This window comes from Bacillus rossius, chromosome 1 (genome assembly GCF_032445375.1).
Source record: "Bacillus rossius redtenbacheri isolate Brsri chromosome 1, Brsri_v3, whole genome shotgun sequence".
NCBI lineage: Eukaryota > Metazoa > Arthropoda > Insecta > Phasmatodea > Bacillidae > Bacillus > Bacillus rossius.
In genome coordinates, this window is record NC_086330.1 from 228,308,668 (window position 1) to 228,380,756 (window position 72,089).

The 72,089-nt window shown below is 38.2% G+C and overlaps 2 protein-coding genes across 2 annotated transcripts; both read left to right on the top strand.

Annotated features, from left to right (window-relative positions):
• Positions 1-4,048: 4,048 nt before the first annotated feature.
• On the top strand, positions 4,049-32,333 carry LOC134545879 (uncharacterized). The gene is made up of 3 exons (XM_063388645.1): positions 4,049-4,209; positions 6,391-7,438; positions 32,239-32,333. The coding sequence occupies exons 1-3, from the start codon at positions 4,057-4,059 to the stop codon at positions 32,331-32,333; spliced, it is 1,296 nt and encodes a 431-aa protein (XP_063244715.1). The 5' UTR covers positions 4,049-4,056.
• Positions 32,334-53,790: 21,457 nt separating this feature from the next.
• Positions 53,791-60,254, top strand: LOC134529847 (uncharacterized). The gene is made up of 2 exons (XM_063364359.1): positions 53,791-53,951; positions 56,133-60,254. The coding sequence occupies exons 1-2, from the start codon at positions 53,799-53,801 to the stop codon at positions 58,779-58,781; spliced, it is 2,802 nt and encodes a 933-aa protein (XP_063220429.1). The 5' UTR covers positions 53,791-53,798; the 3' UTR covers positions 58,782-60,254.
• Positions 60,255-72,089: the final 11,835 nt, after the last annotated feature.

The window sequence follows — 72,089 nt, forward strand, 5'->3', positions numbered from 1 at the left end:
ACAGCAGTCAGTACCCGTAAGACATAATAAAATATCCATGTTTCGTTTTATGAAATAATCGGCCACGCATTTATACAGCTTGGTAATTGTTTTTACAGCGTGATCGTTTGCATGTTGAGTCGAGACACTAGCATTGCGTACGCCAGGGCGGTGGTCAGACACCGTCACTATTAAGGCCCTTGCTTGCCTTGAAATTGAGGCCTTTCCCAATGATTGATTTCTCTACAATATTGCTTTCTCTAAAAATGGTATTTGTTATATTTACAGACCTGGTGCCATATGGAAGGCAACGCTACATTGAAGCTTGGAATTTCAGTTGCAAACAACTGTTATAATAATGTTTTATTGAATTTGGAATGTGCAATAAATTGTGTGATATTGTACTTATGCATTCACACTTGCTCTGTAGTTTAGTTTTCTTGTCCTCCTCTGCTAAGGGAATGGTAACAGGGAGGCATACCTACTAAGTGTTATAGCTCCCGAGCTGTGTGTGTCTTGAAACTCGACTCCGACAGTCATATTGTCAAATAAGCCATCAATTTGATTAATTTATAGATGGTAATGTTTGCAAAAATTTGATAACTTGTATTATTTTAATTAATTTACCAGTGAAATAGTGACGTGACTTCTATTAGCACGGCGGGTATCTTCTCGAGCCAGGCCATTAGTTGCCCACCGCTGCCTTAGTCGGCTAATGTATGGTTGTTTTTTTATAAATCTGCTAAGGAGTGAAGAAGTGCTGCGGATAAACGTGTTTCCCGAACACGCCGTGACGCACACGAAACATCTGTGTGTCGGATGCCTTGAAAACATTCCAATCAGTGCGAATGCCTTCGTGCTGAAAGAGAAATGTTTGCAATCATCATTACCTTTCTTTTTAACCGTTTCTTAGCGCGGCTTGTGTGTGTCTCTCTCTCCCTCTCGCACGCGGACTTGAGGGGGGGGGGGGGGAGAGAGAGAGAGAGAGAGAGAGAGAGAGAGAGAGAGAGGAGGCGGACCACGGGCGACAGTTCATTCATCCTTCATCCCGCGCGGTGCGGGGCGCAGGCGCTTCAAGGGCAGCAGGAAGCAGTCCCTGCGGTCGCGGCGCGGCACACGGAACCTTACCACAGTAACTATGCTCGCTGTTTTAGTGCACTGTACTATACATACTACCGACATATTTCAGCTGCAGGTTCATCGTACAAACATTAGCTAGAAACATATTTATGACTTATGGTCTAAAGTGTTTTCCAATGCTGGTATTATGCCTTTCAAGTTGTAAGTCAACAAGTTTTTTGTTGCGAATATTAGGGCAAGTATTTAACATGAAACACTGAGCGTCTGGGTTAGGTTTGATTGAACGCATTCCTGCAACCACCGAGAACATGTTGATGGTTCAAAATTATTTCATTGAAATTATTGGTAGTATTACCTTTAAATTTTACTAGCTGCAATACCTGGCGTTGCCCGGGCTGAACACAGGGTGTAGTTAGTAATTGTCTTCTTAATTTGAATGTCAAGTGTGAAAATTAATTTATATCACTTTCAGATCCCGACAGACGTTGTTCTGCCAGTTTATAGTTATTTACCTGGTCTGTATGTAATTTAGACTTTATAAAGCAATATAGAAAAACGCTGAAAAATAAGAGATTACTAATATTTCAAAGATTCCATTATCTAGCTAATGCTCGGCCTGCATTGCAATGCCTCATTCAGTTTTGTTTTGTAATATGTTTAAAGTAGTTCCACATATACAAATCATCTATCCATCTCTCTATATATATCTCTATCTACATCTATATACATCTATGTATCTCTCTATCTCTATTTATCTCTTTATATCTACATATATACTTCCCACTATCTCTATATCTTCTATATATATAAGTCTCTAAATAATAGCTCTATACATCTATAGGTATATCTCTTTATCTAACCCATTTCATTCGCTATACCTCGCTCTATCTCAACTTATCTCTCGTCTATATCTCACTCTATATTTATATCACTCTATCTCTGTCTCTCTTTTATATTTAAATAAATTGTGTCATGCATGCGCACTTATACAACAAAAACAGACGAAGTGCCGCTATATCAAATTAAATAAACACATTTTTTTGACACGATTCATGCTCCAACTATTGAAAAATAGTTATACCATCTCATTAACCTTCATGGGCATGCGCATAACAAATCACCAAAATTTCATCGCAATCGGATGAATGGTATAGGAACGCATACGGCACAAACAAACAAAAATTAAAGACATGACAAACGCATCAAACGATGGTGCGTTTAAAATTCAAGGCAACTCTATCTATTGACGAAGTTAAGAACAAAACTGTTATTAGCGCCTTTATTTTGCTAGCCGCTGCGAGCTCCACTAAGCGGGCTGGTCTCACCAAGGAGAAAAATATTAATTTGCCAGACCTTACTATGTGTATGATCGTGTGTCAGACATAGAGAAATGACACTCACTCACTATTTGTTTGTCTATGACCTATGATTTTTTCTGTTATAAAATGAAATTATCACTTTTTTCACTCCCTTAGGGATGGAATTTCATATTAATATTGGGTCTATTTGTTAATCCAGGTTATAAGCTAGCTGTAGGCCAAATTTCTTTCAAATCCATTCAGTAGTTTTACGTGAAAGAGTAACAAACATCCATCCATACTTACAAACTTTCGCGTTTATAATATTAGTAGGATAAATTTCTCTGAAGTTATTATTAGTTTTAGGTTTTTTTTTTGCGACCCTCTATATGTTTTAATTTATATTTGGACATCGGCTATGTGTTGCACCTGATATGTAATACGTGAAAAGTCAGGTAATTATTATTCGTGTACATAAACTGTTTGCCCGATAGGCTGTGTTGTCACTTAAATTGTTTTTTATGTGTGTTTTCGAAAATGGTTGATTATTACAACTTAGACTCTATAGTCCCATTTACAAATTTTTTCTACCTACAAAAATGGAATGAGAAAAGAATAAAAAAATAAAACGAGAGCCACTATTGTTCAGAGACTTGGCGCTGCGCGTGGCCAGTGCAGCGCAGAGGACTCGGTGTTCTCGGGAGCACCATGCTAACAAGATGGCCGGCGTGAGGTCAGCGCTACCACTGCGCCGCCTTGCCACGTGCTCTAGGTGTGGACTAGTGGCCTGCTGCTATTCCCGCACAAGTTGCCTTATGTCATTCTAGGCGATTGCATCACATACCCCTGCTGTATAGGACACCATGGCAACATTGTAACTTTTCAGGAAAGCAGGTTTTCTATTTATTTCTACTTTGTTTATTTTCATGTTTATTCGCTAGTAAATTGTAGGAATTGCTTTATGAAACTTTAGAACATTATTCTTCACCTTCTTTAATAGAAAAAATTATATTTTTAAGATATTGGGTTAATGTTTTCATGTAAGAATAAATCATTAGGAAACAGCGTGTTAGTCCTTTGGAAATAAAAAATTGCTCTTTGGACATGTGGGTACCCTAATGCTAATACACAAATCGAAAAATGTATATCCCGGACATGGTGCAGCTTTATATCATGAAAAAATGGACATGGTGTTCTTAACCTACGAGGTACAGATATATAAATTATTTAATTATGTTAGTACGTGAGAATGCTGCAGGAGGAATTATTTTATAATTTCATACCAATAATACGATAAATTATTCAGAAAGATATTACATAAAAACAATAAAACATATATAAAAGAGATAAAAGGGAAAACCAATACGATTTGTAAGGTAAGTTCTGGCTGTCTGTATAGCTGTTGTTTTTGAAGTCGCATCCACTACGCTGAGCCCAGCGTCCAGGCGTGCTGCTGTTTGACTGCAGTTCGTGGGACACAGGCCCAAGCCAACACCACCGAGACTCAAGGCCTTCCCACCCTGTCGCCCGGAGCCTGTGACGTCACGGGGAAGAGGCCAAGGGAGGTTTTGTGGGGCAGGCTCAGGAATGTGTAACGGTCAGTGCAGGTACTTGCCTTGACCGTAGCAGGAGTATTTCCGCGGCGCGTTGTAGGTTACTTTTAAATACATCCGTCGCGAGTGAAAATAATAAATGTGCGATGGTATACAAGTGTTGTGTTCCACAATGTCGTGGAAATTATGAAGGTGGCCCGAAAGTTCACGTCTTCAAATTTCCCGACAGTGAAGATATTAAAAATGCGTGGTTGAACGCAATTCCTCGGGAACACTTCATACCCACAAAATATTCCAGGGTAAGTTGTGCATTAACTCTTTACAGTATTTATTTGCCAATAGTGCTAATATTCAGTTAGGGATTTTGCTGTTTGTTAATCCGTAAGTGTTTTAAACAATCTGGTTTTAAATTTATAAAACATACAACATGCGTAGACAAATGGAATTACATTAAAATAGTATTCAGCAATAAGCATGATTTTGTACCGTTAACTTCCGCATGGTAAAATTATTCATTAAGACGCACTTAATAAGTAATAATAAATAATGTTACGCCATGTCCGAAATTGAATATTATATATAAAACGTAATGTGACCTAAATTTCAATTAAATTATTTGAAGACACATTTTAGGGTTTATTAGTACATATTTTGTATCAAGATATGAATATAAATTTAAGTAATCTCAAAACTCACGCTGTGTAATTTTTAACCTCCGGAAACACGCGAAGATATTATAATATGTTTAAAAGCAAAAAATTACTCGTAATGTTCGCAATAAATATTTTTAATATTTGTTAAATATTGCAGTTAGCTTGACTACTCATCCTTAGAAATAAATTTGAACATTTGTCGTAATAAGTCCATTTTGAAGCATTTATAAACTTTGTTCATTTGTATACTTGTAGATGTATGGAAATGTTTACTAACGATGGCCGAGTTTAATTACACTAAATAAAATTTATATATAACAATATAACCATTTCGATCACGGCCTTAAAGTACCAAGCATTTAACTCTGAATTCGTATGTGTTCTTATAGTGGTTATGTTTTTATTCTAATGAAAAAGCTCTCTATTGATAACAATACTATTGCCCACATGCATAAAATTTTTCTGAGTCGGATATTAGCATAGACATTTTATATAAAAAGACAGCAGAATCCTTACACAGGCTGCACAAATACATTTTGTCATGCCAAATTCATCATTGTATCTTAATATACGCTATATATGTGTGTTATAATTCATGTCAAGTTAAACTACTCTCAATGAAATCGTTCTAATTGCAGGAGCTGTCAAAAGTATACTATACACCCAGCATATAAATTAAACATGTGCTATGAGAAGCATTTAAGTTACTTTTAATTTGTTTGTTCTCACTTCCCTTGATACATGTGTATTATTTGTATCGGTATATTGTTTACAGATGTGGCTTCTGTCAAAAAATACAGCACGAAAACTTTTGCTCCGGTGTGTGTGTCAAGAAAACTTTTTTTTGTTATTCATATAAAAGAATTTTAAAATGTTTATAAATACAACTTTGTACGGTACGGAGTATACCAAGACAACTACTGCAATGTGAATAATAATTTATAAAATCCTCTGCTGATATAAGCGAATGTAGTTAAATTTCGTTAGCAATTATTATAATAGTCGTGCTTAGTAAAAGTTAGTTTGCAAAATGTTATTTTTTTTTATGAATATAAAACGGAATTGCGTAAATATTCTGACTAAAAAGTCATAGATCTTAGCTTTTCTTCTTTCAAATTCAGCATAAATTGTATACATCCGACAATTTTATTAGTGTGTTTAGCTGTTTTTTTAAAGAGTTCTGCATGTAATACAGTCGCGTGTAGTACAATGATGCACTTCACTAGAGTTTTCCCTCATTAATATCACATTAAAGCAATTGTATTTCACTCGACAACGCTGCTTCGTGCTCTGTTACATTTGTTGCACAGGTATAATTGGGGAAATTGTTTCGCTTCTCGGCTACACTACATTTATCTTATTACAATTATTACACTTTGACAAATAAATCAATCACAGATAATGTAGCTACTTCTAATTTTTAATTGGCAGGTTATGAAAAAGTAACCTCTGCATATGATGTAATTACTTCTATATGCACAGCCAACATAATGATACACCAGGTTGCATATCTATGTCATACGTTCTTCGTATAGAGTAATAAATTAAAGAATATAAGAAATTAATAATAAATTAAAGAATATAAGAAATGAATGTCTGCTTACGGGAACGTAGCTTACAAGATTGTTTCGATATAATTTGAATAGGAAAAGTTACCAACAATTAAAAAATGTGAAAATTAATGGAAGAGCAATATTAGGTGGGAAGCATGCTAGAAGGCCTGATAAAACTTAATGTGTTGCTCGTCTGTGTAAATAATAATTCAAAATATGTAACCGGTACTTTACCACAAACAGCGCATATAAATAGATACAATTTTTTTTGTAGGTTTGCGAAGTCCATTTTAAGAGTGCTGAAGTACTGTGGGAGTCAGTATACTTTGATGAGAAATCTGGGAGAACTCTGACAGCACCTTTGGAAAGACCAAAACTGAAAGATGGTGCAGTGCCGTCAGTGTTTCCCGGTTGCCCCTCCTACTTATCATCGGGCTCGCAGTCAGTTCGTGATTCGCCAAGGAAGAAGCGACAGCGCAAAGAAGCAGCAGCAGTCGAACGTGCTACTGCTGAAAGTTTACAAACCTATGCTGATTATGAAAGTAAACATGTGTGTAGTACTTATGACGAATTAGTTTTACTATGTAAAAGTGCTAAGACATCTGTTTTTTGGGATCTTATCAATCGTCCAGATAAACTCGCATATGTCCACATCAGCTTTGAAGATGCTCCAGTTTTGACATATACGGTTACTATCAAAAGTGATATGACTTTAACGTGTTATTATCAAGGAGTGCAGTTAAAAAATCTCTCTCAGTTAAATTTTCCATTGATAGTGAACAATATAAACCAAATCACAGACGTCCTAACAACAATTGAAAATCTTCACCATGGTGACTGTAAAGTAAGTGACAAATACGCAGTGGTGAAATCATTACTTGACACTATGAACAGTGATGATGAAGAACACCAGAATTTTGTTAACTTTTTGTCTACCCAGTTAGAGTTGATCCAGCAGCCGAAAAATGGACTGAAGTATAATACTGAATTGTTTGTATTTGCATCACTTGTTTCTATCATTTCACCTCATGCATATAAGTTTATTAGAAGTTCAGGCAACATCATTCTTCCACATCCGAATACAATACGCAGATTATGTTATTCATTTAAATTTGGTCCAGAAACAGAGCAGTTGGAAGAAAATTTTTTGTTCTATGTGAAAAATAAGGTATCTCAGCTTACACCCCAAGAACGTCATGTTGTTCTTATGGTAGATGAAATCCATATTAAGCAGTTTCTAGATTACAAGGGTGGAAACATAGTAGGTTCTAGTTTTAATTCTGAAAATGCTGCTTCAAGTGCCCACGTGTTCATGGTTCAAAGTCTTTTTTCATCATATAAGGATGTTGTACACATACTTCCTGTGAACAGTCTTACAGGAGAAATCCTTCATAATGTACTAGGGACGGTGATCGTAGGTCTTGAAACAGTTGGTTTGAATGTTGTGTGTGTAATTACAGACAACAACAGCATTAACAGGAAAGCAATGTCAATGTTTTCATGCCCGCCAAAACTTAGCATAGTTTATCCACACCCCAGTGACCCAACACGACCATTGTTTTATATCATTGATCTTGTACACATCTTTAAGTGTATAAGGAATAACTGGCTGAATCAAAAAAATAATGGTTTATGCATCACTTTCCCGAGCTTTGATGAGTCATCAGAAATGTTTACAGCTTCTTTTGAAACTCTGAGAGAACTCTACAAATTGGAATGTGACAAGTTGTTGAAGTTTGGCTATGGACTGTCACTCAAGGCCTTGTGGCCTTCAAATTTGGAGAGACAAAATGTCAAACCTGTTACACAAGTGTTCAGTGAGTATGTTATTGAAGCTCTTGGTGAACTGGGAAACAAACATAATCTGCAACACTGTGAAGGTACCGCAAAGTTTATTGGTATAATCCTAACATGGTGGAAAATTGTAAATACTAAAACACCATTCAAAGGTGTTCGGCTAAAAGACACAATGCAAGAGCCCCTCCGAAGTGCATATGATGAACGAGCAGCATACCTGAGAAAATTTCTATGTTGGCTTGACAGGTGGGAAGCCATTTCATTGAAATCTGGAACACTGAGTAAAGAAACACATGCAGCTGTTAAGCATTCAACATATGCTCTTCTGGAGGTAACTGACTACTGCATTTCTGATTTAAATATGACATATGTTCTCACGGGAAAGTTTCAAACTGATGTTTTAGAAGCTCGGTTTGGCTTATACAGACAGTTAGCAGGGTGTCAGTATAATGTATCTGTGAGGCAGGTTTTTGAGGTAGAAAAGAAGTTGCGAATGTCAACTGTTTTGCAACAGAAACTGAAGTGTCTAGTCAATGTAAGTGAGCCTGTAACAAATGATAACTGTTCGGAAAGTGTAGAGAATGATGATGTTAAACCCTTTCTTGGTATAACCGTGATCAGTAGTGATATTTATGAAGTCAATGAAAACTTGCCTGTTATCACATATCTAGCTGGTTATTGTGCTTATGTAGTTCTAAAGAAACTGCAATGTCAGTCATGTAAAGAATTTCTTGTAACAGATAAGTCAATGGACAGTGATCTTACATATAAGTTGATACATAATCTTGATAGAGGTGGCCTTCTTTATCCACAGAATATTGTCATTGAAGCAGTCACATACACTTACATTGTTGTTCGCAAATTGACTAGCACAAAGTACGAAAACCAATTTCTGAAAACAAAAAATCAAAGACATGTAGTTTCGTCACTCTCACAACTGAACCTTAATGCTAAAGAGTGTTTTGGATGGGAAGTATGTGAAAATGGACATAAATCAAACAAAATTTGGACACTTGTTTTAAGGTCATCTGCAAATGCATTGTTGAACAATTATTGCAAAAATAAAAACAATGGAAATAAAACGAAAGGTAATACAAGGAAACTAGCAAATCTACAGAAAAATTAAAATAAAAAAAGGTTGTAGGTAACACTGACAAACATTTTAATGCATCATTCATTGATATACTGAAACACTAACATTTATTGGTGTTCCAAAGTAAAGTAAAAAAAAAGCTTTACATTTATTTGAAATTGAGTTGTGTAGACGTTAAGTGAGTACGAAACAGCAAAAAGATAAGCTTTGTGTGAATGTTGTAAATATATAACAAAAATGTTACTTGCTATTGCCACATTTATAAACTTTTAAGTGTTAGCTGTGCACATGTTGCTTTAGCTACAAACTACATATACGCTGTTATTTTGATTAATTTAATAGTGTTCTTTCACACTATCTACATCATGTCAGTTTTCCTTTTTGCATACAAACTAAATAGTGACATGTAAGCTCAGTCAATGAGGGGTTTTAGACGAAAATGGTGGGACGGTAAGAAAGTACTTGAGGGCATCATTTGGACTAATTATGAAGTCAACATTCTAAACGTTATGGTAGGTATATAGGATAATTAGTAAAGGAAATGAGAGGGGGAGATGGTCACGTTTACTGCTTTTTCACTTATATCTCATAATATGTATATTTCATGTATTATAAGCGACATTGAAAAGCGTTACATTTTACAAGATTATTCCTGTTATTTGTTATTAGTTTTTTTAGTATGTAAAATAGTTTAATAATTATTCACTTGTCTGTGTTGTTAACTGAAAAAAGTTATGTATTTTTATTTACATTATCTTCTATTTAATTTGAAATAAAAAAAATTAACTGTATTGCATAAGAAGTTGCTGATAATTAAATTTCCTTTACATTGAGTGAATTCAGAAGTTAGAATAATTTCATACAATGTTGTTAAAATTCCCACGCATATAAAACAAAACAGAGCATTTCAATTTCCCATTACATTATGTTGCAAACACCTCAATACCTGCGGGAAAAGGTTTAGAAGGTATAAACGAAAACCGAAAAAAAAAACACCATATTTTTCTTTTCCCTTAACAATGATCGCAGATCCCAAAACATTCAGTATTTATCTTTAAACTAGTCCAAACAAAGCTTTAAAGTCCATTATTACCATCTCAACTTTTTCGTCTACAATACTTTTCAGCGCATATTGACTGGCAAATGTACATAATTGTATAAATAGTACATTTATATAGATAATATAATATAATGTAAACTGTCTCTTTGAAGCAGAATTAGACTTGCTGTAAGTTGTAACGTTGTATTTGTTTGTTCTCTGGTAAAGTGTTAGTGTACTAAGTGTCTTACGGTTTCTATATCCGGAATTACATTGCAGTTTACCTTGTCTTCTGCTCCTGTGCACATTGTATATCATGCATGGTTTTGTTAACAAGTTCATTGTGTCAATCGAACAAAGTATTTGTGTATTACTTACTTGTATAAAAATATGTTTAAATTAAATTGGTTTCGTGCAAATGAAACGGGACACCAGAAAAGAAACTGTACCAGCCTGACGTTTATAACACAAACAGCACGAAATAAAAAGGTTGTTATGTTTTTATTTGTTTTAAAGATAAATGAATCTTTATTTTGAAACTCATAAGCATTGTTAATTGTATCTAGCCCCTAAATATAGTAATGTTTATTCACAGACAATTCTTGATTACATCTTGAGAGTAATTATTATAAAAGCAATTAAATTTAAAAAAAAAAACTTTAGACTCACTGTAAATTTCAATAAGACTTGCTTATTAATCGTTTTATTTTCCGGTTCTCACTTGACATAATGTTCTTTCCTGAAGTTAAACAATTTTCAAATGCATGTAGAGCGTAATAATCATACAAATAAATTATGTGAAGTGGAACGAAGAGAGGAGATTTAGGCGAATTTTAACAACAGTTGCCTTGAGAGCCGGTAGACGATGAATGATGTGAACATGAGTGAAGCGGCGGAACGCAAGGGCGGGAGAAACGCGTACACGTGAAGAAAGCAACGTCCGCGCGCCACGAGCCTACCGCCTCCTGCTGGTGACGTCACTGACAGGTTGTAAGGCCTTGAGTCTCGGTGGTATTGCCCAAGCAGAGCATGATGCATAACGTAGGTATGGGCCAAGTTCCCTCTCCTACAGTCAGCAGCTGAAATCACTGACGAGGCTGCTCGAGTATGCCACTTCGGCCACTTTTCCTGCCGAGACTACTGTAGTTTCGGAAGTCAGGCAGTATCAGCAGTACAGTGGCAGGCGTAGTAGGTGCGCATAAGTCTGCTAATGTTTGTGAGAGAAAATAAACCTATAGACATTTTTAAGTTTCGTACTTACATATATCGGTAGTTCGGAAACAGCTGAGCATGATTGTATTATGTGGTAGGGAATTTTAATAAAAAAAAAACTGACCGGTAACTGAAGAACCTTCCAACCCTGCAAAAGTTATTGGCGTGAACGGTTGTTTTATAATATTTTGTAAGAAATTAGGTTCTTTCTTAAATTAAAACTGTATCTGTGTTAACAAATATACCAAAATTCAATTCACAGAAATAATCTGTACATGAAACCCTTTTATGCTCCACTTTATAAAGTAACGTTTGCGTAAAACTGAGGAAGTATACAACATCCAGAGATGGCTCGCCCACTATCCCCCCCCCCCCCCCCCAGGCTGGGACAACTGGCCCAAGGCCAGTCCCCCACGAGTCCCGCCGGCAAGCGAGCTGCTGGGAGTCGCGGCTGCTGGGCTGCTGAGGACGGCTGGACAGCGTACCAACAGTTACATTACTTTTTATTGTATAAGAATGTTCAGCTGTTAAACTGTGATTTCTCATTGCAGCAGCTGTACAATATGCTCCAACCTATCTTGGAATCTTGAACAGAGAGTGAGTGCATTTGCCCTAGTTTTGACGTAGCAGTAACTTATCCAAACTTTAAAATTCTAATATCTTCTTTCTTCAAGATGTAATAAATGTATGTATGTATATCATTCGTAGATTAAAATACGAACATTGAAACACTTCATTAAAATCGGCATCCGGGGGCATATCAGTTTTCGTCATCATTTGTAGTGGATTGTAAATATTCTTCTTATTTCCTAATGCTTTATGGGGTCATTGAACTGTATGGTAATCAGTCTCTTCCATGTCAAGGTTCAATTATTTATGTGTGGTTTCATGTCTGGCTTCTCCCTCACTGTTCACGTATATAGACTAGCTCCTAGGTATCGCTATACTGGCGAGCAGTCGGCTCGCTCACGTCAACGTGAGAACATGTAGCACTAGTCTGCAGGCGGAGCGGGCTTGCTTCCCCCCTTCCCTCGTGACTGCACAGTGTTGCGCCACACCGCGCCTTGCCCGCTTCCTTCAAGGCCGTGTCGAGTGACTCACGTCAGCTTGTCACTGGCAGGGCAACTGATGTTGTTTGTTTGCCCACGCTGACAGTTGCATCAGGTTGTTTACGAACACCGACGCTATAACAACAGTACTTGAGAACTGTCACATTTATGTCTATACTACGTCATAGGCGTGCGCAGGACTTCAGTATTGGTGGTGCCAGATTACACAACAGCCCTGTTATTCACGGACCCCGAACCTAAAGCGGGGAGTCCGGGGGTCCTCCCCCGGAAAAATTTGGATTTGAAAGTGCAAAATGGTGCTATTTAAGGTGTTTCCGAACAAAAACATTAAATACACAGATGTAAAAATTTTAACATTTTTTATGTCAAATTATGGCTTTGAACATTATAATCACCAGGAAAACTACTAAACTATTTACAGTTTTAAGCTTTTGTTGAGCCATAAAGTAAATTGCACAAATTGTTTGCACGGAATTCATGCTGGTGGCTTTGAAAAACCGTACTTATATGTTTTCTGAAGACGCCAAATAAATGCTAGAAAAAACATTCTCAAATGTTAAGTTTTAAAATCAACAAATGAAGGGAGTTATTGTAACATACCCAAAATATGAAAAATATTAAAATAATAAAAATACACAAATAAGAGTGGGCAATAGTTTTAACTTTTGGAATACAACAAAAATGTTTTGTCGGCGACTGCATATAAGTCATCGAGTAAGCCTATCTTTTTAACTAACTAAACTCTCTCTTTTTTTAAATAAATCCCGGACGGACGGCGGCTATTATCTATTATTCCGTGCGCCTGCCGAGTGGAGTGAACAGTGGACACCGAGCGCGCATTCTATGTAATTCGAGGAGAACTATGAGAAGTATTTAGGCTACATTTCAGAAGTTTCTAGCCGCGGCCTGCGTGTACAACACAAGTAATTGCACCTGGCTTGTTTCCGTGTGTATAGTTGGTTCGATTGATAATTGATATACTGATAGTGTTATGAGTACATATCTGTAACTCGACACGATTGGAAAACATATTTTTTTTTGGAAATAATACGGTTTTTTGTAAGTATGTATTATTTTTGTTTGTAAAAAACAAATAACTTTAACCCTAATGGTGGTGCCAAGGCACCTGTGGCACCTACCGTGCGCACGCCTATGTAACTACGTACTATAGTACGTACGTACTACCCTGTTAACAAGGAATAGTGGTCTTCGTAAAGTTACTAATATTTTATTGTATCTACGTGTATTGAAGAATTACCTTGCAGTATTCTCTTTTTTTTAAGTCCACTGCGAACACGTCGCTGTTCCTTCCACGTGCCTGTTCAACCTGTTCAGCCTGTTCAGCCTGGTCAAAATGTAACACAGAGCAAGCAAGATCCAGTCTCCTGGAACTACGAAGACCTTTTACTTTTTTAGGTGTATTCGCCCATATTATATTACAGGAAAATATTTTTTTTTAAAATTATTCCAGTAAATTTACCGAAATCTGTAACGACAAAATTTTCCAACGAGTTATATTTTCACAGAAACGCACACGTAAATTCTATCAAATTTTTCACACGGACAGAACCAACTAAAACGTACTGTTCTGTGTCAGCTGAACAAGCCAGGCCTGGGAGCCGGGTTCTCTAGCGACACTCCGGCGAGTGACCTTGACCCTGGCCGAGGGCCGTGACTCGCCCGAGGTCGCCGCGCATTTCCTCCTACAGCGGCGCCTAGCACCTGACGCTGTCACCTAACATTACATGGCATTGTTCAGTATGCGGCATGTGGTGGACAATAACATGTCTCAAAAATAGTATATTGTATTTTAAAAAATAAATTTTCATATCAGAAGAATTTGAGTGAATCAATATGTGATTTACCAAATATAAGTAATATTTCCCAATATTTCTCTGAGAGTGGTATGGCTTCTGAACAGTATCTGCCGACAACTTATTCCACACGTGTGCGGAAAAAGACGGCTCATACTCGATGGTGCAGCCAATAACAGTTCGTTGTTATAAGGTTTGTTAGGTGGCCATCACGTCAAGGCAATGCCAAGGCAAGGTCTGGACTACCGCACCTTGCTTACAAGGTCGGCGTGGGCTCTGGGTTCGGATCCCGAGCCTCATGTCCAATGCCAAACCGGCACAAAGAGCTTAAAAGCCCGAACAATAAACAAATAATTCAATAAATGAATACAACACCTGGACGTGGGACGTACGAAACGTTTTTTTATAATTTAGGGAACTAATACATCTACTAAAAAATATTTTAGAACACAGTTTCCACAGAACTTATTTTTAAAACTATTATATTACAGCTTATTAGCTCGTACCGTTGCAACTCTGCTACACTTTATAAAAAATGTAATTTTACATTTACAAGAACATTGGATACAAATAATCCAGGGATATTCGTACTTACTACCTTCTTCTATCTGCGTGCGTGTGTACTCTATTTACAACAAACACAGAACTAAGGAGTATGAATATACAGTTATCTGGGTGTATGAAGACCCTGTCATTTGTTAGAGGTGCAGTCTTCGTGAAGTCCGTAAATATACTGTAAGTACTTGCAGTGTACTGCGGCGTGGCGTTCGAGTTGCACAACCTCGCGAAGTGCAGTTTCATTCGCAAGCGTTTGAAAGGGGGGAGGGGACGAGTTACGTCACATCTATTTAGAGACCGGGAAAACGCGCAGTTCTATTTCGCGATGGACACGCCGTTGGGCTGTTTTCCTCTTCTTTTTCTTTTTTTTTTTTTTTTTTTTGCGAATGTCCCAATGAAAACCAAAGGAGTAGCGAATCTCGGCTTTTGAGTCCATCCTAGCGAGGTCATTGAACCCGCAAAACTTTCCAGTCCCGACATATACATTACAGACTAACTACCAAACACAAATTATTTCGTGGATTAATCTTCATTGACTTGCCTATACATAAGTAATCAACGCTTATTTGAATGCCCGTTGGTCGATAACGAGGTCACATTTTTGGATGAGTTACTTGTGGTTGGGTACACCCTTCTTCTCCTGGTTACAACTATTAAAGAAATCAAAAATTGAAAAGAAATTTAAAAAAAAACTCTGACTTGTTCTAGAGCTCTATACTTTCTGAAAAAAAAGAGGGAAGTTCACAAGCCGGCTAAGCTGTTTTTGTATTATTTTTTTGTAATTTATTTGCGATTCAATGTTCTTGATTTAAGAAAACGTGATTTAGTTTTCTCGGTGTACTCCTGATTCTTCCTGGCAAGACTTCTGCTGATGTTCTCCGAATGCATCTGGTTTTTTCTGGGTAATTAATCCCTGGGTGAAAATTTTTTTACTAAATGAGACATGTAATTTTAATCACTTACATTTAATTAGTGATTCTTTTACTAAATCAGCACTCACAATAATTTTATCAAGTAAAAAACAAACCAAAAATGTATTACACAGTCAAATTATATGCCTTAAGACGGCTGAGAATCACTATCCTGCAAGACCAACTTTCTTCTCCTTGGTGTCTAGCGTGATTGAGTGAGCATCCCGCATCCCACATAAAAGTGCGACTGACTGTACTGCATGTCAAATGAAGAGATTCATTACTTAGACGAATACGATGACTTGAGACAGCTGAGAAACATTGACATGTTAGACGAATTTCATTCTACTTGAGCTCTAACGAAGTCCTCCTTCTCTTGTGATCGTGATTGAGCATCCCGCATCCCACATAAAACAGCGACTGTCTGTACAACACAGCATGTGGCACCAACTGTTGCAAGAATCAGGACTACTCAAGGCCGGTGCAAGGTAAAATGGTGCCCTAGGCGAAAAATCTTAATTCCCCCCCCCCCCTCGCCGGACACCCCAAAAATTTTTTTACTTGCCTCAAAATACATCACGTAAGCCTAAGATTTTGTCAACAATCAAATGTAAGCAGGCTTGTGTTTTTTTTTTTACTTTTTTTACTTATTACAAATCATAAGCAGGTCACCGTGGACTTTAAATAATTACTTATATCAATATAAATATTCCAAACTGTTACAAAAATCCATTTTCATCTAGTTTCAATAATCGTTAAACATATTATATCAGCTGTTATGTGTCGTGCTGCGCCGCCCCCAGCTACTTGGTGCCCTAGGCGATTGCCTAGTTCGCCTATATGGACGCGCCGGCCCTGGGACTACTTGCAACAAGTTATTTGCGTGATATAAATTAACTCTCGCTCCTGAATGGAGCTATTGTAGCCAGTTGCAACCTTGTAGGCTCGTATCCTCGTAGTCATTGTTTTCATGTAGCCTCGTAGCCTTGCAGTCTTATAATCTCATAGACTTGTAGCTTCGTAGCCAAGAAGCCTGTAGCCCTGTAGTCTTGTAGCCTGTTGCCATGTATCCGTATAGTCTCGTAGCTTCGTAGCCTCCTAATCTCGTAGCTAGTTGGAGCCTCGTAGACTCGTAGTTTTATAGTCATGTTGCCTCGTAGATCTGTAGCCTCGTAGTCTTGTAGTCTTGTAGCTTCGTATCCAGTTGGAACATTGTAATCTCGTAGCCTTTTAGTATTGTAGTCAAATGTTGCTGGAGCTGTTGCAGTAGTAGACTATCGTATCCTGTGACAGATCATATCCCTGTGGCGAGATCGTATAACACCAAGCTGAATTTTCGTCAAAATGTCCTTTCTTTTTGTCAAACGCTTGTCCATTGTGTGTAATGTGTGTGTATTATGTGTCTTGTGTGTATTGCATTTTTGTTGCGTGTTCATTAAGTGTCTATTGTGTTCTGTGTGTCAATTGTGATTCCTTTGTGTGTGCTGTGTGTCCATTTTGTGTATTGTGTGTGTATTACGAGTTCGTTTCGTGTTCATTGGATGTCCAGTGTGTACATTGTGCGTTCGTTGCGTGTTCATTGCATATCATCTGTGTGTACTGTGTAGCCATAGTGCGTCCTGTGTGTGTATTGCATGTTCGTTGGGTGTTAATTGTGAGTTTAGTGTGTGTATTGCGCATTCGTTGCGTGTTCATTGCGTATCCTGTGTTTGTAATGTGTGTCCATAGCGTTTACTGTGTGTGTATTGTGTGTCCTTACTTTTGTGGATTTTGCATCCATTTGTGCTTCATTTTCGTTAATTTTGCTTCCGATAGTGTTCCTTTTCATTGTTTGCATTTCCGATTTAAATGTGTTTTTTTTTTTAATGTGCATCGATAAGTCTGTAGTCGGGCCATGATTGACCTCGTGGTTCGGAGATGCCTGGTTTAAAGGCCTGACATTGAACATGACCTGTTTAAAACGTTGATCGATTATCGACGAAAATTATCTCTTGGTTCGGAGATGCTTGGCCTATGCGCATGATTTTGTATACATGAACTGTTTAAAATGTTCGCCGAGTATCATCGAAAAATACCTCTTGGCTACTGACTGGATATGTTTAACCACCTACTGGATGCTTCTGGCTACCAACTGGATGTGGTTGGCCACTTACTGGACATGCGTTCTTGGTCACTGAATAGATTGCCTGGCTACCTACTGGACTTACCTTGCCATCAGCTTGATGTGATAGCCTCTCCAACCGGCTGATCATGCGTGTCTGGCAAACCGACTGATGTGCATGGTCACTGGCTGTACGTACATTGCCACCAACTTAACGTGTTAGCCTGGACAACCGATAGGACTTGTGTGCATGGCCACCGACTGGATGTACCTGGCCACCGACTGGATGTGGCTGGTTAATAGACTGTCGTGTGGAAATGTCCTGAATACACATGTCAAGGCGTGCAAAGAACTCGCTTCGCCCTCTAAGAAGGAGCTTATAATTTTCTTTTTTTATTTGATTATTTCTGTAATAATTTTTTTTGTGATTTTGTTGTTTTTTCTAGAATTTGTCTTTTTTTATAATTTTAATTAAATTATATGTTATTGCATCCACCAATGATCGAAACAAGAATGGATATCGATCGAATCAATCATCATTTTAACAAGTGATTTTAGGGATTTTTCCCGAATTTTAACATAATATTTACAGAAATTCAATATGACGGCCAAGACGGCTGAGAAGATGTCGGTCGCCGCGGTAATAAATACTACTGCACTCTATCGGGCAAAAAAAAAACTAATCTGGCGACAGCACCCTCCAGCAGAAGAAAATGAAATGGCTTTCTTCACAAGAAGAACACAAGATGTCGACCCAAGATGACAGGCATGATATAATACTGGTTGGTGTAATATCTGCCTTGGCATTTTAGTGGTGGATGTTCAGTCTGCCAATGGCTTCCGTGGAGGAAGGATCCGTCGCTATTTTTATTCTAATGACCTCGTCGGATTCATACCGAGGACTCCATTATGTAAGTATGTTTTTGATAAAATTTAATCAAATTATTTTTTTATTAATTTTAAAATGTTCCATTCTTAAATGGGAAAATAATTACAGATTTTCAAGATGGCGGCTGATTTTAAAAATGGCAGAATATTTACAATAAAATGTATTTTTTATAATAAAATGTTATTAATTAATTTTTAAATTAACTTTTATCCCATTAAATTTGATAATAATTATGGATTTATCAAGATGGCACCGTAACTAAATTTGTAACGTTCTAGAATATAATATGGTGGTCATAACTAAAAGTGCAACTGTGATGTCATACACGTACAAGATGGTGACCGTAACGAAAAATGCAGCGTTCTTGAATCCGAGGTGGCGGGTATAACGAGAAGTGCAACCGTGATGGCCAAGCTTAAGATCAATGTCAAAGCTTTCCTCTAGAGGCTTATTGGTGGCTTGCCCATGGAGACTAAAAGCCTCAATAGGGAAACAGGGATTTTTTTAAAAAAATTCTGGAATAAAAACGGAAAATTTTCTTTCAAAACGGGAATTTTTCCCTCGAAATTGGGAAATTGATAGGAATTTGGAGTCCAATATGGCCGTTGTTACGTTAGAGGTAAGTTTGTCATTAAACCCATCCTCAATCCTCTTTCCGACTCCAGGACTCAGACATACCAAGCTATACTGACCTGACTTATAACCGTGCTACACTAGGTGCAATTAATTTTTATTAAAAAATATTTTAACAACTATTTTCCAAAATATGTATTTTGCAAAACATGCAAACTTTACAGTTCTGTTAAAAGCGAGACTCGTGTCATTCACCATTTTTTTATATATTTTTTCCACAAATCCGCTATACACTAGCAAATGACACATGTTTTTGTGGTTCAGTTTATATTATTATTATTTTTTGTTTAGCTTCCTGACGGACACCAAGTCTCGGAACAAATTTTATTAAGTTACCTTATTTCTAAGTTTCGAAGTGCTTCTTGCAAAACCAAATAAAAAATTAAAATTAAATTATAGCAGTAGGAATATGTAAGAAAAAATAATGACTTTTTATTCCATAATCTATTAAATGCATACATTTACACATTCAAAAAAAATGTATTTGATATAAGTATACCTATACACATTCCAAGAGTGTGTTATTTCCTCTTTTAGCAATTTTAAGTAAAAAGTATTGTTACGAACGCAGACAGGACCACGACGTGCGCCAGGTTCGCAGCTGGCTGAGGCCCCGCACGGTCTCTGACGTCACGCGCCTTCCACTAACCTAAGGCATGCCACGCGTGCCTGGCCGGATTACAAGGGTCCTAACTACCCCTCTCATCACCCATCCCATCGCACCGTCACGCCTCAGGCCATTGACAATGACCCTCTTAGCGGCGTGGGAATTCTGCTGGTTTCCCGAGGCCGCCACGCGGACTGGCATGAATAAACATCGCCTTTATGGACTTTTCGGGCGTCGGGTCGGCTCGGGGTGACGCGACACTTCCACCCTTCCGCCCCCCAGTCGGTTCCAGAAAGTCTTCTAAGAGTTTAAAAGCAGCGACGCCGGCCTCCGCGAAAGTTCCGAGCGAAGAGCGGAGCAGCAAAGAGAGTCTTCCCCTCGAGAATTTACACTGGCGATATCCGTGCGATCAGCGAGAGATGAAGAGGGCAAGTGGTCCTTTTGGGCGAACTGGACCTATCGGGAGGCGATACCTGCGAGTGAAGGCTTGGCGAGCCAGTCGGGTGCGACGAGCGATAGTCGGGGACTGTACTGCGGCGCGGTGTGTGTGCGAAGGAAGCGGACAGAAGAGCGAGCCACTGTCGAGCTAAGCTCCAGTGGAAAGTATTTATGTTTCAATGACCAATGTATGTCTAATTATTATGGATAGAAATATTGAGTGCATTTATTAAGTTTATGGTGTAGACATTAGTAACAAATAGTAATAAACCAATTAATTGGGCTATATCTTACGAACCTAATTTTCTCCCCACACTATACTCGTAACAGTATTTAAATAAATATTTCTAAAGCGATCACGACTAGGTGATCAAACTTAATAGAAACTTTGTTGTGGACACATACGTAGGGCACTCGCGCCATATTTACGGTACGTGCAGGTAACTACAGGTAACTTTCCGCGGCCCTGTACAGGTCACTCACACAGCGTGCTATATTTACTGTACGTGCAGATTACTACGGCACTTTAGCGGCCCTGTACGGGTCATTCACACAGCGCGTGGTTGGCAAATAAATAATGTAGTCTCGTATAATGGTCGAGCAGGAGGGGGAGGGGGATTGTGTGGGGGTGGGGGAGCTCTAACATTGGTAGGCGACGCGTGTGTGTCGATGAAAGGTGTCAGCGGCCACTCCACATTCTCTCCGCTCTCACGACCTTATCCTCGTTCTGTCTGAACAGAGTTGATACGTGACCGTCGCAGCAGGTCAACAGGTCTGGTACACTGGCGTTACGCAAGCGGAACACATGACAACCAGATGAAATCAAAGGCAAACCCATTAACTTAGAATATATATTCTTATGGGACACAAAATCTCAAAATGAGCATTTATTTATTTATTTATTTATTTATTTTAATTTTTACACAGTGAAGGAGTAAAACTGTGTAAAATGGTTTTCTTCCCCTCAAAAATCTTTAATGTAACTTAGTATTGACATTTCATGTTCTAAGACGAATTTTCAGTATAATTTAACCTAATGGCAATATTAAAATTTTTAAAAATGAATATTATATGTCTAAATATTGCTTTAACACCTTATTGTAATATTTTCAGAAATTCTATACATGAAAAACGTACTAAGGTAAAAATAGATAACATGTTTTTTCTTGATACGCAGAAGATTTGACTGAAATTATGCATTTAGGCAATATATCGGCTGACTTGGTTGCATGAAAATTGCCCCCGAGAAAACTACGCCCTCAAAGAGCGAGAAAGTTGCACACTTCCCAGATTGGGTGGGAAAATTGCGCCCTATGATATCGTTTGTTATCCCCGTGTGACACACCGCGTGAACTATAACCATATTCTCATTACCAAGGGTGGATGGAAGTATATTATGTGATGGATCAATGATCTCTAACCTGGACGGAGAAAGGAAGCAGCGTTGTTTGCGCAATGTATATTATAATAGAAAGAAGAATACATGCGAGAAAATGACTTGGCTTGGTAATTAAAAGACGAGAGTACAACAAAAATTTCAGTAAGTGACAAGGAGGTACGAATATAAGTGCAACCGATTGTTACACCTCGTCAGTCTCTCCTGATGACTGGGGGTAACTCGTGGATCTTTTGGTTTCAGCAGGCAAAATAATGATTTCGTCCAGACATTAGTTCCTCTGTTTTTATTTTACTTTTGGTTATTTTCCATTATATAATATATGTATATAATATAAGTTGATTAACAGAAAACATAAGCAACATTGATTTAATATCACATTATTGAAAGAATGGGCCGGTCCTTATTAGAAAATTAACACAATTTAAAGAACGTTCGTGACAATAAAAATGTTAAAAAGCCGTAGGAAGCTTCTGGATTTCTGATCTGAGAAACGTCGTAGTTGGATGCTAGTCCGAAAAGGTTTTAAAAACTGAAGGGCTGGCGGTTTGAATATTGCTAGGTGAAGTGGAACAGCTGATGGGGCGTCAGGGTGCCTTAGTCATCCGGCCCGTGGAGACTGATCTGGTCCTCCTTGGAAAAGTACCCGGTACTTGTACCCTGGTACTTGGTGCCTGACACTTGGTCCCTGTCAAACAGGGTGATGACTTCCAGGATCTTCCCGGTTGTTGAGCACACGAGACCGCCACGGACGATTCATGATTTTGAAAAATTAATTATTTACGATGACTTATACATGACTACTTTTACGAGCTAGATCTATACGGACTGACTAACGCCTAAGCACTACCGTTGTGGGAAACATCCCTTGTCTAGTTTGATCACATCTTAAAAGAAAAACAGAAAGGCGTCCCGATGATGTAGGTACGATGCAGTCAGTCCCGAATCGCAGCGCGCAGTTAGTTTGGGACCGCCGAGACACATAATTAAAAGGTGACGTTAAAGGAAGAAAGGGGGGAAGGTTTCGGCTTTCGAACCGAAAGGTTCCGAAGATTACCGAGGTGCTTGTCGAGAAAAGCAAACTTCAGTATCTCGAAGTTGGTGGTACTGCCCAATGTCAGCGCGACCTACTGAAGTGTGGCTGAACTGAGTAGAGGTCGACTCGCACGAGTCGGCTGGTAGCAGCATGTAGTTTATGGGGTCGACTAGGCCAGAGCCCTGGTGACCTGGGAAGGAACTACGAGGGATTGGTTACTGCGGGAGACGCCAGAGGGCAGGCGTTCCACAGGCGTTCAAACTCCCAGGGGAAGTAATTCTCAAAACTACCGCTAGGTGGCATTAGCATGTATATTTGGGACTAGTGTGGTGGCCTTGGGGAGAGGCCGACCCTGGCTGGGGTTAGTGGCCGGTCATCGCACTGGGCCAGTTTTCCCAGGAAAACTTGGAGTGATTTGGGGGGGGGGGGCTGCTGATGACAGTGGAAAAGATGCTCTACAGGAGCCGGAGGCGTGACTATACTTTGGCGAAGATGATTCGCGATCATGTCAAGAAGTGCTCGCGTCAGGCGAGGTCTTGGAAGTGGCCTGCACTAAGGGCTTGCAAGTCATAGCAGTTCTTGTCACGGATCGGAGGCGAATTACAGGTGACATCTGGGCGCCAAGGCGGGGATAAGACGATGCTGAGTCTTACTGGCAAGGACTCGACAAAAATCGGATCTAGGTCTGGGAAAAATTGGGGAGACAGGTCTGACAAAGGTTGAATGGGAGTGTACAGGAGGAGGAAAAAGTTTAAGTTCTTGCAGCAGAAGAATGACTAGTGACATGATTTAATTTTAAAAAAAATTCAAATTTAAAATTGTGCCAATGATACAAGTTGGCGGCACACGATCACAGGCGCAAACCAGACTTCGCCGAAACAGAAGTCCGGATTCAACGAACGGCAGCTAGAAGAGAGCAAGAGAAGTCAGAGAGCCCATCTCTGAGATCTACCATTAAGTAATGGGTCCTCTGTTTGATAAAAAAATCTAATTTTGTGACAGAAGATCTTGTGCACTCCAGCCTCAAACACGGCATTAACTAGAGCTGTACCGATTCACAAAATTGGGCCGATATGCTGATTAGCCTATAGTTCCAACAGCCATTGGATCCAATAGAAATTGGCTAATGACTATTAGAGCCAAAAGACTGCTGGAACCAAAATAATGTTGGAGCCATGGGCTTTGCAGCCAAAAAACTGTTGGAGCAATAGGCTGTTGGATGCATTATATGATATCCTGTCGTAAATTGTTGATCTCGACCTACTGATTTGAATGTTCGTGCAAATGTACGTCATTTTATTTAAACGTGCTTTCTTTTTGACGTTTTTTCGTTAAATGTGTACATTATGAGTCCTGCATGTACATTACGGGAAACTGTGCAGTCTATCAATTGAGACCGCACCCAATCCTTCCATCCAGCATCGAGGAAGTAGTCGCTTTGTCTGCACATGCAACAGCATACTTGAATATGTTGGAACCTGAAGTGATCTTCGATGCATCTACGCAGACGTCCAAACAACTTGTATTTCGTCGTAGTTCAGTCAGTGATCCTGTCTCAACATGCACAGAGGTAAAACCGATTCGCAGCTTTGGTCGTACACATCGTCATCCATGTCTCACCGAAACAGTCGTCTCTGAAGAAGATGACATGTGCGATACCTGTGTTTCTGAGCCCAAGACCAGTGAACCAGTTGCAACCGGAATCGACGAGACAGCCCATGCAGCTTTAAAAACTTTGTTTACGAAAATGCTTAATGCCTTCACGTAAAATGTATTTTTTAAAAAAATTTGTAAAACTTTAATTTTGTGTGTTTTCATTTATAGAGTTTTAAGGTGTCTGGATGTTAATCAAATAAAAATTAATTTTTAATAAAGTCAAAATTTTGACTCGTGTGCTATACCAGAAGAACGCAGATATATAATTGAGGTTCAGACTACGGGACCCTCAGTCCGCCTCTGGTCGCGGTGCAGTGCGTATCGTTTTGTTTGACTAGTACTCTGTTCTGGATAACTCGGTGGCTTCTTTAACAACGACCTGGATGGATGATCTACCATTGACATCAGGGGCCGTGGTGGCACCAGCGTCGACAGCAGCGACGCCACCGACAGTGGAGAGATCAATGGCTGCGGAGATCCCAACATCATCGGTACCATCAACCGCAGACATTTCAATGCAATATGTGATACTGTCATGGACTTGCGCTGTTCCATCGAATGAAGTTTCGTCAGAAACATTGCTGACTTCAAACAACTATGAAAGTTCATCGCGTCAGTGCAAATACTGTGGTGCGTCATTCACTACCACTTCAAGTACGCGCAGACATGAAAGAAGCGGGTCTCCAAATAATGTGCTGCAAAGAATACTGTTTCAGTGCAACAAGTGAAATAAACTTATTTACCATCTCGATAGCTTACATCGACATTATAAAAAATGCTCAGGGAAAGTTAAGTGCAAGCATAATGAAAATTGTTGCTGTTTTGACTCATGTATTGTGCTAGCCAATGGGAGTATATAAGTGAGACCCAGACGATGAGAACTTCAGTCCATCTCTGGCTGTGGTGCTGTGCGGATCGTATAGTTAGACTCGTCTACCGCAATAGACCAGTATCTGGGTATTCTTGAGAACCCGATGAAATCTTTAACGATGACCTTGATGGATGATCTACCATTGAAATCAGGGAATCAGATCATACTTGCGGCGACAGCAGCGACGTCGACGACATCGGAGAGATGTATGAGAGCGGTGCCAGTGTCAAAGATAAAGGAAGCATCATCTGACGGTGTTCCATTCCTAACTGTGCGACTGTGACATCAAAAACTTGAAACTACGTTATTATGTAATACACAATTGTAATAATAACTCTGAACGTATTAAATGTCAGTGCAACAGGTGTAGCCAGTTTATACACTACGGAAGATTAAAAAAACACAGGAATTGTGACAGACTGATTGCACATTCATCAGAATCAAACTGTATATACTGCGGCTGGACATTTGTATGCATAAAACATGCTAGGCATTATGAAATATACCACTGTCCTTTCAATGAAATCGAAAATTCTTCTTTTCTGTGTAAAAATGTGGTAATTAACTGCCATGTGGAACTGCTCTGAAAAAACATGTCATGACATGTAAAGGACTTACTTCGTACTCTAAGAAGACTATATATCAAGAAATGATAATGATTTTGTCACGGGTATCACTAAAGGAACAGGAAACCCTAACAAGGCAGGAAAGAACGGATGCGAGTGTGTCAGAAAATTAGGTGCCCAGTAGAATTCGTAAATACAACAATTTATTAACAGAAATATTTTCACAAACGAATATCTCATCTCATTCTCGAACTGAAATTTATCGTTATGAAGCAGTACCCCTGCGTGGTGGGGTTGAATACTCGTTACAGTTCAGCTATTACAAAAACACAAAAAATTGACAATATGATACAAATATCAAAGCAGCACCCTTAATCAAGTTTGTGCCAGCCTAGGCTCTACCTACTGCGTATACACTGTCAATCACAACGGTGGTTGGCCATAGATTTACTGGGTGGCATTTACAAAAAAATTTATAAACAATTGAACAATTTCTCAATGAAATATTTGCAGCCCAGGACATATAGAATTTACCTAAAAGGGATATAAAAATATATTTATACAATCAATAACAAGTACTGCCTGTGGTTAAAATTATTTACTACTATAATAAATACAAAATAAAATTGACTGATATGGTATCTGTAGAAGTTGGCTAAAATTTCTATTATGTCCACAAAATGTCTCGCTGTCACCCAAATCACATGTATTCCACGTAGTTATTCTTATGCACCTCGTGCCGTGTGTTAATACTGAAAACAGCTGCAGCAACTTGTCTTGTGAGCGCATTGTTACGTTTGCCTGTGTTCGTTATGTACGGAGTTGGCAGTCGACGTCAGTATTTGCATTTACGTATATTGTTCTGTTCATGTTTTCTGAAGCTCGCTCGCCCTCACGGAAGTTGCCTTACACTCGTCAATTATGACTTCTTATTAGAGACTTTAATTCAGTTTCTAACTGCTCTCAGAGTTTTATGCTTGCAAAGCGACACTATCTTCTTTAAACTTGTCTCTATCAACGTTTATGACATGAAATAGTCTCACCAACATGAAGTCCGTCGGGGTCTCTAGGCGGTGGCGATTCCACGATGTTTGCAGCGTAGGGCGGCGAGCGGTGTCCGAGCAGCGCGGCGGCCTGCCTCGGAGAAGTCCCAGTTGATCTGCTTTCTGTTTAATTTTTTTTTTCCCCTAGCCTAAGTTAATTCTAAGTGTGTAGGGGAGGGTCCAGGTTAGGGGAGGACCTAAGTGTGTCTCAGGCCGAAGCCTATATATACACTCTACCATGCGGGTTTTTAACCATGCAGGACAAGGGCGCGTGCATCGTGTGCTATTGGGGTTTACTGGCCAGCCATGGCTGCAATTGGCGCCATGACTGACGCCCCATTGGTCGCCTAGCTTAAAGCTAGCTAATGTGACCCAGGTAAAACCTGCATAGACACAGGGAAAACCCTGGGCCGGTTCATGCGGGGATCAAATAACATGCATTAAGCAAGCAGGTAACTACTGGACAAGAGGAAGAAGGGTCCAGGTAAGAAGAGTTGGAGGGGCTGAAAAATCAACCATGCTGGAGTTGGGTGCTTGGGCCTTGCAGCCCGCATTTAAAGGTTGGGAACTCCTGGGTTATTATTAACCAGGGGCGCATGCGCCCCCAGGGGCGGGCGACTTCACTCGTCGGCCCAGCCACAGCTGCCCAGGCAGCCACAGTTAAAACAGAAGTGGGCAGACGAGCCAGTAAACCGGCTCGAACTGCGAGCGTACGGGGCGAAAGGCAGCCTGACATTGCGCCATCTTCATCTTCCTTCTTCCAGTCAACAGCCAACGACCTTTCAAGCCAGGGTGGGGGTAAGTCGTTCAGGCGAATGAAGTATCTTGCGAGTCGGACCCTCTTGCCCCCCAAATTCCCGGGTCGGTTGAAGGTCGCGCCGCCCAGGCTACCACTGGCTCCAACAGGGCCCCAACTTGAAGGCGCCGCCATCTCTTCCTTCAGAATTCCGATGCTGTTCAGTTCCGTTGCGCGCGCGGCAGTCCACAGCTCCGCAAGTTCCAGCCCGCAGTTCGTCTACACTTCGCATCCAGGGCACATCGAGCTCCCCTGCGGTGCCTTCGCCGACGAAGCTGCTTTCTGCCGCGCGCCGAGCTACATTCAGGCTACCTTTCTCCCCGACAGCCGTGATAACGACTCCACAGGCCGGCTATTGGTCCGCGGACTGCTATTGGTTATTCGCAGCCACCCCAGCGAGATTGCAACTCTCGGGCTGGGCTCCCGTATCCGCCACCCGCGGGACGCGGTCGGTAGAAGTTGGCGCTGCTAGGCCGCCCCCAGCACGCACACAAAACCCACACGCACTGCCAGCCTTCGGTTACCCAATAGGTCGCAGGGAACTCCCAGCCAACAGCCCGCGAGAGAGATGCGCGCGCCCCGAGAGACGACCACCGACCTGCTTTCTGTTTACTCGAAGCATTGCCCTTTTATACTCGCAGAACTCCTTACCAGGCTAGAACAGAATGGTCTCGTACGTTCGGGGGAACAATGACCGACTTCCTTTTCCTGTGAATCGGCACGCAACCGATGACGCCCGACCGCTTCCGAAGAAGCCCGACCACCAGTCGCAGCGTTCAAAGCCCCCGCGCTCAGTGTTGCGCGGGCGGCATCCACAGACATGTTAGGGGCAATGTCGATTCTGAGTGTGTACAAAGGTACACACGTTACAATTTTTTGTTTTTGTTCTTGTTTTAATGTAAAATTTATGAAATAAAATTGATTTTGTAAAAGAACTTCCGATGTTTTATTTTTCAAACCAGTAACTTTTGTAGTATTTTGAATTTAATTCCCTTTTTTGCATTGACCAATGATCTAACCCAGGACAGAAAGCCATAGATTCAATCATTATAATAGCGAGTGATTTTTTGATGAATTTTGGAATTTTTCCCGACTTTCTAGCTACATAATTACATATTTCCAAGATGGTGGACAAAAATACTTACTGAAGGCTGGTTTATGCGGAACTTAGGCTACTTTTAGGATTTTGAAAATGATTTATTAAATGATTTTTTAAAGATAAAATATAATGTTTGCATCAGTCAAGGATTGAACCAAGGACAGGAATCGATCGAATCAATCAGTATATTAATTACATAATTTTTAAATGAATTTTAGAATCTTTCCCGAATTTCTAGGTAAAAAAGTACACAATTCCAAGATGGTGCCTAAGTTTCATGATGACGATGCCACAGTAATAATAAATGAATACTTCACTCTAGTGGACAAAAATTAAACTAACATGATGTTAGCGCACTCTAGCAGACGAAAACAAGATGGCGGACATTACTTCATACTAGCTGGCTATGTATCCTATATACCTTGGCATAAGTGGTTGGGGGTGGTCAATCTGCTGGCAGGTTTCGCGGAGGAAGGACCAGACGTCATTTTTTATTTTTGCTCTCGACGGGTTCGAACCGAGGACTCCTGGACGTAAGTGCGTTTTTTAAATAATACTTAATTAAAATATAATTAATTTTTTACAAATTTAGGAATATTTCATTAAAATCTGATAATACATAATACATAATGATTTTCAAGATGGCGGCCATAACGGAAATTTAAAGTGACGTCATAATCCAAGTGTCGTCAGCTGCTTATCGGAGGCCGTAGATATGGATTCTGGAGCCTCAATATGATGGACATTTAAAGCCGTTGGCATTATTAAGGTCCAAAACGGGAAATTTTTTCTCGAAACGGGAATTGTTCCCTCAAAAAAGAGAAATTTTTATTTTTTGGTGAAATTTGAATTCCAAGAAACTGTTAATTATAGCGTATTTAGGCTAATTTTGGACAAATTCTGAAGGTAAAGGTCAAGGTCATCCATGATGGCCGCCATGACATCAGAGAGGTCGGTCATTGATTCGCTCTTAGCTCCACAGCATGAAGCCTGGCGCTGGACCAGCCAATATACACTACTGACAGGCACTTTAATTTTTCAATAATTTCGATTGAAAATGAACAAGCGTATCGTGAATCGGCAGAAACGCAGATTCAACTAAATATCGGCAAAATTGCCTTCTTCCGATTTCTATCGGCACAGCTCTAGGCATGAACCATGTGCGCCACAAACACAAACACAAGAATATCAACGCGACTCGTAATATACGGACAACATTGTTTCATCTGAAGATAAAAGAAAGTGTTTACTTTCAGTAGACGAAGGAGAAGAACAGAAAATACTAGTCTGTTTTTGCTTTAAAGGCAGAGAAATACTGCAGACTCACCAGCAGTATTTCATGGACGGACTTTCAAATCGTGTAGCAAGTAATTCAGCCAACTGTGCACAAAACATGCATACCTTGGCCGTACAAAGGACCAGACGAACTTCGTTCTAGCGTTCTCTTTTCTTCTCAATAAAAAAAAAAGAAATCTACACTCACTTTTAGTAAAATGAAGGCTCGCCAACCAAGATGGAATCCTAAAGAATCACGATCGATATCTAAAAACCTGAGATCTTTTTTGCTTGTTTCAAACTTCCTGTCTTGCACCGTAAAGTTGCTCGATTGTTTAGGACGCAATGTTCAAGAGCAGGGATTGTTGCAGTACTACTAAATTTATGGAGAATTAAGGCTTCTTACACGCATGTGCGGCGCTGTGGCAATGGTACCTATCAATGACGTTGAAGATGAGTGGCTTCAAATCCAAGGTATGCCACCAGAAGAGAAACCAACAGGGTTATTTCACTACTTTGTGCACCAATGGCTGCAAAATCCTAATATTCCTGGCAATGTCTGGCATTGTAGAGATACAAAGCATCAAACAAAATATGTTGTTGTAGGGTGGAACAATAAGCTAACGAACAATGTTCGTCTTAACCCAAATTTCTTCACCATTGTGAAGGTACTGAAGTAAGTAGAGAAATACACCAGTTACAAATATGATATGGTTACTCACGATTCGGAAGGATCAAAGATAAAGCGGATGTACATGAAACGGACTGCCAAAGTTTTCACACTGGCCAGTGCACACCGGTGCCTGTTATATGGACTTATTGCCTTTTTAAAATATAAAACTTAGCAAATAATTTTTAAAGAATTTAATAGTTTAACAATGTAAATGTTATAAATATTTTAATTATAGTTAATGTATTTTTATGAGTTAGTTTTACTATTTGGTTATTTACTTCATTGGGTTTTAATCTTTTGACGTGACAACGTCTAATATATCGATGAACGCCGGCTGCACGCACGAAAAAGTGTCCCGTTACGCACATTGTTTCGTTACGCTGTGTCCCGTTACACTCATTGTTCTGTAACGCTGTGTCCAGTTACGCTCATTGTACGCTTGCGCCGCATCTACCTCTCTTCCACTCGATTGGCCTATGCGTCCGAGGAGAAGAAAGACAGCGGCAGCATACAACTTACATCTACACGTGAACTGTTTCGTCGACTGGTTATAAAGTGAATTGAGAAGTTAATGTGGTTTTCATTGCTTATTACAACAACAATTTCGGCAATAAAGGTTAATTATTCTTGCATTTTAAAAATCTGATTTCTAGTATAATTTCAAGTATTTAGGTTATGTTAGATATTTGATTACAGTTTATTTATATGAAAACTTGTTCATAAAGTGCAGTAATAATAGGTTATGTTACAATTGACTAAAAAATTATGGTGATTCATATAATTGATGATATATATTTTATTACAGTTTATTTATATGAAAACTTGTTCATAACTATATTTAAACTTTATAGCTAAACACCAGTTTTTAAAATTAATTACAAGTTATTGAATTTAGATTAACAATGTCTTAAGAAGTACATTATCTTTATTAAAAAAATTTTAAAATATTTTGACTTGACAACGTCTAATAAATCGATGAACACGAAAAAGTGACCCGTTACGCACATTGTCCAGTTACGATGTGTCCCGTTACGCTCATTGTACGCTTGCGCCGCATCTATCTCTCTTCCACTCGATTGGAACAACCGTCGATTTAACTTTTTCGAGGCACATTTAACTTGAAACACTCCCATTCGTTTCCTACTTTTCCTATCATCGTCCTATCCTTAACAGAATAACACAGATTGTAAGAAGTTAAATAGCAAACATGTATAAAAGTTATAGTAAAAATAATTTATTCGTTAAAGTAATAAACATATTTGAATTAATGAATGCAAATAAAAGTAAATTTATCAATTAAATTGTAGATTTCATTTCACTCCTTTGTATCCATACAAAATAGTGATAATTCAATAAAAATGATTCAATTTTATTCATAAAACTATGCAATCATTTCTTAAATGTTTTGTTATGACGTTGTCACGTAAAACTATCGTCCGTAATCCGACTTTACAGACAACCAATTTTTGTATTTGTTTATTCGGATTTGTATTTTATTTTGTTGAATATTAATTTCTTTGAAATGATTTTCTTTTGGTTGTGTTTCCAGGTGTCTCCACTGCGGTGCGCGAGCTGCCGATGACGTCACGAAGACCAGCTGTTAGGCCCGGCTGGGTGCGCCGGGGGTTCGTCTGCCGGGAGTAGGACTGGACTGTCCACGAACACAGTGAGCACATTAACATCTCCTGTGAAGCTTTACTCGACTGTTTTATTCAATAGTAGCCCAAGTTCCTTAGGTGACATTACAGAGCAGCAATGGAATTGCAAGTAAGTGTCTGCGATCTAGACTGTATGCCCGAGTAGGCCCCATGGGCGATGATTTCGCTCATTAACTTTGGTGACTTTAAAGGATGTGCATATCTGTTTGCGAACCACAAGTGCTACTTTTGTGTAGCAGGTGGAAAACGAATTTTAAAACTGTTTCTTTAGCTGTGAAAATATCCCATGTATTAATTACGCGCAACTGAACAAAACCTTGATGATTTTGCCTTTAAGGAAGTTTAGATTACTACTGCGCTTTTAAATTTCGTAGCGAAGAGGAAATTATATTACAGGATGGGGCAAAAGGTGTGTATCAGTTTTGAAAGGCTATTAAATGAAAGTAGCAATTTACATAAATAAGGTTTATTTTATTGGAGGTTTATTTTATTGGAATCAGTATACATCCCTAATTTTTTTAATCAATTTCCTATCACGATGATGGTAGCCATCAGCAGCGATGCTTTGATGGAGGTGATTTCAGAACTCTTCGACCACTTTTCGGCACATAGGGGTATAGCGGTGATTTCCTCCCGAATTCGCATCTTCACTTCTTCCAAGATGTGAGGACGATGTTCGAAAACCTTTCTTTTTTTGAGGTTCCCCACAGGAAGAAGTCACAAATTCTTAAATCCGGGGCCCGCGCTGACCAGATTGAACGTTTGAAAATTAACCATAATATATATAACACAGATAATAACTGAACACAATACCTACAGTAAAATACACACCTAATATGATCAATATACCACAGTCAAATAATATTTACAGTTTTAGGTCTTTTCATCATTTTTAGACATTCTTTCTTAGGTTATTTTTTTTTACAAAACCTCTTTCTCTAATTGGTAATTTACAATATACAATTGTATATTTAAGTAGGTATGTAATCAGTCCGTTACAGAATATATGGCTGCATACGGTAAACCTCACAGCTATTAATGTGCCATTTATACATTGCATGTGCGCCGATTTTCTTAACACACTTTCATTTAAGAAGCGCATGGTTCATATCTGGAAGCTAAAACAAAATCTTCGATTTTAGTTTAACAAGCAACGATATTTATTCTTATTTAAGGCATCACGCATTTTTTCCTAGTTTTACAATATTTATAACACATATTCTATCTTGTTTTCATATATAAAAGGCGTTAAAAGCCGTTTTGTGTGAAGTAGGAGCACATTTAAGTTTATTGAGGTAAGGGGATACCACTATTTGAGCATGGTTTTTATACCCTAGAATACTTCAGTTAAGGATTATTTTTAATGTTCTGTGACCATTTCCTCAATGTTTACAAGGTTAGTACTTCTAATATAACTAGTCAGTAAGGCCTTTTGAACATTTTGCTTTGTATTTACAATTGTATATCTATGTTGACAACTCAGTAGGTCAATCATACCATTCAAACTACCTAACGAGCAAGATGGGTAGGTTTCCTCTCAACGGGGATTTGAGTGGGTGGCAGTCGGTCTTCATACTGCCGATGTTGCGCTCGGTTCTGCTCTTCGCTCTTGTACTTTGACCTGGGTGGCCGTTCAGGTCATTCAGACTTCCCTCTAATTTTCGTCTGGTAATTCGTCTTCGACTGGTATTTCTCTTCCCCTTTGCTGTCAGTCCTTCTCTTCTTCCACCATTTTCTCGGCTTCTGCAATCTGTTGTATCGCCGACTGGAGGAATAGTAGGATTGGCTGTCGTCTTTTTGACTGTCACCTCGCTGCTGTTCTGAATCAGAATCACTATATCGCCAATTCATCGTATTCGCATTGGCTTGGCGATCATTGGAATCCTGAGTTTTACGCCAGCCCTAGCATAATGGTGCAGGCTTTTGTTGATAGGTCGTTTTATCGATCTCGTTTCGATTATTGCTGGATTTATGTAGCCATTACAGACGGTAAAACAACAACAATTATTGTTCTCTAAAGTCGGTTAAATTGGAGAAATTCCTGCCAGTTAAGTGGACTTGGTACTTAATAGGCATCTGTGACAACCATGACCACGAACTCCTCGTCTCCCTTGGCCAGATGTGAGTTTCTTGTTCTTTCGAACACAAGGAAAATGTGTGATTCTAAGGATTTTCCTCTCTTTTGGTCATATTTGTCGGCTGGAGCTGTGCCCTGAGGTTTCCTTGTACCTTGACACTCCAGAAATATTGGTGGAATAACAATTTAAACTCCTCATAGCTAGATATAATGGACTTCAACACCTCAAACCAATAGTAGGCGTGGTCACGCAACTCCATACTAAGACATCTGATCTTATCGCCTTTCTATAGGTTAAACATTTGACGGTACTCCTCCAATTTCTTAATAATTCTCATTGGATTTTCATTAGCGTTTGCATAGAACATAGGCATAGCCTTTGACCATTGGCGAGCCGGATGATTCATAAGTGCTGCTTGGTCCATAACTGTGTTTGGTGTAGGTGATGTAGGGCTACATGTGTTATTAGGTTATTTAGATAGGTTAGCGAGTACTTCAGAACTAGCCGCAGGAATCTCCCCGTGTGCGTCACGGTTCGGCTTCGTAGTAGCCCTGTCGGTGATATGCAGGCTATGCACCTTTTTCTCCAACAAGTCTTTCCGATGGGCAGACAGCTCCTGCTGATAGTTCGATTCCTGATTAAACCGACCACTAATTCCACTGATAAATGAAGTGGTCTGCAGACACAAATAATATTTACCTGTAAGCAACATTCGGTGTCATCTGGTGAAAATAATCGACACTACTTTAAACATGTTATTTTGCAGGAGATAAATTAACTCTCACCTCTGAATGGTGCTATTGTAGTCAGAGTCATGTAGTCTTGTAGCCACGTAGCCTCGTGTCCTGGAAGCTTCGTAGTCCTGTAGCCTCGCAGTCTCGTAACCTTGTGTTCTGGAAGCTTCGTAGTCATGATGCCTTAAATCCTCGTAGACTTGTAGCTACGTAACCAAGTACCCTTGAAATCACGTAACCTTGTGTTCGAGAAGCTTTGTAGTCCTGTAGCCTCGTAATCACGTAAACATGTGTTCTGGAAGCTTCGTAATCTTGTAGCCTCGCGATCACGTAAACATGTAGACTTGCAATCGCATAGCCTCGTAACCACATGACTCGTAGTCACGTAGTCATGATGCCTTGGAGCTTCGTAGACTTGTAGCTACGTAACCAAGTAGCCTTGTAATGTTATAACATAATGCTGCTGGAGCAGTTGGAGCCAAAGAGAAAATTCAGCCGATGACAGATGCAGCAATTTGAGCCTTGTAGACTTGTAGCTTCTTAGTCAAGTACTCATGTAGACTTGTAGTCCTGTAGCCTCACAGTCTCGTAAACTTGAAGACTCGTATTCACGTAGTCTCATAACCTCATGGCTCTTAGTCGCGTAGTTATGATGTCTTGGAGCCTCGTAGACTTGTAGCTACGTAGCCAAGTAGCCTCGTAGCCTTGTAGCTACGTAAACAAGTAGTCTTTTCATCTTAAAAAATAATGCTGCTGGAGTAGTGGGAGCTTTGTAGACTCGTAAGCAGTCGGAGGAGTCTTGTAGACTCGTAGAATTAAAGCTTTGTAGCCGAGTGGTCTTGTAGCCATGTAGACTTGCAGTCATTTGGAGCCGAGTGGACTTGTATCCTTGTAGCTTCATAGACATGTAGTTTCGTAAACCACGCGGTCTTTTAGCCATGCAGTCTCGCAGCCATGTATAACTCGTAACCAGCTATGTCCTTGTAGACTCGTAGCCTTGTAGCCTCATAGTCTCTTAGACTCGTAGCATTCTAGCCAAATAGCATTGGAGCTTTTGAAGCAAAAGGCAGTTGGAGCCAATGACTGTTGGAGCCAATGACTGTTGGAGCCAATGACTTTTGGAGCCAAAAGACTGTTGGAGTCAATGACTGATGGAGCCAATGACTATTGGAGCCAATGACTTATGGAACTAAAAACTGATGGACACAATGACTATTGGAGCCAATAACTTATGGAACTAAAAACTGATAGATTCTTAGACTGATAAAGACATATCCTAACTTAACATTGACGATCGCATCCTACCGAGTTTAATGTACGTGAGAATGTACCTCCTTTTCGTTAAATGAGCTTTCATTTTGTAAAATGTGCTTCCTTTTGATTGACGGTGTGTCCAAAATGTGCTTCCTTTTGATTGACGGTGTGTCCAAAATGTGCTTCCTTTTTGTTGATTGTGCTTTCAAATGTGCTGCCTTTTTAATTGTGCTTCCAAATGTGCTGCCTTTTTAATTGTGCTTCCAAATGTGCTGCCTTTTTGTTGATGGTGCTTCCAAAATATACTGCCTTTTTGTTGACGGTGCGTCCAAAATGTGCTTCCTTTTTGTTGATTGTGATTTCAAATGTGCTGCCTTTTTAATTGTGCTACCAAATGTGCTGCCTTTTTGATGATGGTGCTTCCAAAATGTTCTTCCTTTTTTGATTGTGCTTCCAAAATGCGCTGCCTTTTTTCATTGTGCTTCCAAATGTGCTGTCTTTTGGTTGATGATGCTTCCTTTTTGTTGATTGTGCTTTCAAATGTGCTGCCTTTTTAATTGTGCTTCCAAATGTGCTGCCTTTTTGATTATGGTGCTTCCAAAATGTGCTGCCTTTTTGTTGATGGTGCTTCCAAAATGTGCTGCCTTTTGATTGTGCTTCCAAAATGTGCTGCTTTTTTGATTGTGCTTCTAAAATAAGCTTCCTTTTTTATTGTGCTTCCAAAATGCGCTGCCTTTTTTTGATTGTGCTTCCAAATGTGCTATCTTTTGGTTGATGGTGCTTCCTTTTTGTTGATGGTGCTTTCAAAATGTACTGCCTTTCTGATGGGATTCTTGGTCCTTTTGTAAGCGTAAAAACATGATACGTTTGTTTAATTGAATATAATTATCTGTCGATGAAGAAGGTCGTGAGGTTCGGAAATAACTGGTCTTAACGTCTGACATTGTTTATGACCCGGTCTCGCGGTCCGAAGACGTTTGGTTTATATGTATGTGTGTGGCTTTGTACATGAACGGATTAGATGTTATTATAAGTATCGAAAAACTAGTCTTTCATGTTAGGCTTATCAGCAACGTATTTAATTCGTCGAACATTGTCGTACATTGTCTTGAGTTTTATTTTTAAAGAGAGAATGATTAATTAACTCCATGAAAGGTAATGGAAACCAAAATATAAAATTTATTTAATTTTGAGTTATACTTGTCACTGTTCAAGTATCGAACCATGAACAGGAACGGATCGAATCAATTTGTAAATTGATTGTATATTTTTTTGTTGAAGTTTGGAATCCATCCCGTATTTTTTGCTAAATAATTACACGATTCCAATATGGCGCCCAAATTTTAAGATGGTGGGCATCTCAGGAATAATAAATGATTACTGCACTCTAGCAGGTTAAAATAAAACTAGCACGATGGCAATGTACTCTATAAGGCGAGTACACACACAATATGGTATCCTCCAGCAGACTAAAACAAGATGGTGGCAATGTCCTCTAGCATGTGGTAGCTCCTGGTAGCATGTACTGAACAAAAAATGTTGGATCCATGATGGTCGTCAAGGTCAAAGTCAAATTTCAAGGTCAAGGTAAAATTTCAAAGTCAAGGTCAAAGTTCAATGCCTACAGTCGAGGTCAATGGTATGGTGAACAGAAAATTATGCTAACATGCCATCAGCACACTCTAGCAGACGAAAATTAGATGGTGGTCTCCAGCGGACGAAGACAAGATGGCGGACATGACGTCATACCAGCTGATGATATATACCTTGTTATTGGTGGTGGTAGGTCAGTCTGTAGATGGCTTCAGTGGAGGAAGGATCTGTCATTTTTTTTATTTTTTGCTCTTACTGATTTCGAACCAAGAATGGAAATCGATCTTATCAATCAGTATTCTAATAAGTTATTTTTTGATGAATTTTGAACTTTTTTTCATTAAAATCGGATAATAAATAAAGATTTTCAAGATGGTGCCTTTCACGATAATTGATACAAGTGGTTACATAATTCAAAATGTCGCGTGTGGCGTAAGATATTTTTATTACTTTTTATTAACAATGTTTTTAATATATTAATAAATTACTGGTTCCCTATCGCCGGGAATCGAACCGAGGACCGAAAACAATTAAGTAACTAAACATTTGAAGTAGGCAATTTTTAAAATATTTTTTGGAATTTTTTCTGACATTCTAGCATAAAAATTACAGATTTTCCAGATGGCGGACATGATGTCATACTACCTGATGATATATATGCTATGAAAAAAAGTGGTGGGTGTCAGTCTTCCAGCAGCCACTGTGAGGTAAGGATCGGTCGCCATTTTTTTTTTACCTCACTGGGTTTGAACTGAGGACTCAGAGTTCTATGTCGTGAAAGTACGTTTTTTTTAAATATTTTTTATTAAAATTTTATTAATTGAATTTTTTATAAATTTTAATTTTTTTTAATAAAATCGGTAATAAATAAAGATTTTAAAGATGGCGGCCATAACGGAATTTGCAACGGTGACGTCATAATCCTAGATTATGTCAGTGGCTTAGAGCGGCGAGCTCTTAGGTTTTTTAAGCCGCTTTTAGGAATACGTGTTCTTTCTAAGGCAAAAGTATTTTGAGGTTTTTTGAAATCCTCATTTTTGAATTTTTGTGGAAGGTACGAGAAATTTTTCCTCAAACGGGAATTTTTGAGTAATTTTGAGTCAATTTGAGGAATTTTGAGGAATTTTTGAGTCCAAGATAACCACCGTGATGTTAGAATCCAAGATGGCGGACCGACAATCACAATCCACAGCCAGAAGCCAGGGCTCGTAGACCCCAATACATACCACTCCCACCTCTTGGTAGTCCTGTCTTACTTAACGCATTTTGGTAACAGATTTGCGTTCCTGCTCACATATCTTGCTGGCTATTAACTGCACCGTAGGTGTCTGATGTCTCCTTGATGTCTAGCGAAGCCCTCCTATTGCGATCGTGAGTGAGCATCCCGCATCACACATAAAAACAGTGACTCTGTTGTACAGCACAGCATGTGGTGCCAACTGTTTCAAGAATCGGGACTACTTGCAACAAGTTATTTTCATAAAATAAATTACACTTGCTACTGAATGGAGGTATTTAAACCAGTTACAGCCTTGTAGACTCGTAGTTTCGTAGCTTTTCTTGTCATGTAGTCTTTTAGCCTTTTAACCTCGTAGCCATGTAGCCTTGTAGACTCATAATGTTGTAACCTTGTAGCCAGCTGGGTCCTTGCAGTCTCGTAGGTAGTTGGAGCCTCGTAGACTCTAGTGTCGTAGTCCTGTAGCCTCATAGTCTCGTATCCTCGAAGTCTTGTAGTCTTGTAGTTTTGTAGTCTTGTAACTTAGTAGCCAATTTGCCTTGTAACCAAATGTTGCTTGAGCATTTACGCCTAAGACAGCTTGAGCCTATGACTTGGAGCCAATGATTGTTGTGGCATTTTATCATACGGCTTACCCTGTAAATGGAACTCGTTTTGACTTGCATATTATTCCGGTAGTCGCGGATATATAAGTGAGTGCTAGACGACAGGAATTTTAGTTTGTTACTGACAACGACAGTGTAAGGATAAACTATTTTGACTTGTCTGATACATAGGTCCGGTATCTGTTTATTCTTGAGAATTCGATAGCATCTTTAAAATCTTTAACGACGGCCACGATGGAAGAATTACCTTCGATGGAGACCTCGATTGCAGCGACGCCGATGGCATCGGGGACGTCGATGACAGCTACGTTGACGACATCGGAGATCCCGTTGGCAGCGACGCCGATGGCGACGCAAAACATGATGGAATGTGTATCAACGCCACTGAGTACATTAGAGGAGACTTCAAAAGGCGTGGTCACACCAGCAGAAATGACTTTAATTGCGGTAGTGCTGGCTGTAGAGGAAACCTTGATGAATGACGTTTCGTCAGCGAAGGAGACGTCAAAGGTTGATGATTCGCCAACAACTAACGAGCATCGATGCCGTTACTGTTACAAGATATTCTCGAACAAGAGTAATGCTCGACGACACAAGAAGAGGGAATGTGCTAAGAATCCTCCTCGAAAAATGACTGGCTGTGAGAAATGCCACAAGCAGTTTGCCAGAAAGGTAATATGAAAATGCACTTGAAGGCATGCACAGGTCATGCTGCACGGCCGAAAGTAAAGGTTTCGCTGCAACAACGATGCATTGATGTGCATAAGAGTACGCTGGGAATTGGCACATCTGCAGTAACATCAGCATCTGGTTCGGGTTTGAAAGGTTCGTCTTCGTCGACTAGACATTCTTGCGGCTACTACGATGTGTCGTTCGCATTTTCCCATGATGCACGAAGACATGAGAGAAGTAAATGTACATAGAATCTAGCCTGCATGAAGTTTCGCAGCAATAAGTGCCATGTTTGATTCACACTTATTGACCGTTTGAGACGACATGCGAAAATCTGTTAAGGTTAAGTCCATTTGCCTACTGTAGAACTACCTCTAGACATTTCAACTCCTCGGTTTCAGTTTGAGTCTCGGATGCGTACAAGCACACAAGCAGATGGACAGCAACCGATTGCGATGACGCCTGGACATGAAACTAAAGACAAGACTGTGCTCGGTGCATTACAGGTAAACGATAATGGATTCCGCTTCGTGTTGAATGACCGCTATTATCTTAATACGATTAGTAAGTCGAAATACATTTGTACTTTTCTTGATGATATCAAGCAGAACATTATCAATCAGCTTAATAATGAAATAGCAACATACGGATAAGGCGGGCGAATATATGCCTAAAAATGATGAAAGTTATTTTTATTAAAAATGTTATTAATATTTTTTATAAATTTAAATTTTTTACCATTCAAATTAATAATATTAATGAATTTTCATATTAGTGACCATAAGGAAAATTATAACGATGACGACCGAGTACAAGGTACTGATATAATCGGCTTAGGGCGGCTTGCTTTTAGGAGTCTAAAGCGGCTTTTAGGAATTTGCAAGTTGACATTTTTTTTGGAATAAAATGGGTCATTTTCCATGAATATGGGAAATTTTTTCTCGAAACAAAGAAATTTCTAGAAATTTTGAGTCATTTATGAGGAATTTTAAAGAAATTTGACGCAATAAATGGCCGCGGTGACGTCACAATCCAAGATGGCGGGCCGACAATCACAATCCACAGCCAGAAGCCAGCCGCAGTATCGGAATTTTACATACTACTGAACAATATTAAAGTTTTGATGTAATAAGAGATAAATTCAGAGAAATATTTGAATTTGGATTAGTGGCGTCAAAAGTAATAAATTATATTAAGGCTAGAGTTTATTTGGAACTGGAGATTAGTTAATTAACATGTCGGTGAAAAGACAGTTTATAATCTAAGAACATACCTAGATCTTTTACAGAGAAAATTTCAGGTAAGATATGTTCATCTATCTTATAATTGGCTAGTATGGGTTTGTATTTCCTAGCGAAATAAATAATTTTATTTTAATTAATATAAAGATCTACTTAATTAACTTTGCACCAGTTTTTATTTGAATTAATATCCCTTTGAAGGAATATACAGTCGTTCATGGTTTAGTCGTTATATGAATCTTTAAATCATCAGCAAATAATACTCCTGTACAGTGTTTGAGAACATCTGTTATGCCATTGATAAATACATTAAACATAAAGGGTGAAGGTGTACCTCATTGTGGAATTCCAGAGCTAACTTTAAAATGAATAGAATTACTATTACTAATGGCTATGCTAAAAAACTGCTTTGATTAATGTAGCTAGCAAACCAGTTTATAAAACTATCATTAAGGCATAAGTTAGATAATTTATCAAGTAAAATGTTATGGTAGACTATGTCAAAGGCTTTTGACAGTAAAAAAAAATGCATCAACTTGACCTATAAGGGTAACTTGATAATAATTAGGATTTATAAAATAAATAAGTTTGGTAGAAGTAGACATTCCAGTTCTAATTCCGTGATATTTATCAGAAAGTTTATTTTTAAGAGAGAAAGTTAAAATTTAAAATTTTTTTTTTCCAAAAACCTTTGAAAAGCCTTTAAGCAGGGATATCGGACGATAATTTGAGACATTTATTTTACTACCACTTTTATGAATTGGAATGACCTTGCTATTTTCCAATAATTAAAAAAGACTCGTGTCTTAAGGCTCAGGTTAACTAGGTGAGAGAGTAAAGGTACAAGTAAGAAGTTGAGTCAGAAGTCGGGTATACCGTCCGGACCACAGCACATGGAGGAATTAAGTATTTGGCGCCCCAGAGCAAGAAACTATCGGAAATAGAAGGAACTGGAATTGAATCGAAATAGATTGGAGGTCTTGTTTGGATTATTAGTACTTGAAGATGCATAAACACTTGCAAAATACTCACTAAATATATTAGCTAACACAGATGGTTCGTTAATTGTATAATTGTATAGTACCATTAACATAGGCTATAGTGAGAGTTGCTCATAAAAACCACGTCTCATAAGTTTGACGTAGCGCCAAAATTTATTAGGGTTACATTTGACGTCATCATTTATTGATCAGGATCAATTTATCTTATCGCTCTTAATAAGTAGTTTTTCTTGTTTTCTATTATAAGAAAAAATGAATAATATTATACATTGTTGTTTCTTTTGTAAAGTTTATGAAAGTGCTTTGTAGATTTGAGTGAACGGATTAGATCTTTAGAGAACCTGATGGGGTATTTAGAAGGTTTTGTTTTAGTGATTACGGGAAAAAAGTGTTTAATATTGTCATGCAGACATGTAGTAAGCTGGTAAAATAATACATTGACATCAGATGAATAATACAATTTTGACAAATCATAATTCTTTATAGAAATCTAAAAACAAGGAAAGCTCCATCTTTGTCATCCCTAAAGCAATCAGAAGCAGTATTGATACAAGGATCAGAGTCAAGTGTATTAGGACAGAATAAAGCATAAATGCTCGGGTAATAATCCGAACCCAGTATGACCACGAACACTATTTTGAAGTGATCCAGTTGTTTTCACGTGTATATCACGTGCATGTACGCACATGTATAGCAGAGCGGCGCGAGACGGCACCGGCCGCCTCACGCTCGGATTCGCGACGCCAGGACGCCAATGTCAAGTGCTGTTGGTTCTTGGTATCGCAGTCGCCCCGCGGTTATCACTGGGTACACACAGCTACACGCAGGCTCGGAGGACTGTGGCTTCTTGTCTGATGTTGTTTACTCGCCGACGAGCCCGTGAGAGCGATGTGACGAGAGCGGTCGCCGTGCCAAGTCGCACGTGACTCGTCTGCACGTCTGCAGCTTTCATTGAACTGTACCTTTGTCTGGGACTCCTCCCTCCCAGGAATTAAATAAAAAAAATGTTATCCTTAGTGGGTTACAATCATATTTTATCCCTATTACAGGCCGACATGCCTCATACGCAACAGCGGCAGGAATGATGTTTCCAAGACAAGTGATCTATATTTAATGCCGGTTTGCATACGTGTTACTTTAAGCAAGTCACCTGAAATGTGTGTTTCATGTATTTAACAACATTAATACATTTATGTATTTATGGCTGATTTTAAAGTAACCATCAAACAATTGACTTAAGGAAAAGTATTTAAAACAAATAAAATCATTACTTATATTTCTGTGTGTGAACATTGGAGTTCTAAAAGTCTACTATTCATTTTAGTGTGACAATCAATTTTCTTTTGTGATTCAGTCATGAAGAAAACTTACAAAAAATATCTAGTGGTTATAGTGGACCCTTTCTTCACAAACTCCTGGCCACGGCCTTGGGCTGTGTGTCCGGTGGACAGCGCGGTCGTGACGCCTCAGCGCCAGGCAGAGGTACTGGCCACGGGCAACAGCAGGAAACCTCCCTCCTGGAAGCCGCGGCAGCCAGGATCGCCCCGCCGGGAGCTGCCGAGTCCTGTTCAGAGAGAGCTCAGCGTCTTACACCTCGCGATCCTGACGAAGCCGACCAAAAGAAAGTTTCCTGGGTGTAGTTTTCGAATGCCGAACTTTATTTTGACTGCACTGACGAGCATGTCATTAGCTACTGTATATTTTTTGACACTTTTACTTCATTATATAAATTTAACATTTATACTTACTCCATTTCGTGCATAAGTAAGGCGTAAATAAAATAAAATATATCTACATTATTTATCTACGCACCTATATGCAACTATAAATTCTTAGTTAACTTTACTTATATTTCATGTTGATATTAGTAGTATAACTACTTAGAAGTTTTTTATTCATCTCCTATGATTTTTCTGCATAAAAGTAGAGGCGGATTAAGATCCGTTACTTAAGTCACAATTACATTCGACGAATTTATTAGTGTGTATTGTACAAGAAAATAAAATTATATTACTCGCTCACAAGAGTTTTTGTAAGATATTCTTTTTTTATGGTTCAATAATTTTGTGGTCTAATTGATTTTATTTGTTTATATATATATTTTTATTTATAATTTATCTACATAAGAATGGTTTTATTTTTTATAAAAAGTTCATTTCCACTGTTTATCGAGACTTAAACGGCCAACTAAAACAGAGGCATGTAAGTGGTGAGAGAGGTAGACCAGTCTTCAACTTTACTGGCTGGAGCAAAGCTAGCGGCGAATTATTAATAGAAGTAATATCCGGTAGAGTAGTTTTATGTTGTTATTAAATGTTGACGATAAGTAAATTATCAACTCGCAAGGGAATCAAACATGTGAACAATGAGTTTCAAATAGTTTTGCAGTTGATTTCGTATAATGATCTCGCACTGATGATTTAGGAAGATTTCGAAGAAAGACTACATATTATAGTAGCTGTTACGATGGTATGACTTCCAGAAAGTTTTTACATAGTTGTCGTTTTGATCCATAGATATAAACATACATATATGTATGAGTGTGTGTGTGTGTGTGTGTGAATGTGATATAAACTTATGGTACCTGGGCGACCGAACTTCGCTCAATTTTTTTGTGTGTTGTAAAATCGTTGTTTTTAAGCAAAGATATCTATTTAGATAAACTTGAATAGCAAAACGTTAACTAAATACAAATTTTCATCCAAATTGTTTAAGCAGTTTCCGAGATACGAGAGATTAATTTTTAAATATTTATTTATAAAAAAATATTTTGATATTTATGTATCTATTTATATGAGCAATTTAAAGTTTCATGTTTTATGCAGTGATCGGAATATGTAGAGTTTACTGTTCAGAGTTTACCTATAACTCTACCTATTCCAATCACTGAATATTGGACAGAAAAATTCGCCATTGCATAAATCATTTAAAGAACGAATTAAATCATATATACAGTATATATAGACAATATACATAATATATTAGCTAATTTTCTGCAATCATTACTATACTTTATACCTACCTTTATAAAAACTGCTGTTGGTTGATTAAAAATTTTTCTAATGTTTATATTTAAACACTTTAATTTAAATAATCAGCTATGTTATGGTTTTTATTTATTTTCACTTCACAGTTATCATTAATTATAAGTTTTTGAACTCAACCTAATACTTCCTTCCCTACTATGTTGTGGTTATGTAGAGGATTTTCGTTTAGGAGGAGTACTTTTAATGTACTTGGTCGCTTTACTGGGGAAAATGCTACATACATCATGCAATCCATAAAAATTGAAGATATGAAGTCCACTCCAAAAAATTTAAATGTTTGTCATTGATATTTGTGTACTGTCATGGCAAATGCAGATCTTATTGGAAATTGTTATTGCTGCATGGTACATCCCAGTTCATGTTTTGATGAGCCGATTAATTTTTTTCCTAACCTAACTTAAAACTAAGTGTATTTGGGAGGGGCTAGGAGGGGGACCTAGGTGCGTCTCAGGCGGAAGCCTAACCGACTAGTCATGCTGGGATCAGCCATGCAGAGAGAGGGTCTCATGCATCATGTGCTAGGAGGGGATTGGCCAGCCATGGCAGCGATTGATGCCATGACTAACTCTCCTCACAATTCTATACTATAACTACTAGATAAGTGGGCCCAGGTAAAACCTGCATAGACACAGGGAAAACCCTGGGTACAGTCATGCGGGGTGCAAGTTTGCATGCAGTAAGTATAGGAGTAAACAGGATACAGAGGATGGTCTGGATGAAGAGTTGGTAAAGAGTCTACCATGCGGGGGTTGGGCATTTGGACTCTTGGTCCGCTTTCTAATTTAATCCAGGACTGGATTGATGACCGGGGACGCAAGCCCTGGTGATGAGTGGCTACACTAGCCACTCACCCAGACTCCAGGAAGGTACTAAAACTACACATAGAACTACACATACACATAGCAAAAAACTTATTTAAATAAATTTTTATACGACCAACCATTACCTACTGTATGGAGTGGAAAAAGCAGGGGTTGAAGGAAAAAACAATTCATAACTCCCTTAATATATACCCTACTATTTTTTTTGTAAACCTCCTAAATATCATCTAAAACTTTTATCGGAAACAATTTTTGATAAGAAAATTCATTTCTGCAAGGAGTTTAAAAAACAAGCGTTGAGATAAAAAAGAATCATTACCATGTGCACTTTTGAATAGTTATTATTTATTGTAAACATTCTAAATATAACATAAAACATTCGTCCGAAATAAAATTTGATACTACCAACTGTTACTGCAAGGAGTGGAAAAAACAGGGGTGGAATGACAGAAAAATTCAAACTCCCTTATAATGTTACTATCAAATTCGTTACAACCTAAACATTATCTAAAACTTTGGCTAAAACAATTCTTCATATTATGAACTTTTTACTATAAAGGATTAAAAAACAGAGATGAAATATTAAAAAAAATTATTTACCATGTAAACTATCAAATCCATTCAGACTTATTGTAAACCTTCTAAATATGATCTTAAGTCTTGATCCAATACAAGTTTTTACACGACTATTTATTACTGCAAAGACATAAGAAGGACATAAGAAACATTTTTTATAACTACAAGCCTTATCGCAAGGGGCACATAAATGTAATTTTCAGCCTGTGGGGGAAAAAAAATGGGCGTGTACAGAACAGTTCACAACAATACAGTACAAAACGGAACATACCTACTTACGCGAGGCCAAGTTCAAGTTAATAGCCATGAAATTCTTACCAGAATGTCCTAACAATGCTACGAAATGCTGGATGAATTCGAAACATGGAATATGAGAAAATGTTTAATCTTTCCTTATGGAATATTGGAGAACTTATAGGAGGTTCTGTGCTTTAAGTTTTCAAAATGTTCGATATGTTGATAGTATATTCCAGACATTCATAGAATGTTCCAGAAGTGTCTAGAATGTTCCAGAAGTTAACAAGAACGTTCCAAAAGAAATAAGAACCTTGAAAGCTACCGGCACCTGTAGGCTGTGTTGCAAGAGATTTTTTTTTTTTTAATTTCAGTTCTGGAACCGGTAGGACCGTGTGAACACGGACGGCTACCTTGCAGCGCATACCGCATATTTTGCTACAGAGGTGGTAAGGGGGGGGGGTTATTGGATCCATCTTGTGTCACAACCTTGCCACTGCAGAGATGACATGTGTTTGGACAGAGGATACTATCTACCTTGTTTTCGTATCCGTATCTCGTCCCGTTCCTCAGATAAATGCTTCCCAAACACTGCTGATTTCGTATCGTCCGTCGGAATGGCTGGGTCGGACTGGACGCTGGTGAATGTCGCCCAGACTTCCCAGACTCCAGTCAGGTACCCAACCTGGCGGGAGCATTGCGTTGTCGTCACGTGAGTAATAACGTGTCATACTGTATCCAATCGGAGTAAGAGGACACAAGGCTGAGAGTGTGCCTTGTCCAAAATACGATATATTTTTTTTAAATAGCAGTGAGTTCGAAGTTGCACGTTAATATTGTACCTGTGTATGATCCGAGAGACTTGGCAACACCGCTCTAGTGCAACTCTTCGTTGCGGTAACTGGTTTAAGATTACCCCAGGTCGCAGAGCTTAGATGTTACAGCAGTGCTGCTATAGTAGCGTGAAGATAAGTTAAAGTTAACCATTGAGAATATAATTAATAATGCAACCACTGAAAAACACTCTTGGCAATTTAAAGTCCACGGAAATGTTGAAGTGTTGAATGACACCTAAAAGAATTATGTGAGTATAGATTTCTAGCAATTTTTTTTGTTGGAAATATTCTTATAATATAACAGGAACTAAAAAAAATCTTAGTAACGATAAAAGGTCGTAAATAAGTTAATATATTACCTTTGTCAAATTGACAGCATTACAAATTCTTAGTTCTTACGGGCATGTATTTTTCGCTAAAATATTTCGAGATTCGAGACGTGTGTTAAAACCTTGTAGCATCGTCTGTGTTTTATGATTGCTTGAGTTTCCTTTATGTACACTCACACTTTCGGCACACAAATCTAATAAATTTGTTGAGGAAGCAAACGCGTAATGAATGGCTCGGCTAAATAAAATATTGCCTTCTGTTGCAGCAATAACAGATTTGATAATTTCGCTAACTGCCGACAGCCTTTACTGGCGACAGGACACCTGCCGCTCTATCCCTCCTGGAGTGAGACCCGATACGCCAGCTCGCGATTATTTAACGTAATTTAATTTCCAATAAGTGTTATTAATATGCAATCAACACCGTCTTCCTTTCCGTAGTTCTAAGCACACGTGCTGACTGGCAGCCGTAGGTCGACTAATGAAGTTACCCGCCGCCAGGGGCTTATGCGCCACTGGTACCAATCCAGACGCGCACAAAGGCCAATGCGTACCGCGAGGCCCAAGCTCCCGACCCCAGCATGGTTGGAACTTTCTGCCTCGACTGACTCTTATTTTAGGCCATCCCCTCTTGTCCTGCACTGGACCTGCCTGCTTAATGCTTGCATTGTTTAACCCCACACGAATGAGACAAGGGTTTCCTCCCGTGTATATGCCGGTTTTACCTGGGCCCAACTTGACTAGTTAAGATAAGAGCTTAAGATAGGGGAGTTAGTCATGGCATGAATTGCACCCATGGCTGATTAAAGCACACGATGCATGCTACCCTTTCTGCATGGATGAAACCCAGCATGATTAGGCAAATAGGCTTCGGCCTGAGACGCACTTAGTCTTTTACCTAAACCAGACCCCTCTTAAACAAATAAACTTAGTTTTAGTTGGGTAAGGAAAATTGTCTTCTCTTGCAGACGGCCGCCAATCACAACGAAGAAACAGCTGGCCCGGGCATACAGTATTGCAGTCTAATGAGTGTTCTGTTATTTTTCCCTAAAAATGGCTACCCCTACTTATATGAATTTACAATGTATTAAAATGGCAATGTTTAGTATTGTTCCCGCTAATGGCGAACGAAAAGCAGAGCTCTGTAAGAAAGCCTATCTTTAGAAACTTTAAAAAAATTATTGGTAATAATAACTCATTACAAAACCTTTTCTATATAAGTATTCTAATTTCAGTGTGGCGCTTAAAGTTTATCGTTTTAAGTGCAATGCAAAAGTTTATTTGAAGGGTTTATTATATTTATTTTTTTACGAACGGAATTACTAGCACAAGATCGTTAAAATTCCACAGGAAGCATTCAGCACTCCTTCGCCTTTAATGCTACGTCATAAAGCTTCAGGGCCGCCACTTAATGTTCCGTAAACGTCCGTCGACCGAAATACCGGGCCAGTTCAATGCCTCGCGCGTCAAGCCGCTGACTTGTTCGATGCGCGCCACTGTTGCTCCCTGCACTTGCGCTCACAGACCTGGTGCAAGAACTACTTATTGGAACCTTCGTCCGCGGCCTAACTGCACGGGGTCACGTGTATGAAGCGAGGGTTGTGGAGGCCGTACCAACTTCCGCCATGAGCACCGAGTAAAGTCGCTATGTTCGCTGCGCCAGGTGGCCACACAGGATAGTCTAGTTCGCGATGTCGGAGAGACGCATTCTGTGGGATTCGAGTGATGATTCAGGCGTTGATAATATTCTCCTGGCTCTCACAGTATGTGAACGTAATAAGTAATAGGTTCATGAGTTTAATTTTAAAAAAATTTCAAAGCAGTCATGAGGACTGCCGACAGAAGTGAAAACTTAAAACTATAAACAAACAGTTGTTATTTTTGGATATCTAAATTAATTGTTTGATCGTAAATTGAAACTTGTAAATCAAAGTAACTATTTTTAAAATTAATATTATCATTAAGAAAATACAAATATAATTTGAAATAAGAAATACTAACTTTGTAAAATATATTTGTGTAACATAAGAAAATATTTTTTGATAAAAATCAGAGACTTTACTGCAATTTTTACGAAAAATTATTATCACACAACAAATTTGTTTTATCGCGTTAGTAAAATAACTCCTAAATTACTATAAAATACGCATTGCATAGTAATTGTAGGTATTATAAAATAATGATGTTCTTAATTTTTATGTTATATTGCTACAAAGACTCCGTTTTCTTCGTTATTCAAACTATACATCTATATGAGAATATTAATATATTTTAAACTCACTTTTTACTAAACAGTAATCGTATGATTAAGATAAAAAATCAAAATTAAACAAAAACACATTTTGAACACTAATAGGAACAGATATAATGTTATCGTTAACACGTCACGTGACCATGTCGATGACGACTTACACGAATTTACTCCCTATCCAAACCTTCCCATAGAAGTTTTCACTTCAACAAAAGAATTTGAAGAATTTCATCATTTGATGAAGTAGTTAATTGTCAGGACGAAACCAAATTTATGGATTATTTCATAATAAATTAAGCTCCGTTTGATAGCATTCCCTTGGAATCTCATCCCAGGCATTGTCCTGCCTTCTATATACTAGGTACTTCCATCGATTTATTCAATAAACATGGACATTTTCGTAATATTTCAATTAACTTTTCCGTCGACTTGATTATTTATTGCACAATACTGAGCGAAATTAAACTTCATAAAAAAAATACATCACAATTCCGCGTGAAAACAGATGTATTTGTTTATCTGCGCAAGCGCGAAGTCAGCGACGTTTCAGAAAAAATAGCCGACAACCAAACACCGGGCGTCGTCGCTAACACAGCGAACATAGCGAACATAGCGAACACAGCTAGGTGTGGCCAGTGACACCTGAGATGCAGCTGGCTGTATTTTACTCGCGTAGCGATCATAGTGAGCATAGCACCCTGTGCGGCCGTAGTTTTAGAGTCCCTGGTCCGGCGCTTTAATGGGGAATTGCATTTGAAACGTGTTTCCTACATCTTCTAAATTTAAAATAACAATTTCGTACTTGGTTTGTTTGCTGCAGTTTTACAACAGAAATGATTATAAATTTTCATATTTTGAAAAAAATATCGGTTTTTTATTTTGCATTTTTAAATTTCAGGAAAATCTAAAAACGTGGTCTGAAAAACAGGCTGTAAGATATACAAACACTTAGACTTTGCTAGATTTTTCCCTTTTAAGTAAAGATAAAAAAAAGTTGGCAGTGGCATATGCCTAACTTCATTAGAACAAGACGTAATTTGCATTTCGCATATTCAGCTTTTTTTTCTGGTCACGAGCAGGTTCACATGCGCCTGTCTTGCGCGCAGGAGCACGCAGTAGCCTGCCCTGTTGCCAGTACTTCTAATCCACCCTCGGCCAACAGGACTCTGGCTCTTCGTCCTCAGTGACGTCAATGTTCGGAATGGTGCGATGTAATGTGTTAACAACGTGAAGATAGATCTGACATTCGCCGACCCACTAACAGACTTTTTTTGCATGGTCAACCTTATCCAGCGCGAAAATAATACGCAGTTATTATTGCGGCCTTGCTGGCCCTCAGACAAGGCTGCTTGTGCGACCAGCCCAAATGATAGGCCTATCGTTCGTCTGGCCGCTAGTAAAAAAAAAAAAAAAAATCCTTACATTAACATGGCGATCATAAAATTTGAATTCAAAAATTATTTTTTAATGTAAAGCAATGCATTATAAGTAAAGTTGGAAGAAATACTACCAGTAGTATAATTTGGCCGATACGGGGACAATGTTATTCTTATGGGACTATGTCTTGGTGGCTTACTCAGTTGTGGCTTACCAATCGTGAGGAACCGACCATGTTCGGGTGTGTTCGCCTCTTGCTGACTATTGTCAGGTCATCGGGGGACATTTTTGACGACTCCACATGCGCGAGCATGGAATCCACCATTTTTAAACATCTGTAATTATTTGGTTATATATTCTGAAAAAATTCCAAAAACCATCAAAAAATTCGCTTATTAAAATAATTATTGATTCGATTGATTTATGTCCTTGGTTCGGTCCTTGCTCAATGCAAAATTGTCATTTTAGGTAAAAAAAAATAAACATTTATTTAATAAAATATGGTGAAAAATCCTAAAATATATATAAAGTTATCATTTACCAGCCTCCATTTGATTCATTCCATTCTTGTAATTGTAAAAAAACTTATTTAAAAAACAAAAACAATCCTAAAAGCGGCTTATATTCCTCATCAACCAGCCGCCAGTAAGCTGTCGATGCCTAATTGGCCGCCATATTGGAAAATCGTAATTATTAACCTAGAAACTAGGAAAAAATATATACCTACTCATAAAAATCAACAACTAATTTACTCTTGTTTGATCGATTCCTGTCCTTGCTTTGATCCTTTCTCCAAGCCAAAAATATGAATTCAGGTAAAAAAAAAAAGTATTTATTTGATTTTAACATTGAAGAAAAACAACAAAATTACAAATGAAAAAAAAAAACAAGAAAATTACTAGCGTTTCTCAATTTCTGAAATATTTTTAGAAGGCAAAGCATGTTTTGACATATGTTTACAGAGCAGATCTACAGCAGAGTCGATTAACCAGTCATGTCTATTAAGTGACCAGGAACACACGTCCAGTAGTTGGTGAGACGCATCCATTTGGTAGCTAGGCATGTCTATTCAGTAGCCAGGCACGTAATCAGCGGCCAGGTACATTCAGTTTGTGGCAGACATGTCCAGTTATCAGCTAGGCATGTCCAGTCAGCGACCAGGCAAGTCCTGTTGTTGGCTAGACACATCAAGTTGGTGGCAAGGTTCGTCCAGTCGATGGCCAGGCATATCTATTCAGTGACCAGGAACGCACATCCAGTAGGTGACAAGACGTGTCCAGTTCGTGGCCAGCCATGTTTATTAAGCCGTAAGGCATGTATTTAGCAGACTGGCAGATTCAGTTTGTTGGTTAGACCAACACCACCGAGACTCAAGGCCTTCCCACCCTGTCGCCCGGAGCCTGTGACGTCACGGGGAAGAGGCCAAGGGAGGTTTTGTGGGGCAGGCTCAGGAATGTGTAACGGTCAGTGCAGGTACTTGCCTTGACCGTAGCAGGAGTATTTCCGCGGCGCGTTGTAGGTTACTTTTAAATACATCCGTCGCGAGTGAAAATAATAAATGTGCGATGGTATACAAGTGTTGTGTTCCACAATGTCGTGGAAATTATGAAGGTGGCCCGAAAGTTCACGTCTTCAAATTTCCCGACAGTGAAGATATTAAAAATGCGTGGTTGAACGCAATTCCTCGGGAACACTTCATACCCACAAAATATTCCAGGGTAAGTTGTGCATTAACTCTTTACAGTATTTATTTGCCAATAGTGCTAATATTCAGTTAGGGATTTTGCTGTTTGTTAATCCGTAAGTGTTTTAAACAATCTGGTTTTAAATTTATAAAACATACAACATGCGTAGACAAATGGAATTACATTAAAATAGTATTCAGCAATAAGCATGATTTTGTACCGTTAACTTCCGCATGGTAAAATTATTCATTAAGACGCACTTAATAAGTAATAATAAATAATGTTACGCCATGTCCGAAATTGAATATTATATATAAAACGTAATGTGACCTAAATTTCAATTAAATTATTTGAAGACACATTTTAGGGTTTATTAGTACATATTTTGTATCAAGATATGAATATAAATTTAAGTAATCTCAAAACTCACGCTGTGTAATTTTTAACCTCCGGAAACACGCGAAGATATTATAATATGTTTAAAAGCAAAAAATTACTCGTAATGTTCGCAATAAATATTTTTAATATTTGTTAAATATTGCAGTTAGCTTGACTACTCATCCTTAGAAATAAATTTGAACATTTGTCGTAATAAGTCCATTTTGAAGCATTTATAAACTTTGTTCATTTGTATACTTGTAGATGTATGGAAATGTTTACTAACGATGGCCGAGTTTAATTACACTAAATAAAATTTATATATAACAATATAACCATTTCGATCACGGCCTTAAAGTACCAAGCATTTAACTCTGAATTCGTATGTGTTCTTATAGTGGTTATGTTTTTATTCTAATGAAAAAGCTCTCTATTGATAACAATACTATTGCCCACATGCATAAAATTTTTCTGAGTCGGATATTAGCATAGACATTTTATATAAAAAGACAGCAGAATCCTTACACAGGCTGCACAAATACATTTTGTCATGCCAAATTCATCATTGTATCTTAATATACGCTATATATGTGTGTTATAATTCATGTCAAGTTAAACTACTCTCAATGAAATCGTTCTAATTGCAGGAGCTGTCAAAAGTATACTATACACCCAGCATATAAATTAAACATGTGCTATGAGAAGCATTTAAGTTACTTTTAATTTGTTTGTTCTCACTTCCCTTGATACATGTGTATTATTTGTATCGGTATATTGTTTACAGATGTGGCTTCTGTCAAAAAATACAGCACGAAAACTTTTGCTCCGGTGTGTGTGTCAAGAAAACTTTTTTTTGTTATTCATATAAAAGAATTTTAAAATGTTTATAAATACAACTTTGTACGGTACGGAGTATACCAAGACAACTACTGCAATGTGAATAATAATTTATAAAATCCTCTGCTGATATAAGCGAATGTAGTTAAATTTCGTTAGCAATTATTATAATAGTCGTGCTTAGTAAAAGTTAGTTTGCAAAATGTTATTTTTTTTTATGAATATAAAACGGAATTGCGTAAATATTCTGACTAAAAAGTCATAGATCTTAGCTTTTCTTCTTTCAAATTCAGCATAAATTGTATACATCCGACAATTTTATTAGTGTGTTTAGCTGTTTTTTTAAAGAGTTCTGCATGTAATACAGTCGCGTGTAGTACAATGATGCACTTCACTAGAGTTTTCCCTCATTAATATCACATTAAAGCAATTGTATTTCACTCGACAACGCTGCTTCGTGCTCTGTTACATTTGTTGCACAGGTATAATTGGGGAAATTGTTTCGCTTCTCGGCTACACTACATTTATCTTATTACAATTATTACACTTTGACAAATAAATCAATCACAGATAATGTAGCTACTTCTAATTTTTAATTGGCAGGTTATGAAAAAGTAACCTCTGCATATGATGTAATTACTTCTATATGCACAGCCAACATAATGATACACCAGGTTGCATATCTATGTCATACGTTCTTCGTATAGAGTAATAAATTAAAGAATATAAGAAATTAATAATAAATTAAAGAATATAAGAAATGAATGTCTGCTTACGGGAACGTAGCTTACAAGATTGTTTCGATATAATTTGAATAGGAAAAGTTACCAACAATTAAAAAATGTGAAAATTAATGGAAGAGCAATATTAGGTGGGAAGCATGCTAGAAGGCCTGATAAAACTTAATGTGTTGCTCGTCTGTGTAAATAATAATTCAAAATATGTAACCGGTACTTTACCACAAACAGCGCATATAAATAGATACAATTTTTTTTGTAGGTTTGCGAAGTCCATTTTAAGAGTGCTGAAGTACTGTGGGAGTCAGTATACTTTGATGAGAAATCTGGGAGAACTCTGACAGCACCTTTGGAAAGACCAAAACTGAAAGATGGTGCAGTGCCGTCAGTGTTTCCCGGTTGCCCCTCCTACTTATCATCGGGCTCGCAGTCAGTTCGTGATTCGCCAAGGAAGAAGCGACAGCGCAAAGAAGCAGCAGCAGTCGAACGTGCTACTGCTGAAAGTTTACAAACCTATGCTGATTATGAAAGTAAACATGTGTGTAGTACTTATGACGAATTAGTTTTACTATGTAAAAGTGCTAAGACATCTGTTTTTTGGGATCTTATCAATCGTCCAGATAAACTCGCATATGTCCACATCAGCTTTGAAGATGCTCCAGTTTTGACATATACGGTTACTATCAAAAGTGATATGACTTTAACGTGTTATTATCAAGGAGTGCAGTTAAAAAATCTCTCTCAGTTAAATTTTCCATTGATAGTGAACAATATAAACCAAATCACAGACGTCCTAACAACAATTGAAAATCTTCACCATGGTGACTGTAAAGTAAGTGACAAATACGCAGTGGTGAAATCATTACTTGACACTATGAACAGTGATGATGAAGAACACCAGAATTTTGTTAACTTTTTGTCTACCCAGTTAGAGTTGATCCAGCAGCCGAAAAATGGACTGAAGTATAATACTGAATTGTTTGTATTTGCATCACTTGTTTCTATCATTTCACCTCATGCATATAAGTTTATTAGAAGTTCAGGCAACATCATTCTTCCACATCCGAATACAATACGCAGATTATGTTATTCATTTAAATTTGGTCCAGAAACAGAGCAGTTGGAAGAAAATTTTTTGTTCTATGTGAAAAATAAGGTATCTCAGCTTACACCCCAAGAACGTCATGTTGTTCTTATGGTAGATGAAATCCATATTAAGCAGTTTCTAGATTACAAGGGTGGAAACATAGTAGGTTCTAGTTTTAATTCTGAAAATGCTGCTTCAAGTGCCCACGTGTTCATGGTTCAAAGTCTTTTTTCATCATATAAGGATGTTGTACACATACTTCCTGTGAACAGTCTTACAGGAGAAATCCTTCATAATGTACTAAGGACGGTGATCGTAGGTCTTGAAACAGTTGGTTTGAAGGTTGTGTGTGTAATTACAGACAACAACAGCATTAACAGGAAAGCAATGTCAATGTTTTCATGCCCGCCAAAACTTAGCATAGTTTATCCACACCCCAGTGACCCAACACGACCATTGTTTTATATCATTGATCTTGTACACATCTTTAAGTGTATAAGGAATAACTGGCTGAATCAAAAAAATAATGGTTTATGCATCACTTTCCCGAGCTTTGATGAGTCATCAGAAATGTTTACAGCTTCTTTTGAAACTCTGAGAGAACTCTACAAATTGGAATGTGACAAGTTGTTGAAGTTTGGCTATGGACTGTCACTCAAGGCCTTGTGGCCTTCAAATTTGGAGAGACAAAATGTCAAACCTGTTACACAAGTGTTCAGTGAGTATGTTATTGAAGCTCTTGGTGAACTGGGAAACAAACATAATCTGCAACACTGTGAAGGTACCGCAAAGTTTATTGGTATAATCCTAACATGGTGGAAAATTGTAAATACTAAAACACCATTCAAAGGTGTTCGGCTAAAAGACACAATGCAAGAGCCCCTCCGAAGTGCATATGATGAACGAGCAGCATACCTGAGAAAATTTCTATGTTGGCTTGACAGGTGGGAAGCCATTTCATTGAAATCTGGAACACTGAGTAAAGAAACACATGCAGCTGTTAAGCATTCAACATATGCTCTTCTGGAGGTAACTGACTACTGCATTTCTGATTTAAATATGACATATGTTCTCACGGGAAAGTTTCAAACTGATGTTTTAGAAGCTCGGTTTGGCTTATACAGACAGTTAGCAGGGTGTCAGTATAATGTATCTGTGAGGCAGGTTTTTGAGGTAGAAAAGAAGTTGCGAATGTCAACTGTTTTGCAACAGAAACTGAAGTGTCTAGTCAATGTAAGTGAGCCTGTAACAAATGATAACTGTTCGGAAAGTGTAGAGAATGATGATGTTAAACCCTTTCTTGGTATAACCGTGATCAGTAGTGATATTTATGAAGTCAATGAAAACTTGCCTGTTATCACATATCTAGCTGGTTATTGTGCTTATGTAGTTCTAAAGAAACTGCAATGTCAGTCATGTAAAGAATTTCTTGTAACAGATAAGTCAATGGACAGTGATCTTACATATAAGTTGATACATAATCTTGATAGAGGTGGCCTTCTTTATCCACAGAATATTGTCATTGAAGCAGTCACATACACTTACATTGTTGTTCGCAAATTGACTAGCACAAAGTACGAAAACCAATTTCTGAAAACAAAAAATCAAAGACATGTAGTTTCGTCACTCTCACAACTGAACCTTAATGCTAAAGAGTGTTTTGGATGGGAAGTATGTGAAAATGGACATAAATCAAACAAAATTTGGACACTTGTTTTAAGGTCATCTGCAAATGCATTGTTGAACAATTATTGCAAAAATAAAAACAATGGAAATAAAACGAAAGGTAATACAAGGAAACTAGCAAATCTACAGAAAAATTAAAATAAAAAAAGGTTGTAGGTAACACTGACAAACATTTTAATGCATCATTCATTGATATACTGAAACACTAACATTTATTGGTGTTCCAAAGTAAAGTAAAAAAAAAGCTTTACATTTATTTGAAATTGAGTTGTGTAGACGTTAAGTGAGTACGAAACAGCAAAAAGATAAGCTTTGTGTGAATGTTGTAAATATATAACAAAAATGTTACTTGCTATTGCCACATTTATAAACTTTTAAGTGTTAGCTGTGCACATGTTGCTTTAGCTACAAACTACATATACGCTGTTATTTTGATTAATTTAATAGTGTTCTTTCACACTATCTACATCATGTCAGTTTTCCTTTTTGCATACAAACTAAATAGTGACATGTAAGCTCAGTCAATGAGGGGTTTTAGACGAAAATGGTGGGACGGTAAGAAAGTACTTGAGGGCATCATTTGGACTAATTATGAAGTCAACATTCTAAACGTTATGGTAGGTATATAGGATAATTAGTAAAGGAAATGAGAGGGGGAGATGGTCACGTTTACTGCTTTTTCACTTATATCTCATAATATGTATATTTCATGTATTATAAGCGACATTGAAAAGCGTTACATTTTACAAGATTATTCCTGTTATTTGTTATTAGTTTTTTTAGTATGTAAAATAGTTTAATAATTATTCACTTGTCTGTGTTGTTAACTGAAAAAAGTTATGTATTTTTATTTACATTATCTTCTATTTAATTTGAAATAAAAAAAATTAACTGTATTGCATAAGAAGTTGCTGATAATTAAATTTCCTTTACATTGAGTGAATTCAGAAGTTAGAATAATTTCATACAATGTTGTTAAAATTCCCACGCATATAAAACAAAACAGAGCATTTCAATTTCCCATTACATTATGTTGCAAACACCTCAATACCTGCGGGAAAAGGTTTAGAAGGTATAAACGAAAACCGAAAAAAAAAACACCATATTTTTCTTTTCCCTTAACAATGATCGCAGATCCCAAAACATTCAGTATTTATCTTTAAACTAGTCCAAACAAAGCTTTAAAGTCCATTATTACCATCTCAACTTTTTCGTCTACAATACTTTTCAGCGCATATTGACTGGCAAATGTACATAATTGTATAAATAGTACATTTATATAGATAATATAATATAATGTAAACTGTCTCTTTGAAGCAGAATTAGACTTGCTGTAAGTTGTAACGTTGTATTTGTTTGTTCTCTGGTAAAGTGTTAGTGTACTAAGTGTCTTACGGTTTCTATATCCGGAATTACATTGCAGTTTACCTTGTCTTCTGCTCCTGTGCACATTGTATATCATGCATGGTTTTGTTAACAAGTTCATTGTGTCAATCGAACAAAGTATTTGTGTATTACTTACTTGTATAAAAATATGTTTAAATTAAATTGGTTTCGTGCAAATGAAACGGGACACCAGAAAAGAAACTGTACCAGCCTGACGTTTATAACACAAACAGCACGAAATAAAAAGGTTGTTATGTTTTTATTTGTTTTAAAGATAAATGAATCTTTATTTTGAAACTCATAAGCATTGTTAATTGTATCTAGCCCCTAAATATAGTAATGTTTATTCACAGACAATTCTTGATTACATCTTGAGAGTAATTATTATAAAAGCAATTAAATTTAAAAAAAAAAACTTTAGACTCACTGTAAATTTCAATAAGACTTGCTTATTAATCGTTTTATTTTCCGGTTCTCACTTGACATAATGTTCTTTCCTGAAGTTAAACAATTTTCAAATGCATGTAGAGCGTAATAATCATACAAATAAATTATGTGAAGTGGAACGAAGAGAGGAGATTTAGGCGAATTTTAACAACAGTTGCCTTGAGAGCCGGTAGACGATGAATGATGTGAACATGAGTGAAGCGGCGGAACGCAAGGGCGGGAGAAACGCGTACACGTGAAGAAAGCAACGTCCGCGCGCCACGAGCCTACCGCCTCCTGCTGGTGACGTCACTGACAGGTTGTAAGGCCTTGAGTCTCGGTGGTATTGGTTAGACACGTCCAGTTAGTGGTTAGGCACTTCCAGTTAGTGGTCAGGCTAACAGGATCATTTGGTGGCTAGACACATCCAGTCGTTGGCCAGGCATGCTGTTGGCTAGACACCTCCAGTCTGTGGCCAGACACATAAGATAGGTTGGACAGACACATCAGTTCATTGGTCAAGCTATTACACTTCATGTTGGTGGCAAGGCACGCCAAGTCGGTGGCCAGACACGTCAATGTAGTCGCTAGGAACGCATGTCCAGTAGGTGGCAAGACCACCTCCTGTTGGTAGCCAGGCACATACAATAGATGGTCAGAAACATCCAGTCAGTGGCCAAGAGGTATTTTGTTCGTCGATATTCAGCGAAAATTTTAAACTAGTCATGAAACAATTCATGCGCATATGCCAAGCATCTCCGAACCAAGAGATATTTTTGTCGATACTCGGCGTACATTTCAAACATGTCATTTACAATGTCAGGCGTATAGACCAAGAGTCTACGAACCACGAGGCTAAGATTGTCCTAAGTAAAGACTTGTCAATACTCATTCGTCATAATAGAAGCACAGTAAAAAAAAAGAATACATTCGGCAAAAAGGAAGCACTCTCAAAAAAGGAAGCACATTGGAAGCAAATTAAAAAAGGAAGTAAATTTAACGAAAATGACGCAGCTTTGTACGGAAATTCAACGGAGTAGGATAAGATATCAGTAGTATACGAATGGGGCTCCGGGGACTGGGTTCTGGGTGTGGTGCCGGGTGCCGAGCCACATCTCTGACATCACGCCCATCTCGGACGTCACGGCGGCCATCTTGGATGAGCGTAACGGGACACAAGGTAACGGGACAATGTGTGCAACGGGACACAGCGTAACGGGACAAGTATATCACGGCGGCCATTTTGGATTCGCCATTTTGGATGACGTAATTGTGTGTTCTCAAAAATTCTGGCATTGTGTTTTCCGCCATTTTGAATTATGACGTCACCGTTGCAATTTCGGTTACGACCACCATCTTTAACTTTTTAATTTATTACCTGATTTTAATGAAAATTTTTTTAAAAACTATAAAAAAATTCAATTAATAAAATTTTTAGTAAAATATTTTAAAAAACAAGCATTTACGACACGGAGCTTGGAGTCCTCGGTTCGAACCCGACGAGAGCAAAAAAAAATAAAAATGGCGACCGATCCTCCCCCCCCCCCCCCCCCCCGTGGTGGCTGCTGGCAGACTGACTCCCACCACTTATGTCAAATAATATATATCTTAACCTTGTATGACGTCATGTCTGCCATCTTGAAAATCCGTAATTTTAATGCTAGAGATTCGGGAAAAAATTTAAAAATTATTAAAACAATTAATCAACCTAATTAAATAATAAAAAAATCCTTAAAACCACCGTTGCACTTTTCGTGACGGCCGCCATCTTGAAATCACCCGCTGGAGATCACCATCTTGTTTTCGTCTGCTAGAGTGTGCTGATACCATGTTAGTATAATTATCTGGTCACCACACCTTTGACCTTAACCTTGAAATTTGACCTTGACCTAACATTTGACCTTGACCTTGAAATTTGACCTTGACCTTGACCTTGAAAGTTGACTTTGTCCTTGTCGACCATCATGGATCCGACATTTTATGTTCAGTACATGCTACCAGGAGCTACCACCTGCTGGAGTACGCCATCTTGTGTGTACTTGTATTATAGAGTACATTTCCATCTGGATAATTTTATCCTAACCCTCTACAGTGCAGTAATCATTTATTACGGAGGTGCTCCCGCCATCTTGAAATTCGGCCGCCAACTTGAAATCATGTAATAATGTAGCTAGAAAAGTGGGGAAAAATCCAAAATTCATCAAAACATTCACTCATTAACTTACATATTGATTCGATCCGCTCCAGTCCTTGGTTCGTACCTCGATCGATGCAATAATGTTTAATTTTAGGGGGAAAAAAACAATAATTTCAATAAACCATGTTCAACATTCTTTAAGAGACTTTAAATCCTCTACTACCATCATCCTATCAGACATCAAGACCATAATTTTTGAAATTCGTAATTGTAATGCTAGAGATTCGGGAAAAAGTTCAAAATTCATTAATTAAATTTGTAATCTATATACTGATTGATTAGATCGACTAAGGTCCTTGGTTCGATCCCTAGCCAATACAAAACAACTTAAATTTAAGTACCAGAAAAGTGTAAGGTTCGAGAAATAAAACACCACAAAATCTTTTACAAACATAATATTTATTACACAATTTCTATCCTACTACAGAATCACTTGCGAAGGCCAGCAATCTTATAAACATTTAGCCCTGCATAGACGTGCAACGACTACTTCTTAGCTCCAACAGCTCCAAATGCTCCAAATGGCTCTAACAGCTTCAAAAAGGCTCCAAATGCTCCAAAATATTCCAAATGCTTCAAAAGGCACCAAATGCTCCAACAGCCTCCAAATGCTTAACACACAGCTCCAAATGCTCCAAATGGCTCCAACAGCTCCAAATAGCTCCAAATGTTCCAAAAGGCTCCAAATGCTTAAGACAGCTCCAAATGCTCCAAATGGCTCAAAGCGCTCCAAATGCTTAAGACAGCTCCAAATGCTCTAAATGGCTCCAACAGCTCCAAATGCTCCAAATGGCTCCAACAGCTCCAAATGGCTCCAAATGCTCCAAACGACCTCCAAAAGCTTGACAGCTCCAAATGTCTCCAGCAGCTCCAAATGCTCCAAATGGCTCCAACTGCTCCAAATGCTCCAAAAGACTCCAAAATCTCCAAATGCTCCAAATGGCTCCAACAGCTCCAAATGCTACAAAAGGCTCCAAATGCTACAACAGCCTACAAATGCTCCAAAAGGCTCCAAATGCTTCAAAAGGTTCCAAATGTTCCAACAGCCTCCAAATGCTTAAAACAGCTCCAAATTCTCCAAATGGCTCCTACAGCTCCAAATGCTCCAAATGCTCCAAAAGGCTCCAAATGCTCCAAATGGCTCCAACAGCTCCAAAAGGCTCCAAATGCTCCAACAGCACCATCTTCAATTGGTTCCTACTGATTCCAATTACTTTTCTTATCGAACTTGGCATGATTACTGACATGACTTTATTAGTATACATTTTGACTGGCAGTGGTAACGTTTTTTACACCTATCAGTTATAAGTTTTATTTAGAAATCAGATTTCGATAAATGGTAGATACCATCTGGAAAGAAAATATATTAATTTATCTTCAAGTTTATACACATAAATTTAATTTAAGCCATTATTGTATGTAGCCAGCTTCCCTCAGTTCTTTGAGTATGAAGGATTTTTCTTTAATGTTCGAATAGTTTCCTGCACAAAGCGATCCATGTAGTAGTCGTAGCCTGTCAACCAATATGTTAGGATCTTCCCATGAGGTATAATCAATCTCTTCTGCTGCGTTCATCATCCTTGCATGTATATAATAAATATTATTATCTCTGGTGTCTATCGTTTCAACACCAACCACGAGGTCACTTTCGTCATCTTGCCAGTGATTATCACAAGCTTGATCAGGATAATTTATTTTATTTCGACGTTTCCATCGTTTTGGTCTCAAGCCACCATCACAGTCTTCGCTCTTGCATGCTTTTGGTGCTTCAGCATAGTGCTCAATCATGTCAGCCTTAGATGTGTCAGCACAGTCTTCGTTCATGCCAGCTTCTAATGTGTCACCACAGTCTTCAATCATGTCAGCATCACAAACTTGATCAGGATAATTTATTTTATTACGTCGTTTCCATCGTTTTGGTCTCAGACCGCCATCACAGTCTTCGATCTTGCCTGCTTTAGGTGCTTCAGTACAGTACTCAATCATGTCAGCCTCAGATGAGTCACCACAATCTTCAATCATGCCCGCTTCAGATGATTCATCAAAGTCTTCGTCCTTGTAAGCTTCAGGTGGTTTTCCATCTTTCACATTTTAATGGAGATGACTAGATATTGGAGTAAATATCTTTTCATTTCTAATGTGGTTACAACTTCCTTCGTTTGTTTTAAATTTTAAATTATTATCTTGATCTAGATCAGTAATTTTAGCATTAGCTTTTTCGCCTTCGTTCCTCTTCCGCGATGTTGTAGCCCAGTCTTCGTTATCTTTATTCATCTTAATTGTACAGGTCTTGCAATGACTATCCAAGTAATATCTTCTACCAAAGCATTTCTGACACTGACTACAATGAAATGGTTTTTGACAAGGACCCAAATTACACTCGCTTCTCTCATGTCGTTTAGCATTCTTTCTCAAGGTAAACACCTTGCTACAGTATCTACAGTGATGACGTTTTAATACAGCAACAAATCCCGAATCAGGATTCATATTAGTTACTGAGACTAATGCCAGATGCAAACTAAGAGTTTTAAATTAGATATATTACTTAAATAGAATTTTTTAATTATTTCATCAGCGAGAATTAAGTTATCTAATGCAAAGCAAATTGATGCAAGTAGTTCTGCTTTTCAACATCAGATGTCGCCACATGTTACTTGCAGGTAAATATTATTTAGTTATTTTATGCGGGATGCGGGATGCTCACTAACGATCGCTAAAAAAGGATGGCTTCGCTAGACTTCAAGGAGAAGGAAGTTCGTCCTTCCTGTTAGTGCTTCTTAGATTTCTCTGAGATTATTATTTGAGTGAGTAATGATATGTTTTTTTAATTTCCACCTGATAAAAATATTACAAGTGTTGATTAAGTAGCAGAAATTCACTAATTACATGTAACCTTGAATAAAATGACATGCCTCATTAAGTAAAAAAATCCTTCATGCAGAGATCAATTTCTCATCTGTAACCAGAAGCAATCGGCGAAAACCATAAGATTTCGAGTCAGGAATAATCAGAAGCACTCTGAGAAAACCATCAGATGTCTAGTCAGGAATAATCAGAAGCACTCGGAGAAAACCATCAAAATATTGTCAAGAATAAACGGGAGCACACGGAGAAAACCACCATAATATTGACAAGAATAATCGGAAGCACACGGAGAAAACCACCACAAGTTTTCCTTGATATCATAAAATTACAAAAAGAAATAATAAAAAATTAAAAATAAAAACGAAAAAAATACAAACATTCCGCTAGCTTGTGAACTTCTCTTTGATGTGCAAAGTTAGAGTTCTAGTACAAGCCAGATTTTGTTTTTGTATTTTTTTCGTTTTTGTTTTTAATTTTTTATTATTTCTTTTTGTAATTTTATGATATCAAAGAAAACTTGTGGTGGTTTTCTCCGTGTGCTTCCGATTATTCTTGACAATATTTTGATGGTTTTCTCCGAGTGCTTCTGATTATTCCTGACTCGAAATCTTATGGTTTTCGCCGAGTACTTCTGGTTACAGATGAGAAATTGATCTCTGCATGGAGGTTTTTTTTACTTAATGAGGCATGTCATTTTATTCAAGGTTACATGTAATTAGTGAATTTCTGCTACTTAATCAACACTTGTAATATTTTTATCAGGTGGAAATTAAAAAAACATATCATTACTCACTCAAATAATAATCTCAGAGAAATCTAAGAAGCACTAACAGGAAGGACGAACTTCCTTCTCCTTGAAGTCTAGCGAAGCCATCCTTCTTTTGCGATCGTTAGTGAGCATCCCGCATCCCGCATAAAATAACTAAATAATATTTACCTGCAAGTAACATGTGGCGACATCTGATGTTGAAAAGCAGAACTACTTGCATCAATTTGCTTTGCATTAGATAACTTAATTCTCGCTGATGAAATAATTAAAAAATTCTATTTAAGTAATATATCTCATTTAAAACTCTTAGTTTGAATCTGGCATTAGTCTCAGTAACTAATATGAATCCTGATTCGGGATTTGTTGCTGTATTAAAACGTCATCACTGTAGATACTGTAGCAAGGTGTTTACCTTGAGAAAGAATGCTAAACGACATGAGAGAAGCGAGTGTAATTTGGGTCCTTGTCAAAAACCATTTCATTGTAGTCAGTGTCAGAAATCCTTTGGTAGAAGATATTACTTGGATAGACATTGCAAGACCTGTACAATTAAGATGAATAAAGATAACGAAGACTGGGCTACAACATCGCGGAAGAGGAACGAAGGCGAAAAATCTAATGCTAAAATTACTGATCTAGATCAAGATAATAATTTAAAATTTAAAACAAACGAAGGAAGTTGTAACCACATTAGAAATGAAAAGATATTTACTCCAATATCTAGTCATCTCCATTAAAATGTGAAAGATGGAGAACCACCTGAAGCTTACAAGGACGAAGACTTTGATGAATCATCTGAAGCGGGCATGATTGAAGATTGTGGTGACTCATCTGAGGCTGACATGATTGAGTACTGTACTGAAGCACCTAAAGCAGGCAAGATCGAAGACTGTGATGGTGGTCTGAGACCAAAACGATGGAAACGACGTAATAAAATAAATTATCCTGATCAAGTTTGTGATGCTGACATGATTGAAGACTGTGGTGACACATTAGAAGCTGGCATGAACGAAGACTGTGCTGACACATCTAAGGCTGACATGATTGAGCACTATGCTGAAGCACCAAAAGCATGCAAGAGCGAAGACTGTGATGGTGGCTTGAGACCAAAACGATGGAAACGTCGTAATAAAATAAATTATCCTGATCAAGCTTGTGATAATCACTGGCAAGATGACGAAAGTGACCTCGTGGTTGGTGTTGAAACGATAGACACCAGAGATAATAATATTTATTATATACATGCAAGGATGATGAACGCAGCAGAAGAGATTGATTATACCTCATGGGAAGATCCTAACATATTGGTTGACAGGCTACGACTACTACATGGATCGCTTTGTGCAGGAAACTATTCGAACATTAAAGAAAAATCCTTCATACTCAAAGAACTGAGGGAAGCTGGCTACATACAATAATGGCTTAAATTAAATTTATGTGTATAAACTTGAAGATAAATTAATATATTTTCTTTCCAGATGGTATCTACCATTTATCGAAATCTGATTTCTAAATAAAACTTATAACTGAAAGGTGTAAAAAACGTTACTACTGCCAGTCAAAATGTATACTTATAAAGTCATGTCAGTAATCATGCCAAGTTCGACAAGAAAAGTAATTGGAATCAGTTGGAACCAATTGAAGATGGTGCTGTTGGAGCAATTGGAGCCTTTTGAAGCATTTGGAGCCTTTTGGAGCTGTTGAAGCCATTTGGAGCATTTGGAGGCTGTTGGAGCATTTAAAGCCTTTTGAAGCATTAGGAGCCTTTTGGAGCATTTGGAGGCTGTTGTAGCATTTGGAGCCTTTTGTAGCATTTGGAGCTGTTGGAGCCATTTGGAGCATTTGGAGCAGTTTGAGTCATTTGGAGCATTTGGAGCTGTAGGAGCCATTTGGAGCATTTGGACCTGCTGGAGACATTTGGAGCTGTCAAGCTTTTGGAGGTCGTTTGGAGCATTTGGAGCTATTTGGAGCTGTTGGAGCCATTTGGAACATTTGGAGCTGTCTTAAGCATTTGGAGGCTGTTGGAGCATTTGGTGCCTTTTGAAGCATTTGGAATATTTTGGAGCATTTGGAGCCTTTTTGGAGCTGTTGGAGCCATTTGGAGCATTTGGAGCTTTTGGAGCTAAGAAGTAGTCGTTGCACGTCTATGCAGGGCTAAATGTTTATAAGATTGCTGGCTTTCGCAAATGATTCTGTAGTATGATAGAAATAGTGTAATAAATATTATGTTTGTAAAAGACTTTGTGGTGTTTTATTTCTCGAACCTTACACTTTTCTGGTACTTTTTTAAAAGTAAAGTTGTTTTGTATCGGCCAGGGATCGAACCAAGGACCTTAGTCTATCTAATCAATCAGTATATAGATTACAAATTTATTTAATGAATTTTGAACTTTTTCCCGAATCTCTAGCATAACAATTACGAATTTCCAATATGGTGGTCTTGATGTCTGATAGGATGATGGTAGTAGAGGATTTAAAGTCTCTTTAAGAATGTTGAACATGGTTTATTGAAATTATTTTTTTTCATAAAATTAAACATTATTGCATCGATCGAGGATCGAACCAAGGACTGGAGCGGATCGAATCGATATGTAAGTTAATGAGTGATTTTTTTGATGAATTTTGGATTTTTTCCCGCTTTTCTATCTACATTATTACATGATTTCAAGATGGCGGCCGAATTTCAAGATGGCGGGGGCACCTCCGTAATAAATAATTACTGCACTGTAGCAGGTTAGAATTAAATTATCCAGATGGAAATGTACTCTATAATACAAGTACACACACACACACAAGATGGCGTACTCCAGCAGGTGGTAATTCCTGGTAGGATGTACTGAACATAAAATGTCGGATCCATGATGGTCGACAAGGACAAAGTCAAATTTCAAAAATGAAATGTTGTAATCGCAATATGCAGTAGGATACAATGCCTCCAAAAGTATTTGACTCCATCAGTCTTTGGCTTCAAACGTCATTGGCTCCAACAGTCTTTGGCTCCAAATGTAATTGCCTCCAACAGTCATTGGCTCCAACAGTCTTTGGCTCAAAAATTTATCGGCTCCAGCTGGACTAGGCCTAACTGCTCCAGAAACAAAGCGACTTGGCTACGAAGCTACGAGATTACGAGGCTACATGGCAACAAGCTACGAGCATACAGGGCTACGAAGCTACATGGCTACTAGGTTACAAGGTTACGAGACTACAAGGCTACGAGTCTACAAAATGGATACTGACTACAATATCTTCATTCAGCAGTGAGAGTTGATTTATCTCATTCAAATAACATGTTGCAAGTAGTCCTGATTCTTGCAACAGTTTGCGCCACATGCTGTGTTGTACAGGCAGTCGCTGTTTTATGTGGGATGTGGGATGCTCAATCACTATTGCAAGAGAAGGAAGGCTTATCTAGACATCAAAAAGAAGGTAATTTGCCTTGCATGTTAATGTTTCTTAGATGTCTCAAGTTATAGTAATCGTCTAAGTAATGTTTCTCTTCGTGGCCTGTGCTACAACACTATCCCTGTTGAACAAGTTATTTGCATGAGATAAAAAACTCTCACTTCTGAATGGAGTTATTGTAGCCAGTATCCATCTTATAGGCTCGTAGCCTTGTAGCTCGTTAACTCGTAGCCTTGTAACATAGCAGCCATGTAGCTTCGTAGCCCTTTAGTCTCGTAGCCATTTGCCATGTAGTCTCGTAGTGTCGAAGCTTCGTAATCTCGCAGCTAGTTGGAGTCTTATAGACTCGTCTCAAAGTCCTGTTGTCTTGTAGTTTTTTCTTGTAGAACTCGTCACTTCACTGTTAAATTTTGTTAAATAAATATTTGTATCTGTATCTGTATTTTTTGCATCGAGCAAGGATCAAACCAAGAATAGGAATATATCAAATCTAGCAGTAAATTAGTGGTTAATTCTTCGAGAATTTTTTATTTTTTCCTACGTTCTAGGTTAATAATTACGTTTTTCCAAGATGGCAGCCAATATGGCATCGGCATCTTACTGGCGCTTGGTAGATGAGGAATATAAGCCACTATTAGGATATATTTTCGTTTTTTAAAATAAGTTTTTTTTTACATAAATTTATCGTTTTTGTATCAAGCAAGCATCGAACTAATGACAAGAATAGAATGAATCAATTGGAGGCAGGTAGATGATAACATTAAGCCTCTTTTATGAATTTTCACCATATTATATTAAATAAATATTTTTTTTTTCCTAAAATGACAATTTTGCATTGAGCAAGGACCGAACCAGGGACATAAATCAATCGAATCAATAATTATTTTAATAAGCGAATTTTTTGTTAGTTTTTTGGAATATTTTCAGAATTTATAACCAAATAATTACAGATTTTTAAAAAAGGTGGATTCCAAGCTGGCGTACGTGTAGTCGTCAAAAATGTCCCCCGATGACCTGATCATAGTCAACAAGAGGCGAACCCACCCGAACATGGTCGGTTCCTGCCGATTGGTAAACCACAACTGAGTAAGCCACCAATACATAGTCCCATAAGAATAACATTTTCACCGTATCGGCAAAATTGTACTACTACTACTATTATCTTTGAAAGATTTGTGCAATGGGAGTGCATGACTTGATGTAAGCTTTTGGACATACGCCATTGCTAAGCACTTGTATGTCTGTAGAAGAAAACTACAAAAAACCAAAAGACAAAAAACACAAATTAAGCAAAAATTGCTGTTGTCAACAGAATATACACCACATAATATTCCATAACAGGAATATGGTCAACAAACAAAGAAAAACAAAGAAAAATGGACTAAGAGAACGAAAAAAAACCACAAATGATGAATTGAACCCCAAAAAAAATTCTGAACAGTTGAAACGAGACAAAAACACAACAAAACGAAAAGACGAAACAAACACAATAGTTTTCCAAAACAGAAACAAGCGACGTTTCGAGAACTGCTATCTGCTCCCGTCCTCAGGCAGAGACGCACATGGTACGAAAACACAAGTCAGTCGCAAGGGTACACATATAAATGTGCGTCGCGAAACTTAAGCAATCCGTGCAGCCAGGAATCCAAAGAGTTCATGTTATGATTTAGTGACAGGCTAAACTGCAAACCCTATTTACTAAACTTACCACCATACACACCCCGGAAGCTTACAAGCCAATGGCAAGTAAAGAAAAGCAGAACCTAACAGCAGGCAACCAGGGAAGAAGGTAATATTTGACAACAGCCAGGGAATGAAGGACATAGAACTGGACATGTATAGGTCGGAGGCTTAGCCTGGCGCCAGGTGGCTACGTAAGGCCGCTGCGCCACGCTGATCAACATTGCGACTCGCCCCTGAAGGCAAGGCGATAGGCACGGCGAGCCAAGGCTGAGGAGCAGAGATGTCTGTCTGCCACCATTCGGCCATTATTATATTGTCAACAAAGATGAATAAATATCAGCGTGGCCCAGTAACTAGAACAGTTGCGCACAAGCAGGACTTGAACTCTCCGCAAATAAATCTTATTTAACCACAGCCTCTCCCCGGAAACCTTGGTCAAATCCTTGTTCCGTACCTTTGTCTGTGGAGCGCTGTTCCGAAAACCAAGGACGGGACGGTAACTTCGGGCTGGGTCGTCCGCATGTGGGCAGCCTCCTAGCCTCGTGACGTCGCGGGGAGAGAGGAGGGAGGGACCTCGCAATGACACACACAGATTCTACTGCGAAGATAACTACAATGCCACCAGCCCGCGCTCTACGGCGCTGAGGCAATCAGGCAGAACAAAGGAGAACTACGATTCGCGCCTTAGATCATGCAAAGGCAAAACAACCAATAAATA

Excerpts from the sequence above, each read along its gene's own strand:
- LOC134545879 (XM_063388645.1), top strand. The coding sequence starts at position 4,057 with ATGGTATACAAGTGTTGTGTTCCACAATGTCGTGGAAATTATGAAGGT. Across the intron at positions 4,210-6,390 it reads TACCCACAAAATATTCCAGG|GTTTGCGAAGTCCATTTTAA; the intron begins GTAAGTTGTGCA and ends TTTTTTTTGTAG. Across the intron at positions 7,439-32,238 it reads CCACGTGTTCATGGTTCAAA|GTGTCTCCACTGCGGTGCGC; the intron begins GTCTTTTTTCAT and ends TTGTGTTTCCAG.
- LOC134529847 (XM_063364359.1), top strand. The coding sequence starts at position 53,799 with ATGGTATACAAGTGTTGTGTTCCACAATGTCGTGGAAATTATGAAGGT. Across the intron at positions 53,952-56,132 it reads TACCCACAAAATATTCCAGG|GTTTGCGAAGTCCATTTTAA; the intron begins GTAAGTTGTGCA and ends TTTTTTTTGTAG.